Source organism: Drosophila teissieri, chromosome 3L (assembly GCF_016746235.2).
Source record: "Drosophila teissieri strain GT53w chromosome 3L, Prin_Dtei_1.1, whole genome shotgun sequence".
Taxonomy (NCBI): Eukaryota; Metazoa; Arthropoda; class Insecta; order Diptera; family Drosophilidae; genus Drosophila; species Drosophila teissieri.
Window position 1 is genome coordinate 20,736,246 of NC_053031.1, and position 72,089 is coordinate 20,808,334.

The 72,089-nt window shown below is 41.9% G+C and overlaps 2 protein-coding genes and 1 long non-coding RNA gene across 4 annotated transcripts; 1 reads left to right on the plus strand and 2 right to left on the minus strand.

The window, feature by feature from the left end:
* Window positions 1-1,078: 1,078 nt before the first annotated feature.
* LOC122616298 (knirps-related protein) lies at window positions 1,079-24,345 on the minus strand. Of its 2 annotated transcripts, XM_043791705.1 has the most exons (4): window positions 23,572-24,345; window positions 21,237-21,308; window positions 6,239-6,316; window positions 1,079-3,834 (listed from the first exon to the last, which is right to left on the minus strand). In XM_043791705.1, exons 2-4 carry the CDS (start codon window positions 21,261-21,263, stop codon window positions 2,008-2,010), a joined length of 1,932 nt encoding a protein of 643 aa, XP_043647640.1. In that variant the 5' UTR covers window positions 21,264-21,308; window positions 23,572-24,345; the 3' UTR covers window positions 1,079-2,007. The 2 variants fall into 2 exon arrangements, with proteins under 2 accessions (XP_043647640.1, XP_043647641.1); XM_043791706.1 differs by lacking the exons at window positions 21,237-21,308; window positions 23,572-24,345 and adding an exon at window positions 20,179-20,512.
* Window positions 24,346-27,797: 3,452 nt separating this feature from the next.
* Window positions 27,798-31,136, minus strand: LOC122617415. Its single transcript, XR_006325950.1, has 3 exons — window positions 30,894-31,136; window positions 28,442-28,793; window positions 27,798-28,381 (listed from the first exon to the last, which is right to left on the minus strand). It is a non-coding gene; the product is annotated as an uncharacterized LOC122617415 (long non-coding RNA).
* A 10,247-nt stretch (window positions 31,137-41,383) lies between these two features.
* LOC122617975 lies at window positions 41,384-44,935 on the plus strand. The gene is made up of 3 exons (XM_043794052.1): window positions 41,384-41,459; window positions 41,519-42,542; window positions 42,781-44,935. Exons 1-3 carry the CDS (start codon window positions 41,384-41,386, stop codon window positions 44,933-44,935), a joined length of 3,255 nt encoding a protein of 1,084 aa, XP_043649987.1.
* The last annotated feature ends 27,154 nt before the right edge of the window (window positions 44,936-72,089 follow it).

A 72,089-nucleotide genomic window follows, 5' to 3' on the forward strand; every position in this document is an offset into this window, starting at 1 on the left:
CTTCGTGGCTTTTTCCTTTAAAAGAAAATGCTTATAACAATTAGAAATATTTTGATAACAAACTCTATAAATTTGTGCCCTCTATCGCATTTATAAAGAACATGGTCAAGAAATCCAAAGGTAAGCAGAAAAGTTTGCATTTTTTATTTAAAAAGTATAACATTTGATTTTCAATAATTGTTATGTGTTATAAAATAGTTATAAATACAAATAGTTATGTAAATCGAAATATCTTTCCACCTTATTTATCCAACATGGCCTCTTTTTCCTCTCAGTGGTCGATTGCAGCTCTGCCTCATTCATGAGCCCAGGGCCCAGAAGGCAGGCAGCTCAAGCGTTTTGTCGCTCGAATCGCGCACAGCTTCTGTGCTGTGATTTTGCCAATTGGCAATTGCCTCCTCCGGTGCCGTGAGCATTTGCAAAATGTCAATCTGGTGCTGTGCATCAATTCAAGTGTGAAATAAATAGAAACGAATCCAGGTCCCAAAGTCTAGCATTTTGCTATAATTTTCGCGCCATTTGCTGTCGACTTTGCCCGTCCGTCTGTCCGTCGTCCGTCCGTCCGTCCATTTTTCTGTCCGTCCGTTCGTCAGCCGAATGTCTGCCAGAGTTTTTGCGAACGATCGGGAAGGAAAGAGGAGCTATGCTGAAAGTATTTACAATTACGCAAAGATTGATTGAAATAGATTTGGGATTGATTGGCTGCTGGTATGCACATCGCTTCCAGTTCTTTTTGCGCAATGGTGGGAATATCGCAGTTTGTGTGAAAGAGGTTAAGGAGGTTAAGAGCCCGCTTCTTCGGCGCTGGGATAATTTCTAATTAAGCCGCTTCGTCCGACGCCACGAGAAGATACATTTTATGCGACACATTTATCCAGCAAATACTTACTACTGACTACTTTTTATTGATTGCCATCGGGCAAAGCAGCGCCGCAGGAGTCTGTGAAATCAGCTTTCTCCACCGATCTCGTAGATCGTGCAACGTCGTGTCGCCGCTTTTGAGACCGAAAACCAAGCCCAATCAATAAAAGAAACTCTTGTTCATCTAGATATTTATTTGTATTTATTTGTGGTGACATCAATAATAATTTTCTCGACCATCATTTCGCCTGATTTGCATACCAAATCATACCAAATCACACGAAAAAGAAAAATACTTATGCAACATTAAGATTAATAATTTATGCTATTTGCTATACAACTTGGTGCGATTTGCTTTACATTTACATCCATAGATTGTCGTACTTTTAAAATTTGCTAATTGTGACTAATAACTCAAGCGAACCTCAAAGCGAGTAAAATTTGTCTACCAGCGTTGCTTATTCTATAGAACAATGATTGTTTTTTAAACTAACAAATACTCTTGGGGGATTGGAAACGTCTAAGTAATAGCTAGTCATATAACTTTATACTTTATATTTTATATATGGTTCATAGCTTAGAAGAAAACGAAAACTATAGATTACAAATTCCACTACGATATTATGCATTCGCGATACAGATAAGCTGCCTTTTTGCATATTTGCTACAGTTTCTTTTCTTTTACCATTTGTTTAGCTTTTCATTTATGTATTTTTGGGTGTCTGAACTTGTATTCTTGCCGCTTTGTGGGTAACCGAAAAATTTGTTTATAATTCACTGCATAAATTATGGAAACATAATATTTGTGTTATACTTTTCGGTCCCAATATGCAAATCCCTTGTCGGGGGCCGCTCGACTTTTGCATATTTTGGCAATTTGGTTAGTTGTTTTAAACGATGTGATAACATCTAACCAAAACGGCAGGAACTCGTATTTAGCGCTTGTTAATCAGAGTCAAACTTTTCTGCCCCAAAACATATATTTATATAGCTCGCATGCGTTTATTGTTTTCTATATTTTGTATTTATTTGGTGGTGTCTTAGCGGGGGGCTAATTTTCTATTGCCTCGATCGATCTTCAGTAGCTGATAACTGTCATTTCGCATTCTTATTTTCCTTATTTTGTTGTTTGTTTTTTAGCTGTTTTCAGACCTTAGTGGTTAGATCCAAGGCATTCGAGGTGGCCACTTTGACGGGGGCTTCCAGCCTTAGACGCTTTCCATTCTCACTGCTGACTTCTATGAGCTCGTCCAGTTTCCTCTTGATCGTTTCACTGGCCTCGCTATCGCTTAGGATACTATTATTATTATTATTGTTATTGTTGTTGCTGATACTGTTGTTGTTGTTGTGGGTCTTTTCAATGCTGGTCTTCGCTGTCTCTGCGGAGCTGTTCTCCTCCTCCGGCTCATGATCCTCCGTTTCTCGAACTGATATCTCCTCTTCAGGCGTTACTTTCAGATCCTCATCATCATCATCCGTATCGTTCTTTTCTAAATCGCTGGAGATCTCGGTTTCTAGCTCGATTTCGGGGCTACTACTCTCGCTGCTCAGGGAACTGCCGGTGGTCTTCATGCTCAGATCAATGGGATTATCTTGACCGGGACTGGGACTTGGATGCTCGCCGGCTGGGGTTCCCTCTGCTTGTTGAGCGGGTGAGTGGGGTGGCGTCATGGAGACCACCAGATCCTCCTCCTCGTCGTCGTGCTCGGCGCCATCGATAATTCCATCCACTCTCGCCTCGTCGTCCTCTTCGTTATGCCGACTCTTCACTCTCTCCCTACCACTTTCCGAATTCGGTGTGACCAGAGCCGAAATTGAGTAATCCTGTTTGGAGTGCGGCGGTAGTTTTGTGGTCGGCGGTGGACTTTGTTGCTGCGACTTCAGCACAGCATCCAAATAGAAGCGCTTGGTTAGCTCATCGGCAGAACCACCATTCGTTAGCAGGTGGTTGTTGCTTGCGTGGCTACTTGGACTTCTGGGGGGTGCTGACTGATCCTCTTCCTTGTGGTGCTGCTGGTGGTTGGCAAATGGTGAAGTACCTGGTGCGAAACGCTGCCCTGCACCACTGGAGTTGAAGAGATGCTGCACGGCTGCCGCAGCCACTGCCGCTTGTTGCTGCTCTGGCGTGGGTTTCAGCAAGCCCTGGTGGTGCGAGTACAGGGCGGGGTGGTAGCCGGGAAAGAGTAGGTGCGAGGGAGGCAGGAACGCTGGTGGTGGCATCACGGGCATAGATGCTAGGCCTGGAAAAGGGAGCGGCAGGAATGGCGACATATCCTTGCGCATCTGTGGTGGTCTGCCGGGCGCCACTCCTCCTCCTACTCCTCCTCCGCCCGAATGACTGCCATCGGCACCACTTGAGGATCCCCCAGGATTGGATTTTCCACTCAGGTGTAGGAGTGGGTTGCCTCGCACCGAGCTCACCTCCACAGAGCTATCGGAGTTATGGGAGTCCGGGGAACTTACCGAGGGTGATGCCACCACCGGATGCTTATGAGAGCCGTACTCCACGCTGCTATCCAATCCGAGCATCATTAGCTCCTCCTTGCTCCGTGACGAGCCGCCAGCATTGGCAACGGCATATAGACCCGGATAACCACCAGGATGCCCGAGCATACCCAGGGCTGCTGCCGCAGCCGCCGGTGGGGGCACTCCCGACATGCCCTTGACCCCGTTGGGCATTCCTTGAACACCGCCCGATCCACCGGCACTTCCGCCACCCGCCTGCTGGCTATTGTGGTGCGCCGCCATCGCAGCCACCGCCTGTTGCTGCTGCTCCTGCAGCAGACAGTGGATCTTGAACCAGTTGGAGCGACGACCATATCGGGAGCCACTCTTCGACATGCCCACCATGAGGCACTTCTTCAGGCGGCACGCCTTGCAGGCGGTGCGGTTTTTCTTGTTGATGATGCACTCGCCGTTGTTCTTGCAGTCGGATATCGACGACAGATTGTTGTACGATCGGCCGAAGAAGGACTGTAATGCGAAGTAAAGGAACGAAAATATTAAATATAATATATATACTGGCAATTAAAACTGATTGTTAGTTTTGAAACATATGTATGTATACTTCGACACTGTATTCGACACTTTTTGCTGGGATAAATTATACGAATTGTGTGCTACTTTTAGGTTAGAATGCTCCTCCTTAAAATATTATCTGTCTCTATTTTTTGTACCCACTCCAGGTGTCTCTTAGCTCCATCCTCAAAAAAGCAGGGCTTCTTCAGCAACTTCTTTCATCGCATTAAATGATGTCATTCAATAAAACGCTTTCGATGCCCGGCTATAATATCTCATTATACATTTTTCTGATGATTCATCGGCTGCTGGGTCTGCTGAGACCCAGACCTTATTAAACGCTCTGCCCAAAAAGCGGCTGAAAAAGAAGAAATAAGGCAAATCGACATGCACAAGCGGCAACCACCTACACCTCCGCCATTAACCGTTGGCTGGGGCACCACACAACCACAATCAATTGCAACAAAGCAAACAAACAATTTAATTCAATGCGGAGGAGCCATGAAAACCTGAGAGCCAAAAACCTGAGAAGAAACAAAAAGCCGGACGGACAACAGGCAACATGTTGCTGCTGTTGCTGTTGTTGTTCCTGCTGCTGTTGCTGCTGCTGCATGTTGCAAAGGTTATGGCTGTGCAACACTTATGCCAAGTCGCAATGTTGGCAGTAAATCACCAACGCTTCACGGCCTGCCCGCCCGCCTGACTTTGCAATCAACCAAAAGGGACTGACTACCTAAATGACTGACTGAATGGATACACTCGAAGAAACTTGTTTTTTGTTAATGACACAGCCTTAACTTGCATTTACATTTTTAAATGTTAGGACTCTTGCACAGCGCGAAACAAGGACTTGGATAACATCACAGCTAAACTTAAATAATATATAAATCTATAATACTCATTTCAAATAGAGACTTTTCCAGAAAATTACCAAATTTTTGTATACTTTCGTGAAAAAGTGTTGGCATACTTATGAATATTATTATTTTGAAATAAATAAAAGTACCTTGAGTTTGTGAAAATATTTGATTTTATTTACATATGCATATGCAGCTGAATTTTTGCAGTGCATCTGACTTACTCTCCGTCTGCTTGTCAGTATTCAAGTTGGTTACTGTCGTTTTCTGATCGTAGGTGGAGCTCTTGAATGGAAGAAACACCGGTGCTGAGATGCTGACGACGAAGCGCAAAATTGAACCGAGACAGAAACAAAAACAAAAAAAATCAAACAGAAACAGAAACAGAAAAAGAAGCAGAAACAATGCGAAAATCCACTTTTAAGGTTAATTGGGCATCAAGATTACTGGGTCGGAAATGGAAATGGAAACGGAGGATTTCAGGCCCGTACCTCCTCGTCTTGAGTCTTCAGTTTTCAGTCCACAGTTTTGCCGTTTTCAGTTTCGTTTCAAGAAGCAGACGGACGGACGACTATTTACAAGCAATTTTGTGCATCAAAGCAGATTCACTTTTGTTTGTTTGTATTTTCTTGGGTCTTTAACTTTGTTTTTTTTCTATTTTTTTTGTACTTCTTGTGGGCGTTAAATTAGCCAAGCGAGGCCCACGCCATTGCGAACGAGGCCCAAGCACAAATCAAATAACGTTGACCCACAAATTGTACGTTAGTTGACCTTTTCTCCTTGGCGTGGGCAACAGAAAATGGTACGACGAAACATCACAACAAAACTAAATAAATAAATAACAAAAGCAAGTCCCTCGACTGAACTCAAATCGAGTCGGCGAAGAAACGAATCGGAACGAACAAAAAATGATCATCCCACCATTAAAGGAGTATTCGTATTTAAATCAATTATTTGTGGGGCGCTTTGTTTAACTTTGACCTTAGCCTGGGGTATCCATTTGTTGCTCCCACTCCCCCTACCCCTCCCCCTACTTTATGATGAACTCGGCTCCACATTCCAGTTTCTCGAGGAGAATGGCCTCATAACTTTTTCTGCTTAGCGTTTGCATCACGAAGGCGGCGAATTCGATTTATTGAAATCGATTGAATCGATTGATATGAAAGACTTTGGGCCGCAGAGGAATGCTTGTTCAAAAGTGTTTTTGCCAAGGAAACTTTGTGGCCGCAATACAAAGGGAATACTTGGCTCATTTGGGAAACCAATACTTGGTTAGAAAATGCAAATAATAAAATGTACGAAAGTATCTTCTCAAATTACTTGGTCCATATTTCTAAACTATATTACTAAAATATTTGCACATTGATATTATTATAATTACTTGTGTTTGCAGGAACTTAATTAATGTAACCAAAAAATAGCTGTAATGTCCTAGACCAGCTAGATATCATCGTTGCACTCAAGCCAAATCAAATTCAAATTAATTCGAACATCGAACTCACCTTGCAGCCCTCGCACGTGAAGGCTCCGAAATGGAATCCCGCCGCTGGCTCTCCACACACCTTGCACGTCTGATTCATCTGCAATGGCAACGAGTAGAACAGAACATGAGAATGGGAATTGTACATAGTTTTTGGGGGGAGGTGGGTGTCCAACCCACTGGGCACCCCATTCCCCACCCACCACCAGCAGCCCAGCGAGGCTGAGGCAATAAATTCATAAAATTTCAATTAAAAGCAACAGCAAATCATGACACGAGCATCTGGAGCTCTCCATCTCGCTTCGATTCCCCCAAAGAGAATTGGCAAACCAGCCGCCAGCAAAATTCACACGCATTAAAAATTAAAATGCAAACATAGTTTGTCATATCGCGGAATTGGTATCAACGAAAGAAAAGGAGCACGGCCTAAAACGCAAAGCGAGAAACGAACGACGACAAATGGAAACGGGAAACGGGCCCAAAGAAGCCCCCAACAAATGGCCAACCAGACCCGGCCATGAACCCCATGCACTGAAGGAACCCTGGGGGCATTTAAGAAATGTTCTCTATAATAAAATGGGGCTTAGAATAAAACATATTAGCTGTTTCATTATATAATAGTATGCCAAACTGAACGATATGACTTATTGTTGCATTCAATATAATATGCTTGATATTATATATTTACTAATATTTAGTTATTATCCATACCTACCTCACTTTTTTTCCGGTGCAAATGGCTAAGCGGCTCTTCTGGGGCCCATAATAAAATATGAAGATGGAATCAAATGAAAAATTGCCCCAGAGCACACACACTCTTTGAGCAAACAAGCTGCATTTGCATTTATATGGCAAACTCTGTACCTTTGCCAATTCCCATTCCTCCCCTCGCAAATAGGCGCAACTTGTAGTTGAGGGAATATTTGTTTATTTATTGCGAGCGAAATGTTTATCAACAATTTGCCATCAATTGTTGTTTGTGTGCCTGGCCAGGAGCCTGGCTCTTCGGGCTCCCTCTAGTTCTCTACAGTCTGGTTGAAAATTGGGCTGGATCGGTTTGAATTGCGTTTTCTTATTGCCACTTGTAGTTGGAACTGGAGCAAAGCTTTGATGACAAGTGCACACGCAAAGAGGTGGAAATCGGACAAGAGAGACTTGGGGTTCATGACCAAGTGATCGTGGGAAGTCCCAGATATTGTAATCCTTACTAAACCTATATTTTAAACAGCTAAAATAAACGAATTTCCACGACAGCATTCTTTCCTGGAATTCGTAAATTCGTATCGCGGTAGGTAAAAATGAGTAAGGGGTAGGCCTAATAAGAATAAAACTGACATTCGAATTAGGTTAACACATTTCTTATTTGTAGCTCATGTGAGTAATGGTTGCATCTGTTAATTTCTTGCCCAGCAAACCATTTTGGCTTCAGACTGAAATTTCTTTTCACCTGTATTACAAGTACTGCCTTGAGCGCAGTGCAATTGAAATGGTTTCGAATATATCAAAACTACCAGAAAACAAGCTGCCCAACTGGTAGCCAATGGCCCCAGCCGCAGTCTAAATCAGGCTCATCCTCGAGCCAAGTGCTTTCCACCTTTTCCGAAGGCCTTTGTCATGTTTTATAACACCAATTGGCCCACGGGCGATTCTCGGCCATAATTCTTGCGGGCCACAAACAATTTGGCACATTACAAAGTAGGAGAAAGCACTCAACACATTCACTTTTTTCATTCGCCTTCCCCTGGAAGCCAGCGTCCAATAAGCAAATCCCCGAGTGGAGGGGGAGTCTTATGAGAATACCATGCCAATTGGCTTAGTTCGTTCAGGTCTGGGTTCCTTATTTTCCAAGTGGTTGTTGTTATTGTAGGTAGGTGCCTTGTTTGACTGTAAAACATGCTAATCTGATTTCGTGTTATGTGTTGAGTTGGAGGTGAGTTTTGGCCCGACTTTGGGTTCGGGGCCCCTCGACTTGGATTGGAAATAAATTTCCTACGTTTAGGTTTCATAAAGCGTCTTCGGGTCTGGTGGTTGCTGCCCGCCAGCCTGCCTGGGATTAATCGACAAATAAAAATCACATAAAATAAATTAAAAATTATGAGTTTCAAGTTTCAACAACCTGCGGATTGGCAGCAGATTTAGTTTGATTTTAAATCACAGCCCAGCCGGTCAGAAACGGGCAGATAGAGAGAGAGGGCCCAGAACACGTTGCAGATGAGCCTCGCCGTGAAATTTATGCAGACAATGTGCAATATTAAAAAGCCATAAACATTTATTTTACAACAGACAAGCGACATATTCTCTCCAAGTCTCTGCAATAAGGTAGTGAAATGATGGCCGACTACGTATATTTCTTAGACATTTACAAGCCGTCACATTCGGAATTAAGGCATGTTTTGTTTCTTGAGAAATGAGTTTATCCTTATTTGGCAATGAAAGAGACCCAGCGCAATAATTTACAGATTTTGAGGGGAGATTGATAGGTTTTTCTGTTTTGGCTTACTATAAAACACCCCCCAGCTCTTTTATTTATTTAATTTTTATTGCCATTGCCAAGAGCTTCCGCATTGGGAATTACAATTTTGTATCATTACATAAATCAAGCTTTAGTTGGAAAAATACATAATTGTCTTGGCAGAATTGCTAATAAATAATTGCAATCAGTTGTTTAAGGACTCCTTAAATTTCATAGTCCAAGCTTCTTAATCGACCCTCTTGATTCAGACCTGTTTTATCTGTTTTATGATTGCTCACAACGAAAATAAGACTTTTGTATTATATTGCATAATTTGCGTAAGCCGCGCTGCCCCGAAAAATACATTTAATCTCACAATTAGCCTGGCCATTAAGTGAAAGTGTTATAAATTAAATACGAGAGCGACAAATGGGCCAGAAAAAAGACCACATCATCTGCAAAATGTTAATTAAGTACACATATTATAAATAACTTTTTTTTTTCTGAAGCAATTTGTTTTTTAAGCGGCTACAAAATATTTGCGTCTGTGCTCAGATTATTGATGGCCTGCGAATATTGATGAGCTTTTTCGACTACACAATGCCAATTTATTTTAATTAGTTGGTATATTTTCCAAAAATAAAAGTTCCCCCAGTTAGCCAGAAGTGCAACAAGTTGATCCAAGACAAATAGACGCCAGTGAATAAATATATATGAATACCTGCAAAAACTCCACCAGTCATCATCCACAATAATATATTAGTGGATGCTGTTTATTTTGTGTGTGATTAATTATGGCGATTGCTGTTGCTGTTCTGTTTGTTGTTTGATGTTGTTTGGTTGTTAACCTTAACGCGCAGCAAAAATAGCAAGTAGAATTTATAATTTTTCATGCCCCGATGATGCAATGAAAAGAAGCTGAATTTACGTATACAATAATAAGATGCTTTGTTATATGGCTTATTAAGCTTGGCAAATAAAAGACGCGGCCACGTAAAAAAATTAAATAAAATTATTAAAATTCATTTAAGGCACGATTACTCCAGTTTTGAGCTCGGCTTGCCTCGCCTGAAGCTGTTAAGAGCTAAGTGCCATTAAGACCAAGTCCAAGCTCGGTTTTAGTTTCAGCTTATTTTCAGTTTTTGCTTCCCTCGCTTCTTTTTGGCTGGCCAGCAAAAAATATGATAATTGCCTGACCTTGGCTGGCATGTACTAATGCTAAACCTCAAATTTGCACATCCAGTGCGCAGATTGGATCCCCTCCCCCTCATCGCAGCCAACATCCCCCAACATGGTTCGCATGCAATTATAAAAAAGCGCAGGCTAGAGGCAAAAACATAATTTAATTAAAATGAAATCATGCACAAAGCAATTGCCACGCTTTGTTCGCTGTGAGCTGCGGCAAATTGTTCTAGTTTTGAATTTGTTGTTCGCCTTTTCGCTTTTCTGCTGCTGTAGATTTTACGTTACAAACATTCATGACTCGTCGACACTGAAGACGGTCGTTTGTGTTGGTTTTGCCTGCTGTCGGTGATGAGCAGATAAAAGTGTATAAACAAATGCGATTAGCTCTAGACTGCACCCATACTGGACTTAGGCAGTAGTGGGAAAATACCGAGTGCAGCTGGCTATTCAATTAATATTCTGATTTCAAAAGCACTAAACTACAATTTTATAGATCTCAGTATTACCACTCATTAGGAGGTATTAAAAGAACACCTCATGTCAGCCCGATATTAAATGGGCGTTTGTAATTAGTGTTATGCCTTTAGGTTGAGAAGTTTGCTTGAAGCGAGTACGACATGAAAGTACTTATGGCTAGTTCATGATGCAATTTACACATGGCGTTCTTTCCAGATATTTTAAGAAGCGGGTGCAATTTAACATTAAGTTTGTGTCTAACCTTGATATAATTGCAGCCGTTTCATATTCAATTCAATTAAATACCTATGGAGTAAATACATTCGCTCCCCCAGAGCATTGCACAATGACTTTTATTCGCATTAATCTAAATCGCTTATACTTTCCCCTTGGCAACTGGTCTAAGTTCTAAGCTGAAGGCAGCTGCAAAGGTTGTAGAAGATTGCTCTAGTCGCAGCTTCTATTCCACCCCAGCCAATCGGATGAGTCATGTTGGAAGTGCAAACTCGTTATTCCCCGGTCGATCTGTAGAAGAGGAGCGGAATTTGTCAAAATGGATATATCGCATGTTTCTGGCTTTCATTTCTTTCCTCTCCTCTCCTTTTTTCTGCCGCATTAAAAATACTTGAGGCGGTGGAGAATCAGCTGCACACACGCATTTCTTTCGCTTTTCCCAACCCAGCACTCCTCTTTGCTTAGTCACGCGGCCTCTATGCTTAGGCAATTTGTCAAAAAATAACGCACAACAAATTTTACACACATTTTCAGGGGGCCAGCCCTTCAAAGCCCCTCAGGGGAGTGATCAATCATAGGGAATCATTCAGCGAGTTTCCTCGTTTGTCTTCTGTGAGCGGAAATTATTCGCAGTTGTTATAGTTTGGCCAGTGAATTTTTTTTGCATCGCATATGTTCGTTTGAGATTTGATTAGTTGCATTCTTAAAAGAATTACTTGGTAAGTGTTATCATCTGTCTTCCACAGTTACCGAATTCTATTAGAAATTTGTTTCACATCATTGGCATGTTTTTGTATCGTAAATACCAATACAAACCGACTCACGGAATACTACAAATTATTCTTCCTAAGTATTTTTTCAATAACCTCCGTAGCCGAATTGGATTTGATGATTGATTTATGCTTTGTTTGACAATTACTGAATGGCCAATGAAAACGCCCTTATTTCGTTTCACTATTCCTCACTGGCTTTTAACGCAGTAACTCCCCTTGATTTTCATTACTTTCTTCGTTTTTTCGGATCTCTAAACCCCTCGAAAGTCAATCCATCATCATTTATCGTCCGCTTGGCCGGTCGAGTTCGTTGCCAAAGTCTTTCGTTTTGATTTTCGTACTTAGCTAATTGTTGTCGTCGTTGTCGCCGTCGTGGTTGCTGTCTTAAGCTACATAAAAGCCAAAGCCAAACACTATAATTATGAGCCACGATGATCATGGCGCTGATGATGATTATGGCGATGATGAAAAGTGCTTAGCAGAGTTTGCAACTTGAAGCATCATCGCTGCTGTCTGTTTCTGTTTCTGTTGCAGCTCTGAATCTCTGAATCTGTGAAGCTCTGAAGCTCTCCAAGCTGTCAAGCAGGAAACGTTTGGATTTATAATGCTCAACCGCCAGCCCCCTGCTCCCTGCCCCCTACCCCTCGCTCCTGGTCTCGGTCTCGTCTCTGTTTGTCATTATAATTAATTTGTAACTATTTTTATGAGCTCATGTGAAATTTAAATTGTATTCTCCGGGCGTCCCTGTTTACTCTTTCTCTGTGACCGACGAGAGCGGCTTTCAGCGCCCGTATGCCAAGTGTTTGTGCAATTTCCGTTTAAAATTTGAAATCTTCCGACAAATATAGTACAAATTATGCAGCAAAAATTGACAGGAAAACGTCAAGTGGGAGAAGTGGGCTTGGAAAGGGACACACATTTTCCTGAGATTTGCCCGGCAATTTTCGTGTATTGGTAAAGAAATTCTCACAGTTCAAAGTAGTAAAAGAGTGCTGCCTGCAGATGTATTAACCACAATTCAAAGAATTGTTTGAATATACATATAAGTGTTTAATTAACGCCTAATTATATTTCGAATGTAATGTATTCGAGATTTTACTACTATACTGCCTATGTACCTTTTTTTTCATGTATTTAAATAATTAACTATCCTACATTTTCAATGGAAAGCACCCATTTAATTTTGATTAAGCTATATTTTAATGAACAATGTTAGTTCAATTTTAAGTAGCTTTAGAAACAGTAACGGTACTTGTTAGAGTATTCACCATTCCCGTATCGTTCTAGCATCTCTTAGTCAGTTTTCTTGTTATGCAAATGCGTGCAAAATGTGCGAGGTTTTCTTCTGTTTCCGAGACTCATATGCAATGCTCAATGCTGCTGCAGTTCCCCGATATCGTTGCCTTTGGTGTTGTAGTGGTAGCTGTTGTTGCTGTTGCTGTTGTGGCAGTTGCTGTTGCCTAGTTGTTGGCTGCCAGCCACACGTTCACTGATCGCTGTGGCATTTGATACAATTTTAAATGTTAGCTCAGGCAAAAGCGGGGCAACGTCGAACTAACAAACTTGTGCCAATTGTAGCTTACAAGTGTTTGACTTGACATTTCGGCGTGCGCGTCTTTACTGAATTGGCACCATACATATATTAGCCATATATGTGTGTTGCGCTTGCTCCTAGAAACTTGTATTAGCTTGGGCCTTTTTTCCGAGTGTATTCATATCGTTCGGGGCAGCTGACAGCCGCAGCCGCAGGTGAAATGCTTAACGAAATTAATCACAGCCAACCAAATCCCACAAAGGCCACAAAAGTTGGCTAACAAATTAGTGAGCGCTTGGAAAATTGCATTTTAAGTTGCTTTTCGCGATTTTTACAATCCATGATTTGGCATAAAAAGCTGCCAGTTCGATCCAATGAGCATTGGAACTGCACCAGATGCCAATGACTCGACGTGATGTATGCGAATCAAACATTGGCGCTCACGAACAAACAGAACTCCAGATAAAACTTTGGAAATAAATCTTATGCTCAGCATGGCAGGCAGACAATTTCGACAAATAGAGGATGCGACAAAATGAATGGATTGCACCATGAATGGATGAACGGATGAATGGTTGGACGGATAGACGGATAGATTGCTGACTTGGTTGTCTTAAAATTGTCAGCTAGCTGTAGCCTTGAACTGTCAAGTTAGATTAGACACAAGCAATTTATTTTTTTTGGATAAAAGATAGTTTTTAATTCGTAGATATAAAGAACGTATGAATTGTATAAGATTTTAAAGTTGTATATTAGTTCAATTGTTTTTAAATTGTTCAAATTGATTTAACATTGATTGGCTTTCTTCAAAATATTTTACTAGGCTACTTAATTCCGAATCACATCTAATTTTTGTTACGTTTTTATACATATGAAATCACTGGCAGACTCTTCCCTTGAAATCGAGTCATCATGTTTTTTGTCTTAAATTCTTCCCACGCTTTTTACCGCTGCAGGAGCCAACAAATCCTCTAAATCAAATTCCATTTTAATTAGTGGACATTTTTACATTACGTATACGCCAGATCTGACGTCGGGAAACCTTCCTCGTATACCCACTGCCATCCTTTTAGCCATCTCTTCATCTTGGCCTGTGTGCGGTGGGGCCATAAAAGTTGAACAAAATTATAACAGCCAACTTGCAAAACATTTACACCAGCCCACCAACCCGCAATTGCAGCGGGTGGAGGTGATTTTTAGGCGGTGGCAGGCATCCGCTTTCTTTGCCTCCAAGAAAAATGATTCATGGAAGAGGCCCCAGACTCCTGCTGGTTCGGTGGTTCAGCTTCGGCTTCGGGCTGGTTTTGGTATGTAGCCATGGTGTGGTTGGCTTTTTGGCCAAAGCGTCTCGACGCCGGGCAGACTATTAACTTTGAAAGTTGTTTAAACAGGCGAAGAGCCAAGAGGCAAACCTCCACCTTCTATTTCTTATTTTTTCCTGCTCTCTGGCTTTTGCATTGGAAGCTCCTCTTTGTCGTCGTGGTTGGTTGTCTGCACCAGCTGCTGGCTGCTCCTTTACCTTGCAGCCAGTGTCATCGGCGTCGCGGCTCGTGGGAATTGGATCATTAGAAGCCGGCAAAGGCGAAGGCGCAGGAAGGGGCAGAAGTGAGTAGAAGTTGGTCGAAGCCGGCACTGGGAGAAATTTCTTGATCCCATTAATATGAGCACCTTGTATTACTTGCAGAATCTAGTAACGCGATTTTATTTTGCAACATGATTATCAAGAAATATGTGTTATTCTTATTCCTTACTTTATTAAGAGCTCAAGTTATACAATCTTACACGACGCTTTCGAGCATCAAAGTGCACATCTTACAGTGCAGCATTCAGATGTTTTGTAAGTTTTCGGTTCGATTCGCCTGCCTTGGCAACCCACCGGGCAATTTTGCATGTGTTGTGTTACTGTGTTGTGCCAGAGTTGCCACCGTTTCTTGTTGAAAAGAGGCGAGATAAGTAAATGTGTCCGCAAGTCTCGGCCTTTTTCTTGTTTTCTTTCGTTTTATTTGCACTTGCACAGCCAACAATTCTTTCTTTTTATTTTTTCCCCGCCGTTTTTGTTTGTTTATTTGTTTTTCTCCGCTTTTTTGTTGGTTCAAGCTTCTATTTCTTTGTATGCGATTTATTTGTTTGTTGTCTCCTTGTTATCTGAGTTAGCTTTGACTCAGTGGGTTTTTTTACCCTTTTTGATTTTCCCCACTCCAGTGTGGTTGTATCCGTGGATTTTGGGGGAGTCAAAAGTCAATTAAATAAGAGCAGTGTACGGAGAAAAGCTTGTACTTGTTGTGGCCTCCGCTGCTTGTTGTTGTTATGTTTGTAGCTGCTGCTGTTGTGTTTTTGCGAAACGAGCAATTTGTGCCTGTGCTATGCGGTTGACTGTTTTTTTTCGGTTTTTTGGCTTGGGTTGGGACTAGAAGTGCACTATGGGAACCATTTCACCAAAAAGTTAGCCAAGTTGAAAAGTGTTTGGTAGAAAAATTAGTTGGGTGATTTATGAAAAGGTTTGTGGTTTGAGTCTTTTGTTTTGTGTGTCATCGTCGGAGGAAGTGTTGGAAGTAATATTTTGAAAGAAGCTTGGTTATAGGTTTGTTGCTTAAGTCATTTGTTTGTCACTTACCCATATAATTACAAAGATGGCTTTTAATTAATTAAACATTAAGTTCTTTGCCAAAGTCATTCGATATTATTAATCAAAAATATCGTTTTATCAGTTGAATAGTCAAAATACATACATATAATTCCTGAGCACTTATAATACAAAATATACACGACTTTAGTTAGCGAATAGCAAAAAAAGCACACTAAGCACATGTAATACAGCTCTAAATATCTCTGTTCATCTCTTTACGTTAAAGATTAAATCGACAACGAGAATAAATTTCGCTTTCTGTTAAAACAAGAAATTCCCAGAGACAAGCCCATTAAAAAATTTGGGTTTCACTTTCCATAAAACTATCAAAATGATGATGAATTAAAAGTGAATTAACTTGCGGTTTGCGTTGACTGGTGGGAATCAAAAATAACAGAAGAGCCAGGGATTTGTGCAAAAAATGGTCATTGGAATGGCATTGTTGATATTTACTTTTCGACTTCTGCCCAATCTCGTCTCAATGCCAGCTTCCCCGCTAATTCCGCAGATAAGAGGGGAATTTCCGTCACGTGTGTGTAAAAAGGTATAGAAATAACAATAACAAAGCCACTTGTTATTAGTAGCCGAGTGCGCTTTAAAAATAAACAGCTAATACAACAATGGGCATACGAACAATTTGTTCGCTGCGCCACTGAAATCGAAACTAAAGCTGAGTCCGGAGATTCAAGCTCGGATCTAATATAAGCGGACATGCGGGCATGCAATGATCTTCGATATTGTATGTGTATCTATTGCCAATAGTATATGCAATTTATATAAATTTAATTCAATTTGCCGAGCTAAATTGTTTAGTTTTTGTTTTGCTCACAATCGTGCAGAGGTCGTTGGCGGGGGCGAAGGCGAAGGCAGGGTGGTGCGGTGCGGTGCGGGGGTGTCTGTTAATTTCATGATTGGGTCTTGGCTTAATGTGTAATGCCTTGACTCGAAAACAATTCTAACAATTTGGCAGCTCATTATGCGGTGCGCTCGCTCGCTTAACCACGCCAACTTGACTCCAATAAACGATGCACAACCTTGACCTTAAGTCAAATGAAAGATAAACCAAAGCGGCAGAAAAACCTCTGCTTCTGCCATTATTTTTTATTACGGATTACAAACCGAAATTATAACAATTTTGTTACGCTTCTTTGGGGAAAGGGCCCCGCACCGCACTGTAGACAGCCTCTTCTGCCCCAGAAACCCCTCGATCCAGTATCGTTATTAGGCGCCAACTTATCAGCGTAATAAAGTGGCGGGGCAGCCAGTTGGAACAGTTTCTGTGCGGTGGCAACGTGTTGAACTTGAAAATGAAAGCAAAAGCAAAATGGGAAAGAAGTCGAATACGCAAGGGCCGATAGAGAAATACTCTTTGAAATTGGATTGATGTTGTTAGTGTAAAGTTATTATAGGTTTCCCTTATTCGACAAAAAAATGAAATTGATACTCGTAAATGTAAAAGTAGTTTTTAATAAGTGAAGAATGTTAATAAAATGGTTCAGATAATGTTAATGTTATATGTCAATAAAGTAATGTGAACGAAAAAAAAAGAGCAGGCGGGCGGAAAATGGGAAGGCAACCCCGCCCCAACTTTATCTCTAAGCCACGCGCTAATTTGAAAATAATGCTCCCCAATCATTTTCACATTTTTACACATTTCCAGGCACTCTTTAGCCTTCTGAGCGATCGGCGTGGAGTGAGCAATTAAAGTAGACAACCCCTTTGGTTTACCTTGTGGAACATAGTTGCTGGCTAGTCGGCCCTTCCACTCGTTGATTGTCTGTATAATTACATAATATTGCATAATTTTGCAAACAGTACTCGGTCGCTTTGGGATTTCTGCTCTGTTAGCTACGTAGAGTCTCGGAAACTCGGAGTCTTTGAGGTCTCATTATCGTCGGCTGACCGACGATCTTCTTCGTTTTCGCTTTCAGTATCAGTGCACAATGTAGTACTTAAATAATAGAAGTTTAATAGCGTTTTGTTTGGTACCGGCCGTATTTGCAAGTCTTTAGTTTCTGCCGTTGCTGCTTCTACTTGCTGTTTTTTTTTTGCTGCTTTTGGACTACTAATGCATTCAGCTGTATGATTTTTGTCAAGGTTATCCAGTTGGCTGTGTTAGCGGATATAATGACATGATGCATATGGTGGAAGCCATAGTCAGCATCAATTTCGGTTCTCTCGCGTTTTTTACCCTGTTTGATTTTTTCTTTTCGCTTTTCGGGAGGAAGTTCATTTTAAGAGCGTTGTAATTGTGTGTAGTTCGTTCAAGTTCGCTGCCTTAGTCATTTGGCAAGAGCCTAACGAACTTTGCAGAACTTTTTAGCCATCCAGCAAATCGCAATGTGCTGCAATGGTCCCTCACATGGCTTTGGGGCTTCGGACTGGCTAATTTCGCTCATTAATCATCGAGCGGCGGCTGCGGGAGAAAATCGCTCCGAAAGCTGATTACACATGCACGGCCCACCAAATCAAAGTTGTGCCAAAAGGTTCCACCACATGAAGACATCTGTTCCAAAGCCAGTGAAATGTATCTGCAAACAAATGAAGTTGTCTGCCAGGCAACTCATTCCGATTCTAAGGCTCCTCACTGCATGTCTAGTAGAGTCATCAAGCCCAGGATTGATCATTGATCTTTTGGCACTCAATCCTCCGCCTCCTCCTCGTCGTCTGCTCACGAATTATAAATAGTGCAAATGCGTGCAGTGGATCATCATCATTAGTTTTCGGCCAAAAACCGTGGCAACAGACTTGTCTAAAGTCTGGGTCTAGTCGTTTCCCGCCCCCCTTATGTTGCCCTAAAACTGGCTTTGGCAATTATACTAGTCTATGTGTCTGGCTTTAGTTGTGCCTGCTAAATTGTTTCAATTCGTTTTGGGGCTGCTATATATACTGAGGCTAGAGAATTTTATATTTATATTTAATACTTGACTAATTCAACAAATTAAAAAAAAACTTAATAATAATAGTCAAGAAAAGGAAAAAAACCTCTAATTGTATTTCTATAATTAAACAATGTTTTTAAAAATTGCGTATTAGTAATTCCTAATATAGTATAGATGGCGAATACTGTTACTATTTTCCCATAGTATTATATATGGCCAGTGATAATCGTTGACTTGTCCAAACAACCCGTTGACTCGTAAGAGTATTGCCAATTCCCCTAGTAACCCATCGACTCCTGCCTGCCAAGTTCGTGTCCTAAGTCTTTCGTTTCGTTACGTTTTGTGCTGCAAGTCAGGCATTTTCTAATTGCAAGTTAATTTCTTGTTGCGAACATAAATTTAACATTCTAATTGAGTTATCAACCGCAACATGTACATACACACTACAAAAAATAAAAAAAAAACGAAAACAACCGCGACAGGAGTGGAAGCGGCGGTAAAACAAGTAGGAGAAGGAGATGCCGACGCCGGACAACTTTTACAGCTTCTCATCTCATCGTCCTCAAACCGTGCTCACTTTGGTTTTTCGCTTCCAAACTGGCTACGCATGTGAAAAATGGCCTACACATGAAGCCACTGAGCTTGTATTCTGCTCCTCTGCTTCTTGTTGCTGCTTAGCTGGTTGCTCTTCCAACCGCAAGACTTGCAACAAAGCCACTAGCGTCCGGGTAAGTGCAGTAATTACATTTCGGTGTGTGTAAGTTTTTGGGCCTCTGCTAATTTGCCTGCTGCTTCTGTTTTTCTTATTTAGTTTTAGGCATTTATAACTAATTTTGCTGCCGGCTTCTGCGCTTCAGCGTTGAAAGAATTTTCCAACGTGAAAATATGCACTTTGGCATGGCTCGTAATTAATTTACTTTGTGTGTTTGCCCAATGGCAGCCGCAAAGGAGAACGACACACACGAAAATATGAAAAAAATCCATTACGCAAATGTTTATGACCAAAATGGTCAGCGGGCGAAGAAGCAGCGGTGGCAAGAGCCTCTTCATCTGCTGCCAATGCAAATAGAAAAGATTTGCCAAAGCCCCCAGATGCGTGTGCCCCAAAACTCAAGCTGCAGATGGAAAATCGAGGATGGAGGATGGGAACTGAGAGTCATGTGAGCTTCTCTCACATACATCATAACATTGTATTGCATTTTCGCCCGGACCGCCTTCCAATGCTTCCCAGTTCGAAATTAGTTTTCTTTTTCCGCAGCATCGTGTCATCAACGGGATTTTGGAGGCGGGAATGTATCGAAGGTCGTGGCGAAATGGAGATGTTGCAAGAACGTTAAAGTTCGTAGAAGAAAATATTAGAAGACCTTTTATGGGTGTTGCATGCCTGGAGACTAATGAAACTAATATGTTAAAGCGTAAGTGGAAGTTATGGCTTGGTAGGTAAACTACAAAAATCCAACAATCTAAATTGTTCTAATAAAATTCGAAATTAATTACTTAAAGCTGCTTAAGATGCTATCCATATCGTCTATAGTAACTTGATCCGTCGTTATTTGAGGTGTATTAAATATTTTAGTTTATTTTCATTGGTTTCTCATATGCATAAATAATTATGGCTATTCAAAAAGCAGATTTTATAGCATTAGCTTATTTTTTAGTTTTTGCTTATTTTAAATACATGGGCTTAAATTTATTTGTATGGTTTTCTAATATTCACTCCATTTTTCTTAAAGACAGACATTTAAAGCCACTAAGACAAAAATTTTGACCAAGAGAATATTTTTAGATCTACTGAAGTTTAATCCAGTGGAATTCCTTACCAGTTCCCAGCTCGTTTCATATTCATAAATTTATTAGCTAACGCTACCAACTTGCCGCTCGAAGACATCATTTTCAAAAGTGGCCCAATTCGAGCCGCTGTTGTTGCCTTCATTTTAATCAAACATTTAGTTTATCGTCTCACATTTCAACTAATTAACACTACGACGGGACCGCCTCTTTGAGCTGTGGGATCTCCAACTTGGCTCTTGAATGTTTTTCGATTGGCTTTGGCTTAGCCAGCCTTCTGCGGTGCCGGCATTCGACTGATCGACTAAACGAAAATCAGCTTAAAATCATAAAAAACGCACTTAAATAAAATTTAATATTCAAATATTGACATTTAGTGCCATGTTAGCAGCAACTTAGGTGTTTTCTTCGCCTTCTCTCTTTATCCCATATTTTTCGAGCTGCCCTCCTAGACAATAAGCCTTAAATTATGCATGTGGATTGAACGAGAGACGACGCAATTCGCTTAGCATTAACTAATTGATCTGCATTAATTTCAAACCGAGACTAAAGACAAAGACCGAGCAGGTGAATCGCGTATGCTGGATATACTTAACGTAGTTCGTATTTGTATTATGATTATTATCATTTTTTTCTCCTATTAAAATTATGACATCATTTAAATATTTTCGCCGTCGATGGCGAGATTTTTGTGTAAACTGGTTTAGGCTACTCACAATTTTCGTCGCTCTTTCTGTCGCTTTTTGTTGTTGGGCAATTATGCATGCCCTCAAACCCCAAACACCAAACCCCATAATTCATAAATTCATTTTGCGCCCAAATTCGAAAATGCGGAAGCGCTTTGATTTGCTGATGCTCTTGGGCCCATATCAAACATACCATACATATCTTATCAATAAAGCCAGATTTTCAACGCGCAAATGGTCTTGCCCTCTTGTCGCATATAAAATTATTAAAGCCGTAAACTTTTTATGACTGCTCAATATTTAGCTCGTAAAATACTTATTTTTTCTGTATATTTGTTATTCTAGTATGTCAGTCGAGTTGTACGATGGTGGAAATTGTAAAATAATAATATCAGATTGCTTACCGCATATGGATTATCCTGGTTCATCATTATGATAATCGTGAATCACTGAGCTCGTGGGGCTAACCGAAAGAACTGTAAGAAAAGCCACAATATAGTTTTTAAAATAATTTTATTCGCCAGACATAAAGATTGTAATGAATTTCTCTGAAATTGCAGTCATACTAGACTTAAAGACAACAAACACTTAATGATAACCTATAACTGTTGGAGTAATTCGCTCTTTTTATATGCCTTAAAAAAGATTGGTATTACTTATTATTTGATCCGGTTATTCCAATTTAGGGAGAGCCAATATCCCTGATATTTGATCTGCACTTGTTTAATCGCGCTTTTGCCCTAAGCATATTGAAGAATCGCTCCAAATCTGCTTGCAACTCTGACATTTAACCAGGCTGCTAGCTAATAATAATAATAATAACCATAGTAATGTTATTATATATCGCGATGCAAATGCTGGCGGAACTGGGCTGCTTAGCTGCACCTAAAAACGAACGACGAAGACAATCAGCTGCCTCACGTCAGCGGTCTCTCAAGAACTCCCAGAACGACTCCGTGAGTCACCCTGCATGGAGACCCACTTCTGGGCAGAAGACTTGGCCAGGTCGGATCCCCACCACCCGCCCCTCGCAGCGAGGAGGCATGTTAACTGACAACAGGTGTTTGCTGTTCGCCGTTTGTCTTGAAATCTTGCGGCCTGCTTGCCACATTTGCATTTGATATTTTGTATGCTTGTTTTGCTGCCTCTGTTAACGCGTCCGCACTAAATACTTTCACACATTGCGCCCCCTTCCTGCTCTCCTTTGGCTTTTCCGGCCTGGGACTCGGACCCCTTAAGGACTGTTCAAGTCAGCACACGACCTTGATGTGTTAATTTCCCAGCCAACCGTCCAAGATACACTTTTAAAATTTTGTTACAATAAAAGGAGCTATCTGAACCTATTCTCATACCTCATATTAGTAGGGATGGTTCAAGTTTATATTTCTTCACCACAGAATATTATCACTTTTTTTATTTTCTGCTCTGTTATTATACGTGGTAGCTTTGGAATATTCCTAGCTTCAATAAATTGTAATAAGTAGCTTGGGCTTTAGTGGGGTGTTTCAATATCAAATTCGGAATTAAGTGCATACACTTTTTTTGAGTGTTGGTCTCAGGAACAGTCTCAGGAAAGAGGCTTGGGCTACGATCTTGAAAGGTGCCAGGAAAATCAACCTGTGAAGAAGATTGCCCCAGCTAACTAGAATAAGTGCGCACTCTGCAACTTGCAGAACATAGCAAACTTACAAGGCACTCGCCATAAGTGCGAGTATATGGGGTCTGCCAATATTTGCGACACATGCAAAAGCAATCCAAGTTAGATTCTTCATTTGCCTGCAAGCGAGACAGGGCAAAATGCACTTAGAAAAAGGAACAACTAGTGGGAGTAGCCGATGAATAGTTTCATCTTTTGAATTCCCGAAAATGTGTAAACTGTTTACTCGCCACTTTAATTATATACTACAATTTTGTTTTTCTCATTTAATTCAATTTCAAGCCAAATTAAAAGCAAAAATTGCCAGCTTAGATATTCCTAGAATTCTTTTAATAATTGAACCAAACTAATTCTCTATGGATAATTATAAATGTCTAATGCCCTAATAGATCAGACAACACCAGTTCCATACTATCAGGGGATAATAATTTCTTTCAGTGCTGCAGTTAATGCCATTCCCATGGATCTTGCCTGCGTTTTCGAATTTTTGTAACAAATATTCTGGCAAATAAAGCTTTACACGCTATTTGCATTATAAAGCAAACATGTGCGGCGACTACATCTGTGCAGGCCATCTCGCTCGCACTTGACTTACATTGATTCTGTTATATAGTCGTAAAGTTTATTTGCCCTGCCCTTGCTTTTGTTGTTGTTGATCTAGCCATGTTTTATGGCCACACTAAAAAGTGCACTGGTCAACAAAGCTCGGCAAGAGAAAACTTTCTCACAAAACTGTAGAGCTGCGGCTTCAGCTCCTACTGGGCTGTCGTATAAGTGGCATATAGGGGAGTGTGTATATGGTTTGTATAATTAAATCATACAAACCCCGGCAGTCGTAGACAGTTCGTCAGTTAGTCGGATTGTCAAGCGTTATCTGGCGTCGCCATCTTCATCTCGATTTTTTTTGTTTTATGAATTCTATTCGTTAATGAAATTCACATGTTCCCCATCTACAACTCCGAAGCCCCATCTCTACCCCCATTTTTATGTCCGCAAGATGGATGTGTCTCAAAAAAGGCAGTTAAATGTTCGTTCCGTTTCTTCGATGTTTTTTTGGGGCCCCATTGAACCTTTGAACTTACCTGCTTTTACTGGCCGATCAGCCGATCAAGATAATCCGATTTATTTGCTTAGTGTTTCTATTTTGTTGCGCACTTAAGGTTTGCTTCTCCTAACATTGTGAACTTTCCGTTTAAGGTTTTGTGTATTTTCGTGTATTTGCTTGCTATTATTTTTTGTTCACCTTGCGCCAATAAAACGTCACTTGAGCGTATAGAGTTGTTGCTGTTTTTGCTCAAATTGCACTTGACTTTTAGAACTTTAGGCGAGCGTGAAGCATGTTTAATATATATCTTTTGGGCTGTTTGAGTATGTGTGTTTTTGTTTCTAGCAGGGTGTATATCACAATAAGGCCATATTTTGTATAATTTTTATTTTAATACAAAGTCTGTAGTTTTGCTGTATGGTTGACTTTGTATTTAGCTAGAGACTTTATTTGGTGCTGTTTTTACGCTTTCTGTATTTTTGTTGCGATTTTTTATAGAGTGACCACACCTTTGTGTGAGGGCACTCCTGGCTGCGCACGCGCACTTGCCGTAAATTTCGTTATTTCCGCTTTCGTTTGCCGCTTTTCAGCTATTTTTGCAGTGACGTATTACAGACTGAGCTCTACTTTTCGGTTGATACTACATATATTGGTGGTATTGTTATATTTTATTTGATTTAACTGAGTAATTTGTTGATCTTAATTTGCATATGCTGATTTTTAGCGGCGGCCAAAACGACGTAACCCCTGGGACGTAAGACGAAGACGACGCAACGACGACGGCGACGTGCGATCGAGCGTGCGAGCAAGAAGCGCGAGCTATCACTAAAGACTGATGTTAAGCAGTTCTGCAAAGTGCTCACACCGCTGCGACTCGGCGACTCAGATGCTTTGCAATATCATCCGACGAACGCTCGGTAGCACACTGAGCTGAGACTTCGGCTACCAGAGAAGTAGCAACAACAATATCTCTGGCCGGGGAGATGATACTACTATAAACAAAAACTACAAACTGGTCGAAGAAGCAGTAACAGAAACCGAAACAAAAACAAAAGACTGCAAAAGCGACAAACTCGAGCCCAGCTGGAGTGCGATTGTGTGTGTGAGGAAGAAGACAAGTCAGATTCTCTCTAACGGTGATACACCCGAACACTCAACCCCCAACCGAGAGATAAGCCGAGAGAGAGAGAGTGAGACTTGAGTCTTAGAAGAGCGACTTTGAGCGAAATTGTGTCTGTGTGAGCCGCTGTTTGAGTGATGTTAACTCGAATCAGAGTCGTTGAGGCTATTGAGTCGTATTCACAGATCAAGCTGAAGTTGAGTTTATTCATATGAAGGTATATTAAACACGTATAATTACTACATCAAATATAAACTAAAACTACAGGAAAGGCAATAAATAATTTAGAAAAACCATGCATGCTTTGCTTGCCATATAAATTAATAAAACAGTAATAAATTTAGTGTACATTTTATTTCTCGGTTAAAACTTAAATTAAAAAAGTGCGAGTAACTGTGGAAATATATATTTAGTTTAAAAGTACAGTTTTTTAGCTTTGCTTTTGAGATTCTTTTACTTTATGTAACTCTACTATATTAAAAATCACTTTGATTTTTTATATAATTATATATGTACATATATGTATGTATATAATTATATAATTTAATATTTTTTATTAAATATGTAAAGGAATATATTATTGTTAGTAACTTGGTGTTCTTAATGTCCAATGTAAAATATCTTACGATTGTACTTGGAAATCTGCACAATTATAGTTTTATAATATAGTAACAATAAAACTTACTTTAATAGTTAATAAAAATAAAATACAACTCAATATAATGTATTTTGGGGTTTCGAAATAAAACACTATTTTTCAAGTAGCTCACTTTGAATATTGCACTCGATCGTTTTCTCGATCTCTCACCATTTTGTGCGACTTTTGAGTGCTTCACTCACTGGGCACACACACTAGTAAATATATCTACTTGAGGAATTCGTTACCACATTTGATTGGCTCGATTAACACAATCGGAGCACCGTTATAACCAGTATACCCATACAGACAACCGGTAAAGAGAGCGGCGTGCTCATGAGAGAGCGATCCACCAACACCATCGCTAAACGTGATCGTGCTGCCGTCGTCGTCGGGTGTTATAGATAAACGAGCCGATCCCGTTTGCCGTGGGCGAAAACGAGACCGGACTATATGGCCATCTCCCGTGCATCGGGCGAGTTTATATACCCGGCATATATGTTCTCGTTTCGCTGACCAATGCAGAGCAGCTGGCTCTGGCTGAGAGCTACCCATGCAAACGAGAGCGATCAATGAGAGCGATCACTCACACAGACGCATCCATCGAAATCGTATTAGCGGCTTGCCGGTGGGCGTGGTCTATCGATCGGGGAGTTTTACCCACCACCCACCTCCCCCGAGCCCCACAGAAGCCCCTCGTACATTGCCCACTTCCCGCTAACTTGACCGAAAGTGCGAAAGAGAGGGACTAAGTGTCTCAGAAAGAGAGGGGAGTACGTAAGACTCGAGTGATGGAGTTTTCCTAACGGTCTGCTTCTTTTCCTTTATTTTTTTGCATCTTCCACTAGTTTTTTCGCCCGTTTGGCAGTTGTCAAGCTGTCATAGTTTCGATCATTAAATGCGATATCTGTTGATAGCCATAAGACATTTTACGATATTACTAACATTGTTAGCTGGCGCCCCCTAGTGCGAAAGAGAGACAAACTCGCCGATCCGCAAGATTCCAGATGCCGTCCACGGGATTAATGTATCATAAATAGCTTAGTTTCTGGAAATTATACCTCGACCGTATGGTAATCGCTAAGTATAAATTATAATTAGCCATCTTTATGCCCAAGATCTACAAAATTGAATAGTTGCAGTCTCCGGCGTAATATCAATTGATTGGTAAATAGTTGCCGTTGGTAGTATCGGTCATTAAGGTCTATGAATATTCATGCCCACAGCTCTTAGTGCGCAGAGTAGTTTTGCGACGAACAACGATATTTGCCAGTTGTTGTATGATAAATAGGTATACCTATTTTATGGGATCATTTACATATGTTCATGGAAATAGGTTTTACATCAAAAAGATCGATCTGTCTGGTAAATATACTTACTTTAAGAACTATCAAATCGTGTTGGATCGATAATACCCATTTAACAATGTGATAAATCGGACATATTATGAAAATGACTTAACAATCCTTTTTATATAAAACTATTAGCAGAAAGAAATGTTACTGATTATTCCCTTTTGATTGTGTCTTACTAATGATACTTCATATTCTCAGTATTGTTCCATCGATATTACTCGGTTCCCATAACAACAACCCATTTGGCCACGGCAAAGACTTTGTTAATGAAATATTTTACAGATGTAAGTATTTTCCTTTGCATTTTGCAATGGGCGTGAAGCCAGCTTATTTCGGGGCTCAATACGATTTCTATACTAATTTTCCCACTTTTCCCTGCTTTCTCCACGCACAACGTATTATCCCATTTTGACTTTCGGTAGGAAAATGTCACAGAAGTTAATCCAATTTGCTGTTTTACGACAGAGCACAAAACAGTGGAAACCCGCAGCTCGTTATCATCCTGTTCGATGCTCTTTGGAATGGGTAACCCTTCTGCCTTCGGCCGGGAAACGCCTCTGGATCTTGGGATTCCTTCAGAACAGAAATGGGGTGTTTTAAACCCATTACAAGGGCCCTCACCAGAAGGAGTTCGCTTTCCTCGTTTTCATCGTTTTCCTCTTGCGGTTTTCCGATTGCGGTTTCCTTTGCACCCGCACTCTCAGCCGGATACTTTAGGCAAATGTTCACGCTTTAATTTCTGGTCCTTGGCATTTGCATATGGCCAGAAGGAGATGAAGTATGCGGGAATGGAAGGAGATAGGTAGTGCCTGCTAATCCCTGGTGAGCAACAGATTATCCCCGACAATTGTTTGTTCCTGATTTGTTTGTTATGGGTGCACAGCCGGGACTAAATACTGAATCTCCAAGTCCCGCTGCTTTCTTTCTATTAATCTACACTTGAAGAAAGGTTATGATAAATGTTCAAAGGTTTCAAAAATAAATGTAATTGGCTGATTAAAGAAAAATGTAGTACACAACATTTCCTCTATGGAAATACTTGTGAGAAAATTGTACGTTCAATAGTCGAGGTAGGACTGTATTGATAATAATATGATTTTGAGTTTTATTGTTCGATGAAACAAATAATAATACAAATTATAATTCATGGGTTCTTTTCATTTCGCCCAGTGCATATTTTCACAAAAATGCTGCCTTACAATTGCAACAATTGCAGCTTGGAAATGCTCGAGGGGTTTCCTCTCTCGCCGCCTTTCTTTTCCTCCGCTTTTCCGCTGCGGCCTCGCCCCTTTCTGGTTACACTTTAATGCGTTCTAATGTATGTGACTTTTGCCGGGATTTCTCGTTTGCCATTTGCCGCCGCTGAAACTCGAACTTCGAGTGACTTGCAGAATGCAGAATTTATAATGTAGAATGCCAAATCGGTGAATTCGGAGCGGAATGTGTATGAAAATGGACTAAAGTCGTCCTGACAATCATACATCATCAATCACCGGCTCGATTTGTATTCGAACCCAGCATGATCGGGCCCCTTTCGATCAATATAAATATTTCTGCTGAAATTAGGTTACAGGCAAATTGTGTCCATCCGCATGAGGCACCCAGTTTCGGCTGCAGTTGCAGCTCCAGTTTCAAAAAGAAAGAAAAGGAAAAACTTATGTCATGCCAGGCTGCCTTTGGTTCGGTGAAGAAGACTGCTCCCCGTACAATAAATTAATTATAAATGCATTAATCACTGCCAAAATCAACAACAATCGTAGCTGTATATTTTTTATATTTTTTGACAAATACTGACATGAGTGCTCCCCGCTAGCTGTTCGTCTCATTTCATTTGGATGGCCGTTCGGTTTTCGGTTCGCTTCTCAGTTTTTGGCTTGGTTTCGGTTTTCGGTTTTTGGTTTTCAGTTTTCGGATTTCGATTTGGTTTTGGTTCGTTTCATTCTTTCAGGCAGCGCGTGAAATGAAAACAAAAATTTAAAACACGTTTTCGCGCTTATTTCTGACTAATTTATGCGTTCGATTTGAATTCGTCTTGTTGTTGGCTCTGAATCGACAGAATTCTGTCTTCAAATTACTCTCTCGCATTGTGGGTATTGCAAATATAAAACTAACCATCATGTCCATGAGAAATGTATCCGATTTAGGATCTGCTTATATGGTTCACATTTTGTGTATAAAATAAGGTTAGTTTGATGCTAAAGCTATAAATAAACTATAGCATTAAAAATGTGTTAAAACAAATTGATGCTTCAGCTATAGGAATGTATGTATGCATATGTTATTATTTTTGTTTATTTTTATTATATTATATTTTGTTGAAATTAAATGTTTAATATCAAATAAGCCCATAAGATTTAAAATGGATTAATATATCTTGATTTCAGATGCAGTAATTCGCTTGTAAAATTTGTAAACAAGAGACGCAAAGATATTGCCTAATGATGCAAGAGCATTTCCACTTCGGCGACGATTTTGAGAACCCCTAATTCATTTCTCAACCGAGTTTGATTTTGATTGAAAGCCAACAAAGAAACGAAAGAAAACAAAATTGATTTCCACCTTGCGGCACTTGGATGCCTGATGCTCTTTGCATGTTTTACATTTGGCAGCCTCAGTGGATTTAGTTTATTTGAAATTCGCTTTTGGTTTGCAGCTTTCCGTTCGGATGGCTTTTATGCGGTCGGAGAAGTATGCAAATGAGATCATTGATCTGCTTTTGGTATCGATTTGTTTTTGAAGAGTTTGGAAAACTTGAAACCAAATCATATTTGACCCTTAGGGGTCGCCACATGCCAAAATTAACGAAAACAGAAATGTTAATTTCGGCATATGAAAAATGTGAACTGTTGACCATATCTCTCCATGTATGTATACCCGTATTAACATTTGTGTTTTGGTTGCTTCGCTTGCTTTGGCTGCTTTGGATGCTTTTGCTCCCTGTCCCCGTTCTACAAGCGCGAATTTGAATTTAATCAAATGAATTATGATTGTCAATGGAGCGAACTGCGCGATGATCAATTTGGAGCCGACTTCCCATGTGAAATCGTAGACAGTGATAAATTGGCAGATCAGTCGGGGCCCTAGGGCGATATCAATCAGCTTTGGAAGTGGTCCAAACAAATTGCTCCACAATTCAGGCTGCCCAAAAAGCTGAATTAATCCTACACTTTATGGCCAGACCAGTTTACGTATATATCCCAATATAATGGGCCATCCGAGAACAGCTTCCGTTTTGTCAAAAACCAGCCATTAGCTTTTCCCTTTCTGGAGTTGGTTGCGTGCACAAAAGTCGGGCATTGTTGTAGTTTGTTGTAGTCTTTTTTCCGCTGCTGGGAGAGATTTTTCCCAAATGTGGCCGTAAAATGTGAGCGAGTCGAACTTAAAGTGCCATATTTAACAATTGTTCCACATATTTGGGCTTGGATTCGGTGGGAACCTGCCCGAAGTTGACATCACACATCAGGGGTGAAGAAAAGCCCCGCTCTGTCCATTCGGACCGATTTCAATGTGTAATTGTAACGCCTTTGTTGTTGTGTTATTAACACCTTGCAGCCAAATGGACTATGAAATTGTTGTTGCCCCTCCAGGTGCGAAAGGTTTTTAACCCTGGCTCTAGCGGTCCAAAAGGTGTTCCAGAAAAACAAAGCTTTCGGTTCACTCTTCCCACTCTTCCCACTCTCCCCACTTTGGCCGCTTGGAATTTCGTGAATTTATGCATAATGGACATACATTAAATTCATAACATCACGTTGGTCGATTTGTTGGTCCCACAAATGAACTTCGGGCTCCTCTGAAGCGGCTGATGCTGTGAAAGAAGCCCATTTTAGTGGGTCATAAATGGAGTATGATTTTTCACAGCTGATTGCGAGAAACGCTTGCCCTGAATAGCCCCGCTCTGTGTTTCTGTACTGGGGATTTCGCCGAGTGGGTGATTCAGTTCACCAGTCCGAGATTTCTTAATTGGAATCGCCGCGTTAAGCAGGTGGAGATAGAGGGGTACGAATTGGAAATACGTTTCGGTAGGAAAGGCTTTAAAGATTTCTTTTAGAAGTACTGCATTACTAGAACCAAACACCCAGTACTCCCAGAGCATCTTCAATTCGACGATGGCAGCTTTTCCGCATTTCCCATGGCCGGGTTATGTGAGAAAGTAGCCGGCCAACGCCAACAGATGGGCAATAAAACGGCCAGGCCCACAAGGCGCATCTGGGAGGACGGGATGGCAGGAGGACATGACTTCAACTCACCTGAACTTCAAAGTGGGGCGATGCAGGCACCAGGCACCAGGCACTAGGCACTAGGCACTAGGCACCTGCACTTGGTTAGCTCCCTTGCTTCCAAGCTGGCCGTGGCATAGCAAATCATTTTGAAATGAATCATATATCTCGGACCATGACACGAAGACCCAGAGATGAACTTGTGCCGGGGTGCTGGAATGGGGCGTTGACTGCGTGCCGACAATAAAACTGTGAAGATGTATAAATCAAAGCGCTGGCGATTAGCTGGGGGAAAATCGTATAAAATATGTTTTCAATTTTCCCGCTGCCACACTGGAATTGGAATCCAATTTAATAGATGGATTGTCTCGCCTTTCCACCAAGCCCGCGCTGAACTTGACCCAATGATATTTAGTTAGCCAGGCGACGACTTCGGCCAAGACAAAGGCAATGTCGGCCAGGAAAGTGGCAAGTCAAAGGCAGTGGCAGTGGCAGTGGTAGTGCCATCTGCATTATGGCAATGCGGAGTATTGTGTTGCCTCTTTCCCATGTTGCCAGTTAGCCAGGTTGCCTGTTGCCGGTTGCCAGTTGCCAGTTTGCCCATTCGAGCTGACAAATGACTAAGGTCGCCGCGCGTTTGCGGCACAATTGGCCCGATGGGGCGGTTTCTGTTTGGACGGGGCGGTAAGAAGGTCGTCGGATCGCTGAAGTCGTCTTAGCCAGTTCCAACTCTGATGCATCACACGCCGCTCGGCAGCTGCGGCTGCGCCGGACGTCATAGAACACTTGAAAATAAATGAGAATAATATTTTCAAAATGCAGCACTTTCACATACTATATTGCAAGAACTAAATAATAAGACCAAATTAAGTTTCTGTTTGCAATAGTAAACTATATTTGTGTATTAAAATTGACAATTTACAGAAGACAAATTTAATAAATGTAATGATTACGTCATAAATTGGGACTTGAGCTTATTTTCTAAGCCATGATAAAATACTGACATAAATACAAGAGGATTAAATAAACACAACAGTGATTTGTTATTTGTAGGTAGAATATATTTAGTTATTTTATCAACCAAGTTCCTAGCTCTATTTAAGTCAATTCCCCAAAATCCGTCCTGGATCAAGTTCTTCTCTCTTTTTTCGTTTGGTTGGGGCCTTTGCAAAAGTCCTTTTAGGCTTAGGCACTTGAGTTTATTTATGTTTTCAGTCAAAATGTTCTTCCAGTGTACCCAGAGCTAAAGAAACCTCAACTTCGCATCCGAGCAGGTGTTCCGCTACATACAAAAGACACAGAAACCTCAACTGAAGCTGTTTGATGCGCACGAATTCCGTTTTTAGCTGAGGCTTAGGCGATGCCAGTTTTAAGTTTTCCATTTTGTTGCAATAAAATTTTAATAAGATTTTCCTCTAGAATATATGTGTACACATAGCTAAATCGTGATGCAGCTCATCGCTCCAAACTCCCCATCTTTTCAGCGTTTTGTGTGGCAATCGATCGCAGCTCCATTTTTGTATGGCAAACAAAACTCCACACTTTTGAAGGCTCTCCATCTGATGCCTTTATATTATATTGATTATTGAGTAGATCTGCACGTGTGTGTCAGTGTATTGTTAATGCAAATTGTGCTAAAATCGCTAAACGTTGTTAATGACAGGCGACGTCGACTTCGAGCCGATCGCTGAGCTGAAAAGATGGCGATAGATGCACTTTGGGTGTGTCGGCTGTTTGTCTAATAGAAAAAAACGCAATCAATATATTTGTATATTATATAGACAAACGCTGAAGCTGTAGGTCAAAAACTACAACTACTACTAAAAAGGGGTTAATATCTACTATCAATATGAATTTATTAGATCAATTTGAATTAGTTTTATTTTCAGTACCACACCGCCCTTACAGATCTGAAATTCAATACTGCAAAGTCTATTCCCAGTCTTGAGAGAAATAAATGCTTGAGGGACTCCTTCCCACATGTTATCTCTCATTTGTACTCAACTAAATCTTGATGCTGTCAGAATTTGTTAGTTTTCCGAAGCGAAGCTGGCAATTAAGCCGCAGTTTAGCCGCCCGAATACGGCTGTTGCCGAATACCCTTCTGCATCTTGATCGGCACTAACTGTTGACCCTCACGCTTGATCACTCAATTAGCCTGACCGCACACGGAGCTCCTGCTCCTAACTAATAACTCCGAGGCCCAGCCTCCAGATGTTCCTGATCGCCCACAGCCGTCAACACTGGAGTATAAAAATGTATTATGTCCACCGAAAAAGCAGGGGTGTGGCTCAAAAAAGAGATGTTTGAAGGATAAAGAAGGGAATCATAAAAATGTGAAAAGGGAGAAAAAAGAACAAACCTGACTAAGCCGCAGATGATGAAAAGAGCGTGTGTCTCAGATTAAAATTTCCATGTTTAGTTGAGAAAATAATGCAGAAATCATGAATGTAAACAGCAATTGTCATTGTTTCGGGGCGACCCAACCTAAACAAGCAATAATATTTGCCTTTCGGCATTTTGCGCATTTAGGGCGCTCACGCATGTAATTAGGAATAAACTGAACTGAGGCAAGTATGCAAACTGAATACTCAAAAGCGAGGTATCCGAGGTATCCGAGGTAACCGAAATCCGAAACGACATGCCATAGATATTATTTGGTACTTTATGCCTAAGTCCTCGTGCGTGTGTACTTAGCCAAGTCGCTGGATTTTCGAAAATGTGTGCCAACAAAAGGCTTATTTAAATGTGCACTAGAGCCCCTCGCCTTGACCATAAGTCGTGTCACATGTCAACAATTTTCCAAAACTACGATCTGGAAACTTCCTGTCCGGCGATTAAAGAAAGTTTCTGGTTCCTAAATACGAATAAGAGGAACTAGGAGTTTTTCCTAAACAGAAGGACAGCCAACATATGGTCGATTTCATGGTCAAGAGGAGCAGAGCGATCGTAAATTGCCACTGGTAGTTAGTTCGGGTTTTTCGGTCCTTAGCCAATGGATACAGTCATTAGGCTACCGATCATCCCCTGGTTAATTGCCCTGAAATTAGGCTGTCATCGTCATTTAGTTTCAGGAAGTGCAGGAAACATCGCTGTGGGTCTCGATCATCGATTTGCGGCCGAAAGGCTTCTGCCGTCAGCTGCTGGTAATCCCTAATAGTGCGATCATTATAATAGCATCATCGTCTATTTGCAATCAAACAACAAACAAACTCACACAGTTTTTCGTTGATTAATAAACTGGGGATTATTCATAATACCACAAAGCTGCCAGAGCTTCTTGTTAATGAGCTCCATCGTGATGAGTTTCTCGAATGTCGAAGTTCGATGTCTGTTGTCTAATGTCTGATGTGTGATGTCTGAGGTCATGCCATGGATTTATTTCCATCGCTCATGGATCATATTTCTCGCAAGGGGGCGGTAGGCCAACACCTGCGTACTAGCCGGTCAAGCGTAGAAATTTCCGCATTCCGCTGACCCACAAAAGTGGCCAAAAGCTCTCGCTTCACGACCGCCCAAAAATCAACTGGCTATCCAACATCGCGGTCGATATATTTTCCCTTTTGTGCATAATAAATCACACACTTTTTCTTTCGCTGCCTTGGCGTGGGAATTCGAAAAACAGTGAAATAGATTCAATAATCAACGGAGAAACAAAGGCCTAATCAATTAAAGTCTTTTATCATTGCGGTGCATCAGCCAGCGCTAACGAATAATATTTTTTCGGTTGTTTCTCGGTCTCTTATTATTGAAAGTGTTTGGTTGGGCTCACGATATGCTTGTAAAACAAATCGAAATAGTGGAAGGGGACGAGAGAGAGGAATATTCGATTTATAGGTACCCTACAGTATATAAATACAATTTTCGGCGGTAATTTCCTATTTATGTGAACATGTTTGATTATTAACTAGCCTTGGGTCATAGTGGGTGGGGATGCGAGGGAGATTTGACTTATTGATCTGGAAAATATAATGAACCTAATATATTATCCTATAAATTCCATAAAATATTGGGCTGCAATATATGCCCTCCCACAAGTTTAAAAACTCCGAACGCGTTCTTACAGGGTATCCAATTTTTCGGGGATACTCGAAACGAGTTTTTGTTTGGTTGAAAATCCAATTACCGATCACTGACAGTTACGTTGAGTTTGTTGTACTAATTTCAAGATCTGGAGGGTATCGGCGGGTCATCCGGGGTGGAAGGACATTCATCAATCAAGCCATGGCCGACAGTCCATGCAAAATTATATCATGTGTTAAAAGTTATGACGGATCATCGGAGGTGTAAAGTGTCGTTGGCACTGCCCTCCATCGATTTGGCTCTTCCTTTTATGGCTTTGTCTTCCTTTTTTCGCACAGCTTGAGTTTTTGGTAATACATCCACTTTTCCATCCATTACTCATCGCATTCAACGATCGGCGGAACAAAAAATAAATACGCCCAATCAAAGCGATCTTTCGACGCAAACAAAAGGATCGTTCGAGATTTTTATACAACGCTTTTTGATTCCCAATTGACAGGCGGCATACAAATCCCCCGATTGTTGTTATAAATTGGCTCAAAACCCATGCACAATGCACTCGGCCATCAATCATACGAGGCAACTTATACTGGCACATATATTATATCTGATGTGTTATAAATGTTTTCATTTCGGGCAGTTCGTTAAACCGAAGACTTCTCACCTCGGAGGGAAGGGCACTTCCACCTGCGGATCTCCTCGGATGTCGAGTCTATGAGATTCTTCGGGACTTAACCTTAATTGACTTGACGCAAGTTAAACTTTATCGGGCTGTGTCTATCTATCGTATTTTCTGCTGTCAAAGCTTAATATCTGTGCCTATCAATTGTTTTCGCATCTGAGTTATCTTTTTTAATTTCAAGCCCGGCTTTGCCCTCTGACCCGGGTCAAAGTTGAGAGTGTGCGAGTGTGAGTGTGTATGGATCTCCTTTTTTCCCCATGTCGCGTGTTTCATTAGAGGCGACAAACAAACACAGCCAGTCCGCAGATTTCCAGCAATGATCAGCCCGCAGACCTCCACTCGCAGTCGTTGTCTCTCATGCACAGAGACAAATTACAATGACGATAGCTTAATAAATAAAAAGCTTTTTTTATTACCATATAGTCAGAAAAAGTACATAATAAAGGAGAACGGATCAAACTATATTTTTATTATATTCCAAGTTCCTACTACTATTACCTTCAGAATTGACTTTCGTTGAGTGCAGCACATAGCAGACTGCATATTGTGACCTCAAAAACAACGAACGTGCGGTAAAAGCGTCGCCAACCTCAGAGAGCTCTAACCTGGCCAAAAGCAACACACACTCGCACTCACACTCGCACACTCCTTGGGCCAAGAGTCTTGGTCCAGTCAGCTAGAGTAGCAGCATCACAGGCAGCAGACTTCTCCTCCTCCCAGTTTCATTTTTTGTTTTTTTGCGACGTGCCACACCTGTTTCATGTAGTCAAGCTCTTCTCTGCCTAGGAACCAGCCATCCAGAACAACACCTGGAGAAAATTATAGATCTTTGTGCCAGAGTGGTGCTATTAAATGGTATTTAAAAGGGTCAGAGATGGAGCTTATGTTTTAAAATGAAAATGTTCTATTAATATGGTTATTCCAGAAACAGTTATATATAGGTGTTTTCTTGTAATGCAGTTATCTGCTTCAGGAGTTTTGTATTTCGAGCACTATCCTTTTATTTTTCAGTGCAGCCAGCGCCTTGTGAGAATTTTTGTTTTTTTCCTATTTTTTTTAATGTGGTGGGGGGTTGGGGGGCTGGACTTTGTAGGCAACAATTTTTTGGTCTCTAAACTGACCTTAGCCAGAGATCTGGCTTTGGGAGCTGCAAACGCATTTCTGATAATGATGGACTGTATTAACCGTTAGCCAAAGTTGAAGCCAGGCTGTTTCGGGCCAGGCCTTTACCACCATGCATGTGGCCATAACAACAACAAGCTGCGGCAATCAGTGGACATTTTAAGTTTTTCCAACCTCTCTGGTGGGAAATTGCTGGTCAGGGTTTCGCCGAAAAATGAGCACTAGAGAAATGAAAATAGGGGGAGCTAAATAAAAATGAACGGAAAAAACCTTTGACAGCTGAGGCTTTTACTCTCAGTCTTTAATGTCGCCTGTCCCTAAACAATTTGAACTTGTCAAGCGTAATCAGTTTTCCTTTCATTTAGTCTGACATTTACCGCCGCCAACGAAGCCGACTTTGACGCATGGCCATGTCATCAGCTCTTCAGCACTTCAGCACTTCAGCACTCCAGCACTCCAGCTCTCCAGCTCCTTGGCCATCCACGAGACACCAACGTGTCCGGCTTCTTGGCCAGAAACGCAGACGCAGACGTGGACGCAGCTCGGTGGCAATTATCAAAAAGCGCGCAACTTTTCACACGCAGCCAGCCGATCGATCGCACTCGCATTGCTGGGATGCTGCAGTTTCTGTTGCAGTTGCAGTTGGTGTCGGTCGCAATTGCAGTGGCACTAGTCGGTACTAGCCAGATACACCGGTGCCACTAATTACGGCTCATTATAGTGACCAAAGTGTAACATGTTGTCAGCTCCGAGGACAAGCCGCAAATGTAATGTGAGAGAAATAAATGAAGGTGACAGAGCAGTGATTGCAGTGAGAATACTCTGTCAATCTGAAATGTTTGCATATCTTGTGATACTACAACTTAGGAAGTATGTACACTTCATCTTATTCTAAAAATCATCAAATTTGTGCTATTTGGTTTTCATACAAATTGCACTTTTCTGATGCAAGCAAGTCTGTTCAATTAGAGTTGTGAGACAAACACAACGCCAGCTGAAGAAATCTCTAAAAACGATAATATTATGAGAGGAAGGGGGTAACTTATAACTACTTCTAATTGAGTTCCCACATTAGAAAACTATTTTCTATTTATGGCCTTAGCATCTACTTCTTGAGCTTATCGTGTAGCATTCATTCTAGAGGCTGAGGCAAAAGTAATCGCAAAGTTATCATACCCACACTCCCTGTTTTCTTTTTCCTTCTCTACCTACGACTCGTGGCTCACACATGCGGATGGATGGATCGAAATCGAAGGTGCAGACGAGGCTAAGTCAAAGTTGGAGGAGATATCCAAACACCTGACAGTTGGCTGTTGGCGCTAACGCTGCGTCTTCGTGTTATTTCTGCCAAGTGACCATTTTTGGGCAGCCAAGTTTCGTGTGAGTTGCGATCGAAAGTGCAGCGAACGCAATTCCCAACTATTTGTTTTGTATCTCAAAAATTCTACAGCGTATTGTTTCGAGAGCTCAACAATTAAGTTCTCAAAAAGACAGCCAACCTGTTTGGAATTTTGAAATTCATGGCGGAGCTAGGCCAAATGTCATTTTCGGACCCGGTCTCCCAAATTAGCTCCATTACATAGTCCGTCCGATCCATCGATCTTGGCTGTGAAAACCATTTCAAGTGGTTTCAGCAGCCCAAAAACGCAAAATACAAACCCCTTGTACTGAGCGATACTCTCACTTGAGAATAACCCTAGAGTCGTTTGCTACACGAGTTGCCCAAATCACTTATGAAAATCGCTTGAGAAACCCTTGAGAGCCGACGACGATCAGAGTCGTTCAAAGTTCGTGTCAACATCATCAATTTTGATCAATATGTATGGTCTAATGCTCTCCCGCTCCATCAATAAAAATGCACAGTCGGGGACAGAAAAATAGTCATGTTGTCAAAAAGGGAAGTATTTTCTGAGAGTATAGGAATATAACAATGATTGGATGTCTAGATCTTAATAATGTGTTCTGTATGTTACAATTGGCATAAATTAAATCCAGATTCAAACTCCCAATACTAATAAGTATTAGTATAGAGACAGGTACGTGAAAATACTGATAAAAACACGATAGTACAAGTAGTCATTATATTTCTTTTTGAAATAATTGGAATCTATTTTTAAATAGATGGTCAGAAAAGTACTTTTAAATTTATACACACTATTACTTCAACGCCAGTTGTCCATGTGTATCTTCCTCTCTCTATCTGCCATTTAAACGGCTCCTTTGCCTTCGGGGCCCGATCGTGTTTGAGTTCATCGCATTCGTCTCCGATCGTAGACTCGACAAAAATATGGAAAATTACAATTATTAGGCATTTGGCTTGTTTGTTTATTGGTAGGTGTATTGGGGTTATACGCTAAATGATACATCGATCGTTTGAATAGAGCGATCGAGCAAAACGATCCGGCGCGATCAGCGCGATCGTTCAATTGATTGCCCGCCCCGATCCGATCCGATCCGATCCAATCCGATGGCCAGCGGACAAGTGAAAATCTGTGGGCCAACTGGAAGATGAATGGAAATTGCTGCCTAAATGGCAGCGGAGATGATCGAGCCGATCGTCACTCCACCTCCTGGCATGATCACTTTCTTTTCGGACTGGCCGGGGAAAACGCCAAGTGGTGGTGACATGTGTTCGTATGGGAGACGGGTCGCCTCAACTCTTGACCCAGCTGCATAAGCAATTATGATCTTGATGATCCCCGGCGCTCTCGACTGGTGATGATCTTCATCATGATCAATGTCCGAGATCATCTGGAGCGAGGGAGCTGCGGCTTGGGCTGGGGCTGGGATCTTGGGGGACTTCGTCTAGTTAAGTGACGCCCTAGGGCCGCACTCGCTGGCGACCCTGTTTAAGTTTATAAAAACTCATTATAATGTCTTATAAATGCACTTGTATCAAGTGGGATTTTTGATTGCCGTCTCCGTCTGTGGCACTGTCCTCTCCCTTCCCTTTCCTTTCCTTTCCTCTCCACCCATCTCATCCCATCATTCTTGCGCCTCAACACCCCCAACTTTGCTTTTGGCCAGATCTGAAGCTGCTCCTTTTCTTGGTCGCGCTCCCGGCGGCACTTGCAAAAACTGAACTTTCCGAACTAAAAAAAACCCAAAACTGGCTTAGCTTTCTTGAAATATTTTTCTACAAATAACTTTCATTTATAAAAATGGTCCTAGAAATTTATAGTATGTAAGACAAGTGTTTTTGTGTACTATACACACTTTTTCCAGTGTACTCACTGGGTGTCTGTCTTTTGAGTCTCTGCCTTGCTCTCCACTCGACTCGAGTTGAGTCGCCTTTACTCAACACTCGGTTCTGGTTGGAGTTTGTGGTTTGGGCTCCCATGCTCTCATGCTAGACACATAGTTCGCTCAAGATCATAACATGACCTTTTGACTGGCAGTGATTTCAACGCCCACGCGTATAAAACAGACCCAACAGCACCACCGCACCACTGCACCACCGAGGCAGAAAGCCAAAAGGAAGGTAGAAGGCAGAAGGCAACCACACCACACCGCAGCGATCTGGCTCTGTGGTCTGTATGTTTATGGAAAATGGGTTATGAGATATTTCTCTGGCCTTTATCTTTTGGCCATTTCTATTTTGACCATGGGAAATAAATTCTGTGCGCTCGGGTAGGTTGGTCGCCCCGCTAATCGAATGGACAGACCGGCATCTGAAAATCTGGCCGAGGAAAGCCAACCACGAAGGACGTTCGTTCAGCATTTTACACCCACGCCAGCCCGAGGGTTAACTTGTAACTTGTTGCATTTCCTTATATGTGCGGTAATTGAACTCACGCGTGTGGGGAATGTCCACCCTTGATTCCTTGATGGAAAATCGATAGACCCCAAACCAACAGCCGAACCCGGCCCAACCCAGCCCAGCCCCGACCTTCTGTCGAAAGAGTCTTCTTGTTTTCTTGGTTGTCCTTTTAATTCATACCAACGAACAGCAAATAGAGTGTGTATTTTTGGAACAGGCATCGGGCACGCGATGATGGCTCCAGTGTCTGGTGCCCCACCACCCACATAACAAGTTTACCCAACTGCATTAACCCACTGACAAAAGCGAGTGCAAGGACTTCACAAGCCCCCACACGATATCGGAAAAGGAAGGTTAGGTTGGGCTCGTAGCATTTGGGATACCTTAACATAACAATAAATCTATTGAATACAAGCGGAGTTATTAGAGTACATTTTTTTTGCGATATTTGCAAACAATAATAAAAATATTTATATATTAAAATTTATAGGATGTGAGCATAGATTATTTAACAGCCGGAGAACTATGGCCGAAATATTTATGTAGCCTAAGTCTATAGCTTTTGCTTGCAGCGTACAATAATTATATAATAAAATATAATATTTAATATTTTGTACTCCTATATTTTGACACGCTTACTGGTTTTTGTAGACTGGTAGACGTTATAAATTATTTGCGATACCCCCTCAGTAAGTATAATCGGCTTTGTTTACTGCCTGAATGGGGTTTGCTGTTGCCAGGACAACCCGTTGGCATTCCAATGCAAAACAAATCGAATTTCGGCTGTCGTAGCCCAGGGTTCGAAGGAATTTCAGTGAAGCTCCTGCACAGCCTTGGTGTGGTGTTTCACCGAGTGCTAGGACTCCAGCCGACCGACCTTTGATATTTCGGCTTCTATATCTAGTCTGCGAATTGGAAGTGCAATGAACTGACATGATTACGGGACCGGAGGCCAGGCAAACGCACCGGCTGTTGGACTTGAAGAAGCAGCAATGGGCTAAGGAGAGAGGTGGGTCTACTAGGTTCCTTAAAGTGAATACCCTGTAATTAAAAACATATTTTTCACAGAGGAAATAGCGCGCATGGATGAGATGTACCATCATCACCACACCTCGCACCACAAAATCGAACGCACCTCCATTCGCACCTACTACTCCAACCTGGATCTCAGCCAGGCCTCGACCTCCAATCAAACTTCGAGTCACTCGCGACGAGCCCAGGGTCCGGATATGCAAATGATCCTGCGCCAGCCGGAGTATCGCCATGGCAACCAGGCCTATATGAATCAGTTGGAGCGCTACATGGACGATCTGGATGGGGAGGCCGATGCGGACTTTGAGGACGAGGATGAGTCCATGTATCGAAGGACCAGGAGGGGAAGCTATGCACCCGGAATGCCATCTCGCCAGATGCAGAACCCTGCCCGCTATGCGGAACTAGTGCCCACATCTCTTCAAACTGCCAAGGGAAGAATGCAGAACTCTCGACAAGAGGCGCAGCAGCATTTGAAGCAGCAGCACCAGCAGCTTTTGCTGCAGCAACAGCAGCAGCAGCAACGCCTGCGGAGCCCCAGTTTGCCAGCCATTAGACAGAGGGTGAGGCACCAGGACTCCAAGACGGGAAAACCAACTGACATTGATCCCGGCAACGGGCCACATCGATTAAACAATCCCCCGGGTGGCGCTAGCAACCAGGGTGGCGGAGGTGGTGGAGTCCAGGGGCCTCCTGGTTGCCAGGAGGAGGACACTTCCGGCTATCTGAGCGATACGCCCAAGAATCCCCACACCCCGGACATTTGGTTCAACGACGGCGCCAGTCAAATCGAGAGCATTAGTGGCATGGGAAGTGCCAGTGTCCTGGATGGCGGAAGTGTGGGCGCCGTGGGAGGGGGCGTGGCAGGGTGCAGACGCCTCCGCCGATCGATACAGGCGGGCACTTCAGCTGCACCAATTCCTGCGCCGATTCCTATGCCCTTACCCCATCATCAACCACCCCCGGGGAATCCACTGGGTAAGATATACACCGTCAAGGGACGACGTGTGCCAGGGCAGGGATACGAGCCACTCGCCGCCGATGGATACATGGCCGATGGGTGAGTAACCAAGTGACCCAATCACACAAAAAACACTCCGTAACAAACTGTAATTAGCCATGAATGAGTTAAGCTGGATAACCAGCTTTATTAATGTATTTTACTATAAATGGGGACTATTGTCAGTTAAATTAAAATACTGCAATTTGGTTATATCTTTGTTGATCTTGGTTTGACCATAATTTGTTTGATCATAATATATATTCTGAAATGAAATACTTCTTTTTTATTCCCATAGATACTGCTATGTGCCCGCGCCGCCGAGCTCATCGAACATGAGTATGAGCCGCGATGTCTCCACCTCGAATACCTACCAGGTGCACATTGGCAATCCGGACCAGAGTGATTTCTTTGTCCATGAGCAGCACGAAAGGGAGAGGGCTCGTTGGGCCAACTTTAATGGTGGAGCTGGTCATCAGGCACCGCAGCAGCCGCCAGGATGGCTAAGTCGCGGAATGCACGATCTTAAGGACAGTGAGGACGATGTACAATCAATGCAGTCGTCCTCCACCTACTTAAGAGGGCAGAATGCCCCTCTAGACGCTCATACACTGGCCGAAAGAATGGACAAGAGACGCAAGGCAGCGGAGTACCATAATGCCATCAAAAAGCAACTTCACGAACGGGAATTGATAAGGAAATGGGAACAGGAACGCCATCGGCAGGAGGAGCAGATCGAGGAGGACCGCGTCCGTAGACAGAAGCAATTGGAGCAGGAACGTCTGGAATTTGAGAGAAGAACTCTCCTGGAACGCGAAGAGGCCCAGCAGAAGAAACAGCAAGTAATGCTGGATGCCATCCAGAAAGCTGAAGTGGCTGCCAAATTGGAGAAACAAAAGAAGCGAATGGTGCGCCAGCCATCTAAAGTTTCTCAGGAAACCGACGAGGATGAGTCCGAGCTAATGAGAGTTCAATCCGTGGAGGAGGAGGAAGATGAGGAGGAAAAGCCGGGGGCAGATGAGCCAGCATTCCAAGAGGAAGAATCATCAAATACACCCCGTGGTCCACCTCCAGTTATGACAGAGGAAAAAGTTCTGATAGGCACCCCCATCAACCTTCGCCGCACCATCACGAAACCCATCAAACAACCCAAGGATCCCAGAAAAGAGGAGACCAAAGAAGCAACTCAAACCAAAAGACAGGCCTCTTTCCTGGGCGAAGATAAGGAAAATGTGGCTCTGCTTATGCAACCAGCTACCCTTATTCCATTGCCCGTTACCAGCGATATTTTCGGGCTCCAAAATGCCATTGGCAACCTTCAGATAGCCACTTATTTTATGCAACAACCCATGCAGAAACCACCACAGACCCCGGGTTCCTATTCGAAAGCCACGATGACTCATCGTACAGATACCTCCATTTACACCGAGGATGGTTACCAGGCGGAAAAGGAGGAGGATCCGCTAACGACTGCAAGATCTGGAAGAACGGATTTGGTGACGGCCAGTGGGTGCTTCTCCCCAGATTCACTGGAGGTAGATGTGGCTCCAGTCTTAGTACCCGAAACAGACAAACTGGCATTGATACCTCTGAAGACACCTCTTCAACTAGGGAATTCGAATAGTTCAGACGACAGAGACGAACACAATCATGAGGTGGGTCACCAAGCGGATGTGGAGACCCAAACGGAGTTGCCCCTCAACTGCGATCTCTGTTTGTTTCACGATAACTTCTACAAGGTGTTGCTTAAGCGGGAGGTTTCCACCACCACCACAACCCAGACATCGAAATCCCAGACCCAACCCGCAAAGGAATCAACTGCTGAAAAAGATCATGAGACCACAACCACTACAACCACCACCACAACAACCACATTTAAGGCTAAAAGTAAGGATAAAGACAAAGACAAGAATTTGAAGAAGAACTTAAACAAGGATAAGGACGCCAATAAGATGGATGATCGGCCCAAGTGGGGCGTCAATCGGCCGGTGGTCCAGTATGTGAAAGCCAGTGATCGGGATCCATTTTGCCTGAGAAAGAAGAAAAACCACCCGAGCACTGCCAAGCCACCCAGATCCTTGTCAATGGACTCGCGCTTGGATAGTGTGGCTCTCCCCGAAGATCGGCTAATGAATCTCGCCGGAGGACCTCCATCTGCAGCGGGTGAACAAGAAGAGGAGGGCTTCCTTCTCAAAGCCCGTAATGTCTGCACCGAAATTTTACCCATTAAGACCGATGACAAGGGCCGCATTTTCCTCAATTTTCGCGAGGCCAGCGCCATTATGAACGAGGATGAGATCAAGGACAAGCTGCGACAGAAGTACTTCAATTTTGGCAGAATCCTTCCCAGAAGAAGTTGGGCCTCGGCCACCCAGCACGCACTGCCCTTTAGTGCGGTCCCCACTGCTCCTCCACAAGGTGCAGTGGGTGTAGGTGACTTAGCGGATGATTGAGATCTCTTTGTAATTATTATGTGACGAGGAATCTTTTACAACGCATTCATTTATTACTAGAACGACTGTAAGCCATTTATGTAAAACCTTTCAAATATAAACATTTGTATTGCAAGCACCGAAATCTCGTTTTTTTAGCTAAAGAGGTGGTGTGCGATTTTCCAAATTACAACTCTGATAACTAATAATATCGGCAGCTGAAGGCCTGAGTTACCATCGCTCCTAAAACTCAGTGGCCCAGACTTTTCAGGCCTTGGTCCACCTTACAAATAGTAATAATAATAACTAATCATATCAAAAATAAACGCATGTTTTAAAACTTTATGAGGGGTTATAGTGGGCGTGACAAGGTTCTGAAACAAACTTGCACATCATAGACCGCACTAGAATCAACTATCTAGATTTTATTGTTGCCGAGATCTCCACGTTCAACCGACGGAAGGAAAGACGACCATGCCAGATCGACTGGACTAGTAATCCTAATCAGGGACGAATATCGTATACCCTTTTACTTAGCTGGTAAAGGGTATAGACATACCTTCTCCTTTATTTAAAAATATAGTTCTGTCTTTTAATTAATGATTAAGACTTGTAAAAAGACATATACGTTTTCAAAGCGGCTAAGATGCTTTTAAAGGTGTAATGACTTCCATACCATACTCCAAACTAAGCTACTTGTTCAACTGAAAATACCAGTCCGTGAGAAAGGACTCCTTGTTTATCTCGCATTTTTCGGCTGCCTAGATGCGGATTCCTCGTCAGGCTTTCAACCAGGTCTATTAGCAACATTGTTGCCGGGTCTTAACGCTCTGAAAGCCACAAATCACGCAAATGCTGCCACATTGTTCACGGCGAGCTGCCGAGCTTTGCGTTGCTGATTTTTGGCCAGATGTGTGGCTATAAGTATCTTAAGCTGGGGGTCGGAGTCTGTTACACTTTCACAGAACTCAAAATGTCGTATTTCACGCATTTTTACGAGCGTTCGCGTAAATTTATGCGAAAAATCATAAATAACCTGGGCATAGCTGCCTTTCGCGTTGATCGAGTCCTCGGCCAACAAATTTTTATTTGCCTCGAGGGGCGTTCGTTTCGGTTTGTGGCAGTGTTTTGTTTTCCCTTTTCAGCAAGTGGGCGCAGCATATTTCTGTTAATTAACGCATTTGTGCGTTGTGTAACTATGAGATATCTTTTGGCATTTGTTTTTGTGATCCGAACTCCACACGTAGCAACATAACAACAATGCAGCCATTGAGGAATTAATTGCATGCCTTTCTGCGCGTTCTCTGGCTCCCAAATCCACCGAAACTAAGCCAAGGCGAGGTCGCTCCCCGTGCCTCCCCCTTTCCACCTTCTTTTATTTGACCACCCCCCGAAGCGCCACTACAACAACAAGTTCAATGCCTCGGAATTAAAATTGACCTTAGGTTGTGGGCTCTTTTACACACTTGATGGAAAAGCTATTTTTAACTTCATTGGACGGTTCTAGGCTGCCACTTCTGTGTTAAAGATATATTTTATAAAATAACAATCTTGCTGTACTGTTTTTTTTTTAAATGGATATTATGTGAAATATAATATTCTTTTTAACATTCAATACCAAAATGGTTTAAAAAAGTCATGTGCATTATTACAAAATGTAAAAAAGTAATTCTTTACTCCATAAAAATATGTAATTAATGGTGGGCTTAGCTTTATATAAATTCTTCAGTATTAACTAACATTATAAATTACTTTCAATAAAATATTTTTGGTCGCTAATTAAGGGTATATAGTTTTCGTTTAACTCAACTTAAGTACTTTTTTGTATACTTTTTGTCGCTGACTAAGGGCAAACAAAGCCAGCCAGCATAATGGCAATACAAAGTTCTCATTCGTGTTCTAGTTTCGCAGCAACAAGACGGCAAATTGCATGTGGATGCCTTTGAATTCGAGTTTTTGGCATAGCAAATAGCACGGTTCGGTGGCCATTTGGCGGGGGGAAAATCTACGGGGTGGTATGGCCGGAAAAATTGTATTTCCAATGTCACGTGAGGAAAACGAGCTAGAGGCGGCAATTGTGTTGTGCCGTCACCTTGAACGTATGCCAAAATCAAAGCGACCCCGTGATTAATGACACTTGATAAGGAATTCAAAGCGACAGATCTGCATTTCTTGTCGGCCAGGGTTATTTATTTAGCTAACCCGTTAATGGCGGGACCCTCTTGAACTACAAAACTCTGACATAATTAATGACACTCGAGGGGAAGCTGAGATTTCGAGCAATTCAAATCGATCAAGGGATCTCGGGAATGTCTGCTCTTTTGCATGATTAATGATCGCAAAAAACAGATCAGCTTTTGCAACTGTTTTCTAATTGTTATTTTGCCAACAGTTCTTTTTGCTATGACAGTTGCTCAAGATTTTCAAGGAGTTTCCATTTGTCATTTGGGCCCTTCTGCGGTCACTTGAGGATCATTTGCAAGGCAGCTGCATTTTCATTCTTTTGTTTTAATATGCAGACTGCAACTGCAACTGCAACTGCAACTGAATCCGAAAACCCAATCCGTAGCCGAAACCGAAACCGAACAGTTTGACGGACAGAGCCCACCTGAGGTTGTTCCCGAGCGGAAATCACATCGACAAACACCACATAAACTATAAAAATTGTTTATTTTCGATGCAAGGCATTGCACTGTATCAATGTCCATAAATTTGATTATTCCTATGTCCAATTGCTGTACTGCTTTATGGATAATTTATGAATGTCTCTTGCCCGGAATGTGAGCTGAATAATTGGGGAATTTTAAACTTTCATTGCATTTTTACGGCTTTCTTGTACTTTAATTTTTTTAGTCTTGATGTTTGATTTAGGAACACATTCCATTCGTCCTCCCATTTGTAGTGATTTTTAATCAAATTAAAGTTCCTTATATTCTTTTAGTCGATTTTACTCGTAACTTACTTTTCTGTACTTCAATGAAACGATTTGGCATTTTCAAGCCCTATAAGAGGAGACACTTCTTATGCATCTGCGTGTTCCCCAAGGACAGCTGGAATATCTATAATACTTTGTCATGGCCACACTTGATTAATTCCATAAAAGGATTACGAGAGTCGGCCGGCTATTAGATAACTTCCGCATGAGGATATCGCGGCGATGAAGTCATCACCGTCATCAGCGTGTCCGAAATGCTGAGCAGGAAATTGACATTTATCACACTTTTTACCTTCAGCTCCGCGCCCGAAACGCACTATTTTTTATTTGCGCACACGTCCTGGCTTCCTGACATTCTGACTTTCTGACTTCCTTTCTTCCATTATTTTATATGTGTGCCAGACAATATCCTGTTCCCATTTCAATTGCCATTGTCTGAGATTGTCGCCTTTGTCACGGGATTCGTTTCGGGGCCATCATTATCATAATTAATGTGACTTAATCAAGAATAATGTTCGCCGAAGGAGCAGACGGAATGTTGCGTCTAATCAAGTTATCCCAGGGAACCCTTTTTAGACAATAATGCGGTCAACCGCAGCAGTTGAGAGCCAACTGAAGGGGTTGAAGGTCAGTCGGGATTGGAAATGCAGGGCCTACTTTGCATACGGGCAATAAAACTGAAGTTTTCTCCGTCAAAGATTTATGTAGCATGCAAAACGGAAAACGGCATTAACGGAAGGAAGAGATACCATTTATACGTACTGTTACGGGTGCCCGGTGCCCATATGTCAGTTAATATCTCAACCAGATTTGCTCATTATGCGTGCATTGTTGTGGTCGTTTTTCTCGTCGGGCACAGGGCTCCCTGGGCGACATTCGCACGAATCTTGTCCTGATCCTTATCGGTAGCCATGGTCCTGCTACCAGGAACTAGTCGAGTCCGGAGTCCGGACTACTGTGAACGTACCTTTTGTGTGGCTGGCTGGGCTGGCTGGGTTTGCCATCGTCGCACATGTTGACACATTAATGTCCTCGATCGGTGCGTGAGGCCACTGGCAGATCCTAATCGGCGTTACTAACTGGAATCGTGTTGAATCTCACAATCAGAATACGATGCATTTATTTTGGGGTTTTGTTTCGTGCAATTAGTACGGACTCGGTTCGGGGTGAGCCTGATTTCCAATGCCATATGCGGGACTTCCTGATCGATGGCGATCCAGATAAGTTACAGTTAGGTGTGAAAAAGCAGAAAAAACATGAAGTTCCTATAACTCTACACTTAAAACAAGGATGGAAAACGTTAAAAAATAAATAATAATTCACAAAAAATTTTCATTTTAGAGATCACCTAGATACTCGTATATGGAAAACGTTAAAAAATAAATAATACGTGACAAAAAATTTTTTTCATTTTAGAGATCACCTAGATACTCGTATATGGATTCTTCTGCTGTCCTGCCCTCTAGACTTTGTTGGTATTATTAAAAACTCCATACTTCACAAATAATAAATCTGAAATCGTATACGAATATTTTCAAAAACTGTAAAATTGCTTTAAGATGTTTCCAGTGTAAGCTTCAGCCGGTCAAAACCAATGAATTCGTGATTGAATTGCATTTATTTTGGACTGTACCCTGTACTGTACGGTGTGTTTCGAACAGGCGTGGTACAGCTGCTCCCAAAAAGGCATAAACAAATCATAACAATTGCCGGAGGTAGGAGGTGAAGGATCCATGATCCGTACAGAGGGATCCTCACACACGGCAGCAATTTATCATCCACTAAACAAGCGAGGAGATGATGCCGTAGAAACGAGGAAAACCGAAAAGGACTTGCCATTGTTAGGACAGCGCTCTTTGTGTTTCCTGCGAGCTCGATCATAAATTGGAGGTGTGTGCGCCATATAAACATTAAATTTTATTTACATGAGAGTCGGTTGAGGGGTTTTTTATGGGTGTCCTGATTTCCAACTGTGCCTGATTATTGATTATTCTCCTCTGCCAGTGCACCTCAATAAAAAATGAATTAGGGCATTGGGAGTTTGGTGTCTTTTGCTCATCGATTGCCTTTTGATTTATTATTGTATCGTAAATCGCATAGTGGACTTTACAGTCTGATGAGAAATCCTAATTCCTTTCAGTTCCTTGAATAGCTTTGAACACTAAAGTTGTACATTTTCACATCGATGGCGGCGCCTTCTTGTTCTCCATTCACTTTTGAGGGTTTCTCGTTTTGTTGATTTCCCTTGACAACGTTTACTTCCTAACTTAGCACCTGGAATCGGGACACACATCTCTCGCCACTAGTTCAGCCCAAATAAAATATTATTTGTTCAGTATTTTTTATTTTTTCGTTGTTTTTCGTTTTGTTTCGCTTTGTTTTCCGTGTCGAAAACCAAATTTTAATAATGTTAATTTGCTGCGTTTCATGGGATCCGAGATTTATGACCTCCTCTCCAGTATGCTCATCGTCATATTTGGTTTTGTTAATTCCCCAGGCTCGCTGTAATTATGCTAGTATACCCGTAGTAATTCGAAGTCGCAAGGTGCGGTTCAGTTTTTGTGACTGCGTTCTCATTTCACCGGACTTGAATTGCGTCGAAGCAAAAAGGTGCTGATTATTTGATTTGGGGTGGCAAAATGTGAGATGGAATAAGTGGTTACAAGAGACTTGAAAGTTAGTTATCAAGCAGTAAATGGTTTAACTGGTGGTGAACATATTGCCGCAGTACAGAAATCCCTTTCAATTATAAACCCTCTGAATGTGTCGGAGTTCCGTCCATATTGAGATGCCCTCCGCCCAAGTAACAACTATATTTCCTTCGCTTCGCCACCAAAAGAGATTAAACCACTACAATTAGTTCCAGTTAGTCCAGATGTTTCTCGATTATAGTTATGGCCTCCTCTGGGGCATTGGCCATTGGCAATTATTAGTTCACACAAGCATAAAATCCAAAGTTGGAGAAACACCAACAACGTTTTATCACATTTCCGCATAAATCGGTAACACCCGTAAAAATCATGAGATTGACAAACAAATACGAGAAGAGATGCGTAAATGAGGGGCAATCGCAGGGGATATATACCGACATTTATGAAAAACTGAAATCAATTTGCATATTTTGGATGACAAACGCTGTGGTGGGTCCCAAAGGCCCAAAGTTTCTGACAAACTTCCGATGCGGCGTGAACCGAAAAGCGTGTTAATTTTCACTGTGCATTTTATACGTCTGCCATATAGGAAAGGAGCGAGTGGAGATCGAACGTCTTATGTTAATAGGCGGATCGCGGCATTCAACGCCCCGAAAGTTTCACCGCTTGAAATGTGCTGTAAAGTTGTTAATTAAAACCAAGAAATCCAAGAAAATCCACCCAGGCCCCAGCTGAGGACCACACAGCAGCAACCCAGCGCACCAGCTCCCCAGACTCATCTCATCCCAACTGAGTTTTGGGATTTCGTTTACGGATTCCCACCAAGACCTGTTTTATGTCTCGTCCGCGCATTTTACTTTGATTTTTCTGTTTTCTGTTTATTGTTTGACGTGTGTGTCGTTTTGTTATCGCTTTCAAATGCACTTGCTGCTCGCTTCGGACATTTCAAAATTTGAATAATTTTGCAAGCGGATTCGTACTCGTTTTTTGATTGATATTGCCAGCCAGCCTGCACGCCACTCCTGCGGGCCAACGTCCAAATCAGCCAGCGAAGCCAACACTCGAACTCAAAACCGAAAAGTCAGGAAAAAATTGAGGGAGTCTGCCTTTGGGTACAGTAATGAGAATACTCTAGCTTAGTTTATATGTAAATAAACAAGGTAGCTACAAGGTATGACATGGCGTAGAGATTAGTTTTACATACTTCAAGTTTGCCTCAGATTGTTGGAAAGTTTAGAGAAATATTTAAATAATTTTATTAATTTAAAATTTCAAAAATAAAATTACTTTGGGCTGGACTCACTGCGTCCCCGTAGTAGAGTAAATTCTAGCAAAACGAATAGAACCCCTACGTAAGGGTATAATTAAAGCTGGTTTTGCATCATTTCGGTTTCGGGGTTATCAATCACACATAGAAAATTTCGTTGTTCGTGGCCGTTTCTGTGCTGTTAGATGAAGCGCGAGTTTGACTGACTACGCCTGGCCAAATGTTAGTCATTAATTATGGCCAGAGATCCAGCAAATGATCCGAGCGATGATGAACCGGCGACTCATCATCGTCATTATTGACAGACCCTCCCCAAAGCCCCACGCAGTCCCCGCGAAACATGTTCTTTAAACTTTGGCCTTGAATCTTGGCTTGTCGACTTGTCTTGTCTTTTGGCATAGGTTGGCTTTTTCCCCGACTTTTTGGTTTGCACATTTCAGATGCAGCACCCAAAAACCCCCTTGGTCGCCGGAATATTCTCATAATTCTCATAATGTTCTATTCTCGTTTTCCTCTGCTTGTTTCAGCGTTGCTTATATTTAATTGCTAAAAACTATAATTCTGTCAAGTTTATTATGAAAATAATTATAATGCACGTTCGTAGCCATTGTGATGGCAGAGTTTATCTGAGTGCGCATATCTTTGAGATCCATCCAAAACAATGGTCGTGGCCTGGCAGATTTTGCGTTATAATTGCCCTGACAAGAACCAAACAGAGTCGCTAGGAACGTAAACAAAAACACACCATTCTCGGTACAAGAATTTGTTCATTGGGTCATTGGGTTAGTGTTAAGTCATTTTCATTGAAATTAGCGGCTGGCGAAAAAAGCTAGGGGATAGTGAGTTTTTCCTCAAAGCTGACACAGTTTGACACCCATGAAACGGAATGAGTTATGAAAATCGACGGAATCATCTGAGTTCTTAAAACTGTACAGCTGAATGATGGTATATGTAATTAAAATAATAAACGGATTTAATATGCAACGCAATACTTTTTTCTGCCACTCACAGTTGAGTCAACCATCATTACTAGCTCTTCAAAACATTAGATCATATATTCATATTTTAAGTACGATCTCTGCTTTCATTTTACAAGCGTATAGATTTCTGTAAATACACGAGCTGCAGTTCCTAAATGAATGGCCATAAATATTTGTATAGCCTACGATGCTCTATAAATCTGCCTTGGTTGCCGCCCAAAATTTGTTTATACAAATAAAATTTGACAGGAATTGGCGTTTGCCTACCCTGCCCCTCCTACTGGGAACATTTTGCGGTCGTAATGGCATTGCAAACATTTGTGCGAATTGCCCAAGAAGTTGTGGCGATTTCGGGCTTGAATAGTTTGCGGATCCTTGTGTCCTTTTCGATATATTTATGGATGGGCAGGACCACACCCCTATCGTTGTCCTTGTTCCCGTCCTTGGCTCATTGTTTCGCGCATTGTTGGCGAAAAAGGTATTTGTCAAAAGTCAAAATATTTATTGAGATCAACTGGTTTTTGGTCGTGGTCAAAAGCGCAATATCTGTCTGTAACCTTAACCGTATCAGGACCCTACCCTTAACCCAAGGCAGCTACGACGACGTGTGCCAAAAAAAAAGGTGGAGGGCAAAAATGCAGAATGCAAAAATAAAGGAAATAAAGCGTTTCTGATAAATGGCATGAGCGTTAAATTTTGTCGCTTTGGCTGATCTAGATAAATGAATTTGAATTTGCATGTTTTATTAAGAAATTTATTAACACACAAACACACACACGCCGATAAGTATTCGCATGCAGATGCACTGAAAAAAATGTAATACAAACTCATAGAATTCCAAGGCTGAAAAACATAATTATGCATTTGACGAGTCATGAGATTTAAAAAACGTGTTTTATTATTTGAAATGGTTTTAAAGCCATTACACTGTATTATCGGTTATAAAATTGATTGAACGAAATCATTTTTGCTCAACATTTCATCCACAAACGCTTTCTCGAGAAAACTGAAAAGCAGGCGCTTATTTCTCCGAGTGTATCACTTGGAGCTCCAACAATCTTGCCAGATTTTGCCAGCTTTGTCTGCGCTTGCGCGCCGGACTTCGTTATAAATTATGCACTTAAGTTGAGGGTGTATTCATTATATGGATAAAGTTCGACTTGGACTCGAAGTTCGTTTTGGGGAATTTGTGCTTCTCCGCTTTATTTCTCGCTTCGGCTGTCTGTTCTTCATTTTTCAACGCCTGGGATGGTCCGTGGGTCTGAGCCTGAGTTTTTAAAGGTTTTCCAGTCCCGATCTCGGCGGGGCAAGTCGTCGCCATCGAAGCCACCTCCTGCTGGGCCAAGTGACACTGACACTTGAGTAGATGTTTTGCGGTTGATAAAATCAAGAGCAAACAAGGTCTCTCCCTCGGATTGTGGATATTTCTTCGATTGCAGGCTGGAAATCTCTGAGCCTGCTCCACGAGCACGTCCACCAACTCAGCGAGATCCTTTCGCCGCCGTTTTTTGTATTTTTTCATTTTTTACTAATGGTGTGACAAATTTTAAACAAGTAATTTCTGCATGTTGTTTATGGGCCTCGCAACGCTCTCAACGGGGGGATGAGTTTGACTCGGACTCGAGTTCATAATAAAATTTATGAGCAATGCCCTGTTTTGGAAATAAGCAAATCAAAAAAAGAAGGGACCCACAAAGGATGTGGAATTTCATCAGAAAAGATCGGAGCTGCATGGAGGAAGATCCCGAAAGTTGCTCTCCTTTTCGAACGGAATTCGATCGCTATCTTTAATAAAAATGTTTATATATTTTATTGAGGAAAGGGAGAAAACACTAATCTTCCAAGCGCTCATTTCATAATTTATGCAAACTAGTAACAGGCTTCGAAGAGAGTTACTTATCTGCTGCAAGTTTAAGGACCAAGCATTCGTATAGGAAATTGTTAAAAGTATATTTGGCTTAAAATTTAATTTAAATAAACCTGCTTTACAGAACATTTTTCCAAAAATTCATTAGAAAAGCTTTCCATTCCATATAAATTACCTCTAAAGCCACAATCATCAAATATAAATGATTATTGTGGTGTGTTTAAAAATCGATAACAAGTCATCAACTTTATGACAACCTGCGCTCCAATCGACACCAGCCCGATGCCTATCTGCCCGACTATATAGCGCTTCATTATAGTAAATCATAATTCTACCATCTAGGGATCCCTCGCCGCATGTGGCGACCGCGATGATGGGAGTTCATATCTGGTGCCCAGACACACTCTAAACTATCGGAAGATACTGTCCGGATGGCGCTGGCCTGGCAATGAGTGTGGGCCAGTTAGGGAGCACCCATACCAAGGCGGGCCAGCGGCCTCAACTGCTAAGCGCCATCAACAGTATTCTTCGGACATAAACGCAGCAGTTTACTATACGAATTATAGGCATTATGGATGACGGAGGAAATTTGAGTCCAAGCCTCGCCAGAGACACAAATTTTCCAACTATGATCGTCGATCGTCTGGGTGTCAATTTGGGCATAGCTAGAGAAGGGAAACTAGCTGCACTAATATAGATAATATTTTCTAAAATGGATTTCGTATTAATTGTCTATCCCAATATATATATTTACCAATCTCGCTTAGGTATTAGAGTGTCAAAAGAAATCCTGAATAACCGCAGTAGTTCGATTTATTAAGTTGATATATTTAGTTTGCATTACATTATTCAATGCTGGTACTTCTGATCACGGGGTATTCGTGAGTCCCATTGACCCACTCACGTGATGTGACCATCTCCAGAAGGAAACCGAGAAGCGATGCCAATCAGTTTAGCCGCCTGATTCAGCTAGATCTTCCAAGTTGCAACCTCCAGCCTCGTTACGTTACCTTACCTCCAAAGTTGTCTCATTTTCATTTTCATTTTCATTTTTCGTGTCGAGCTCCGTTCCTCTGGCCATCCGTTTGTGGGTCCCAGTTTTGTGTCGCGACATTGACGACTTTGTTGATAATTTTGATTTTATTATGTTAATAAAATGTTATGGTTTAAAATGTTCAACGTTTCAGTCAGCCGTCCAGCCATCCAGCCATCCAGCTGGTGCAGCTGGTTCAATGGTATGGTATGGCATGGTATGGGATGGGATGGTATGGCAAGGAATGGTATATGGTATGGTGCCCTGTCCGCTTCTGTCGTCTGCGCATCATAACTCATTAGTGACAATATCGTCGGATGCTCGCCGTGTGGGTTTACCTGATTTCGATAATTGTCTCTGTTAATTGGATTAAATAACCCCAACAAACGAAATATTTCGCAGGCAGAAATCTGTTTCGAAATATGCACATCGATTTGAATCGGTTGCCGTTCCCGTTGCCGTTGCCGTTCTCATTCTCGTTCCCGGCTCATTATCTTAAGGTTTGTGGCTGTTCAAAGGCTCTTTTATGGCCCCTACATCTCCCATCTCGTGGCGCTGTGTTCGCTGTCATGTTAATAACATTCGTAATATGCTTTTTAATTAGTCTACTCTGCCAAGTCTCCAGCTACTTGTGGGGGGTCCCCGAAAAGGGTTTTCGTTTCGGGTTCATCTGGGAGCCGAGCTGATTAATGCTGCATTTTTGATTATGGATCGCTTAAGGGGCCACAAATCGCTGTTACTTTATGCTAAGTAGCTCGGATGGCCAAAGTGTTGGAAAGTGGAGTGGAAACGGGGTGGGGAACACCTGCTAGGAAGCATTCACAAGTGGGTCTAGATGCACACTCGACGAGCTGAACATTTTCTGACATAAATGGATCACAGAAGAGATCATGTCCCTAATGAGGTAAAGGTTTCGAAATCAATTTGGACACACTGAAAAATAAGGTGTATACAACTAAATATTTTTAAGCCGATGCCTACTTTAAACAACAAATTTATGGCATAAAGTTTGGAAAAACTATCTTGTTATTTGTATTATCGTTATTTTACTGGTAAAAGCACATATGAAGTTGTACTTCCGAGGAACCGAAGAATTTTTAAAATCCCAGCCCTGTTTGATGTTATTTACTTAGTCAGCATTTATCTGCAATGCGGCAAAAAATGTTTACAAAGCGAAAAAAGCGAAAATTCAACCGCCCACTTCCAGTAAACTTCGACTCCGAACTCTGCTCCAAAAACAAGCAAAAAGGCCAACTTAAACATAATGCAATTACTTAAAACTGTACCATGGCCTGGCGCACACAGTTTAAACAGAACACGCCCCCATCGACGGCGGCGATTTGTGCAGAAAGGCAAAAGCCGGCCAAAAGGCCCGACCTCAAGTGGATTCGGATTTGGCTTTGGCTTTGTCTTTGATTGTGGCTCTGGCTCTGGCTTTTCCTTGGTCCGCCGAGCCGAGCCGAGCCGAGCCGCAAAAATCTCTCTCATCTGGCGGTGCTGAGCACCCGATCGATCAGAGGAGTTTCTGGGCGGAATCGGAATCGGAATCGGGAAGGACAGGGCCAGGAACGAGTGCGGCATTCGAGCCATGTGAAGTCCATGATCTGCGGCAAAAATACCTAAATTAGGTTACTCCAACGAAAACAGCAATCAGAAAGTACACTACTTTAACCCAAAATGTAATGTAAATGTAAAATGCAATTACTCATACTATTCTAAATATGCTGTATTTTGTTCAAGGAGTAACATAAACACATGTGAGTTACTAGAATAAATATTTTTAAATTTGTTCATCTTTATCGCAAAAAGCCACTTTAATTTTAAAGACAGATTATGCAATAAATTATACACCTATTTTAGAAATCTATTTTACTTTATTCAACAACATATATTAATTATGACTAGTTTACTGAACTCAGTCCAGAAACCAATATACCCTTTCTGGCAATAACAACAACCAAATTGAATGCTCCGCTTTGCACTCCGAGCCGAAAAACCACAAAAACAACGAGCAAGAAAAGCCAAAAGTGGGTGGAATAATGGGCGGCTATGCGAATTTACTCAGTGCATGATTATAGCGTAGATTACAAAAAGTGCGCTCCAGAGCTCTACCCCAAAAACAGCCAGCCGAACTACAACAACGCACAAGCTGGCGATTTTTTTGGCCAGGAATCGGATTCAGAGTTGAATCTCGGATCGGACCCTCTTGGTCTTGGTCTTCCCTGCCTTTATTTTGCTTAAGGTTTTTTTTGCTTCCCAGGTCGACGACGACGAGCAATATTCATAGAGGTCGTCGTGTCGCGGCCACATGAGAGATCATCTCGTCCTGGGCTCTTCCTCTTGTGCTCCTCATATGCTAAGAGAATCATATCATGGACTCCACTATACTACTATATGCACGAGTAGGTACACAGGTCTCCCATCTAGGTGTGCGGGGCGGTTCGGGACCTTATAATTGCTTTGTAACCCTCGTTGGCAACGCAAACTTAGACGGATCGGATTCAAAGAGTTGGCCACGCACCCAGAAGAAATCGCCGAGGAACAAACAGCCAGCAAACAGTTTTCTGTAGGACAAATTAATTGCTGCTTTACACGCGTTCCTCATCCAAAAGCCAGGCAAAATCATTCATCTGATGCTGGTGGAGCAACACATGAACGAACTGCGCCGTGCACTGCGAAAAATAGAGCGATCTTTTGTGCACTGCATGTTAATGTAAGCACTTGGCAAAAACACAATGTGTGGGAAATGTAGCCAATTTGAATGACGCCGTTATTAAAATGCCTTATAAACGCATTATCTATTTCAATTCTTTTGTATCCACACCCGATATCCTCAGCGAACCAGAGACTCTCTTAAAATTTTTCGTAGTGTGCTTTACTATTACAATTTGGCCATAGCCAAACAAAGTTGCAGCTTGCTGGCTTGGCTTACTGCGGGGTACTGCTGTATCGGTCTCCGTATACGGAGGAGCCAAGCGGAGCGGACTGGCTGTCTGATCAAGACATTATCGATATGTTTTACGTAGTCGGGGCTTGGGGCTCCGTCTGTGGGGCTCTCCCAGGAGAGAAATCCAATTAGCTGCGCTTGTGGCGGCCTTAGAAAAATGCCCCCAAGCCCACGGGCAGCGCACTGCGGACATGCAAAAGGACCCCAGATCCCGAGATCCCAGATCCACATCCAGTCTGCGGCCTTAAAATTCAATTGTTGAACTACGAGCTGGTCCACAGACTGGAGCTGAAGTTGCGGCTAGCCGAAAGAGATTAAATCGCCGCGGCGACTGGGAAAAACAGGAACAGAAAAAAATCGAGACTGGCCAAAGGAAATCGCCGCCACAGAAAAGAGCAACTGGGCGCAAAATTATAATTGCAAATTTGTGGCAGGCACTCGAATGCGCAGTGTACTGTGTGGTGTGCACCAAAGTAAGTGAGAGTGTGGCGGCGTGATAAGCTCCAAAGTCCCTGATAACCACGTGCAGATGGAGCGGGACAGATCCACTCGGTGCGAGTGGGACGGCAGAAGGGCACTTAATTGTACCCGAGGATGTGAAGTTAATGCCGCCGATTTGCATTCATTTCGGTGGCATAATGAGTCCCGGTCCCCGACTGCAAAGAGGTCGAGGTCAATCTGCGAAGAGGTTTTTAAAAGGATTTGCGTTGTACTTGCGGGAATTAAGGAAAGTGTTCGATCGAATGTGGAATACTACCGCACTCATCCGCTTAACTTAAGTCGCTCCACTTTTGTAATGAATTTAAACAGTCGAGAAGAAAAGTTATTCCCATGTTCAACATGATTTTACATCTGATTACCATTTAATATCATTCATTATGGTTTACTAAGTAGTAGAGTAAGTAGCCTGACCCTGCCGCATGTGTACCTCGTAATCGCTTGACTTGCATCTGTTCCGCTCACCGAAAAGGGCACTGAACAAAAAGCAGCCTGTTGACATCCATCAAAGTCAAAGTCAAAATAGAGCGCACAAGTCCCTGGGCGCAATGTGCCCCCACATGCAAATTGGCTGCTCGACAATCCGCATCCTTGCAGCCATGTGTTGACTTAAGTGCCACACAATTTACTACACTTTTGGCATGACAAACGCATGGCGAACGCATCGAAGCAGCTTCGGAGGGAGAAAAAGTCCAGATACATGGGAACAACGAGGCCCCCAATCTTGGATGCAAGTCTCAAAAACTTGTAAAGAATTGCAGCAATTTTCTTCTTGTTAAGCAAACGTCACAAACAAACCGCCCGCAATTGTTTGTGGCGGCTGCCAAGTCGGCTATTTCGCATGGAGAAGACAACATCTCGGACTCTGTTTCTGGTTGAGAATCCAGGTTTCAGGCTCCACGCTCCAAGCTCCAGGTTGCAAAGCTCCTTCTCCGGCTTACCTAGACAAGACACATTTCGATCACTGTCACGGCTTTTGGCCCTCAAGTCGCGGCGGTGTCAATATTTTGTGAATTTACGCAGGCTCCTCGACAGTCGAGGGAATGGGAAAACAAGAACGCCAAGCCAAGGAGAAGGAGAGCCTCAGTTGACATTTTCTTCTTTATGGTCAGCACTCGCTTTGGGGCTGTGCGGTTTGTTTTGGGCCAAATTTGCATATAATAAGCCGCATCAATAGCCAAACACGATTTCTGAGCCGAGATTTCCATGCACTCAGAAAAATCTTCAAATTCAGGGGAGCAATAAATTATTTGGCACTCAGCTGTGGCATATCTTGAATGATTTCGACCCTCCAACACATATATTACTGTTGATAAAATAACGCAGAATATGGCTCTATTTTTAGCATGTTCAGAAGATGAAATATTACTAAACGTAAATAAGTTTACGGTTTACGATTCACCAATTGGTTTTGTAGGCTTTACCCCCAAGCTCTAGCACTCTAACCAAGCCACTAAACTAAACAAAATATAAAAAATGTTCAATTGGCTTCTTAAACTATTTGTTTGCCCCACGAGTCCTCTCAGTGTCTGCCCATCTCCTTATAGAGATAGAGGGAGTACAAGGGGTCGCTGTGTCGGCAAGTCCTGTCAGTTGTCAATCGCTTTCGACCCGTAAGGAGACTTAAGTTTTGCGATATGTCTCATTTTCATTGCATTTGGCTGGCAGGTCTCTCTCAACTCTCAACTCGGCATCATCGTCGTCGTTTTGGGGCTAAACGCATTTGCGAAATGCTTGGCTTGGCATAATTGAACATCACTTGGCCAATCGGGCAGATCGAAGACGAGGAGACGACGACCACATGTTGACCCAATTCATAATCATGCTTAAACGCCGCCTGAACTTTCAACTCGGTTTCTCGGGGCTCGGGGCTCGGGCATAATGCAGATAATCATGTTAATAACAATGGCCAATGATGATTAGGTCGGGAGTGAGCCCAAGAGCTGATGATGGTAGCCTTTCACCGACGCCACATGAACCTGCCGATCGCAAGTCAAGTCGAGTCCCAGTCTTATTTCCAAAACAAAAAAACGTGGACCGCCATGGATCCATCCCATCCTCCGCAAAGACACGAGGATGAACGTGTATGTGCGCCGCTCAGAGCAAACATTATTTTCTCAATCACCTGGAATCTGGCTCGATGCCCCTTTCCTCCTCCGCGCCTCCGATCGCAGATTCTTCTGGGCGCTTTCACATGACTCATAAACAGCCGAAAGCATTTCGCCAGTAATTCGCAAGACCTCATAATACAAACGGGAAGAAAATAAATAAAATTGTTTTGGTTCAAAGCGTACAAAATGTGTACTTTAAGGACCCTCGCGCAATTCACTTTTGAAATGAGGACTTCTACTTTACTAATATTAGATACAAACAGTTCAATTATTACGATTATTTGACACCTGCATTAATTATTATTTTTAAATGATCTTTCTTGTGGCATTACATATATTTTCTCGCATCAGTAACCACATATTCCAGACCTTTCACTAGCTTAAATCGTAGAATCGGCAGCAGCCAGTGATCAGCAGACGTCCCCTTATAAGATCATGCTGGATGGAGGGGCGATGTCAGGTAGCCTCTGTTCGAGTTTTGGGCTCTGGAGAGGCCAGGATGGCAACTAAGTTGCCATACCCTAACCTAAACCCATTCGCAAGGTTATGGAGGCCTGAAAAAAGAAATTCTGAATAATTCGTGATCTGCAGGCGCAAAAAGAGGGTCACGTTGTTGTGGCCGCGGAAGACGATGCCTGTTGCAAAAGTTGAGCCCCCGAAAACTGAAGCTGAAGCTGAAGCTGAAGCTGTCTGCATCTCGGCCGGTTAAAGAAGGGGGTTAAGGGGGCCACCAGTGGGTTAAGGGGAACACGGGTCCTTTCTGGCCCCTGTCCGAATGAAAAGAAAAAAACAGGCGACGACGAAGCGCACGCTGCACTGCAAACACGATTTCAAAATATTTCGCATAAATAAGTTAGTGTAACACACGAGGCATTGCCCCCTCCTGCAAACATGCCCCCTTTCCACACAGTGTAAGCGTTGATCACACGTTCACATTATTTGATGATCGCACGATATGAACACTGCCGAAAACAGAAAGACCAACTTGCTCTCGAGCTCCCCACCCAAACTGAAGCACTCAAAGAAAAGGGGGTCTCAAAGTAAACAACTTGGGTAGTTTAGCAACCGAGGCTAAAGTAGTTAAGTACAAGTAACTAGTTACTGAAGTAGTTAAGCGAAATATTTTCAAAATGTTTATGTAATAGTTAACGAATTATACAGCAACAACTAGCTGGGAGTTTTTGTAAGGAAGAAATAGATAGTATTAACATAATTGGTAAGTTTTGTTTTCTGAAAACATTCCAAAATCTTTTTAGAACGCTTCTGTAAATTTTCTTTATTTTACCCAACACAAAATTGACACGGCAATAGATTAGTTTGTAGAGAGAATGAATAGATAATTAGGATATTCAATGAAAACTATAATATTCCTTGGACATCGCATTTTTCGAGTGCACACACACTCACACTTCCCGGAGAGCGATATTTCCATACACCCCAGTGTCTGATCGTGATAATCCATTATTAATGCCAATCAGCATATAAAAAAAGAAAACGAAACCGGCAGGCAGGGGAACATTGCCGAAAGCTTCCTGGCCATGGTTCCCAGCTTCCCAAAGATTATGATCGCTCCCTGGCGCTTCTGTCCCCCAGTTAGGCCCACCACCACCCACAACCTCCCCCCAAAACGAGCGATCCCCAAACCCACCATCGACTTTGACCACTGACATGAGCAATTCGTAAGTTTGTCGCCTGCATTTTCGGGGGAGCTCTCCAGTGGGATCGGGCAGAAAAGCGCTTAGAAGGGGCAATTGGGGGAAAATTTGCATGCAACTCACCTGGTGGTCTCCATTGCGGTTGTCATTATGGCCAAACAGGACCTCCCACATGCAGCTCGATTGTTTTGTTGCGGTTTGTGCTACCGTTTGCAACTTCGTTTTATGAGCTGTGTTGTCGGTCTCGTCTATACCAAATGGTGAGCGGGTTCGCAGCGGTGTTGCAGCGGGGATGCTTAATCTACGGTGGTTAGGATAGGATTCGTTGAATATTGCAAACTAAGGACACTTAAGGATTTGGTTACAATTATATGAGACTATGACTGGAATAACATAAATAATACTCACATGACATTTATGAACTAGAAGATGAAATCTTAATAACTCGGCTAAGCTTACCCCAGTACCATACGTTACTGTACATATCATACACTCGTACACAGTACCATATTATAATATCTAATATTTTACATTGGGAAAAGCTGTTTCCACGCTCCCACTTCCCAACGAATGGTTACTTCTTTTTCCTTAGGTACCATCATTGTCGAATCCTCTTCAGTTGGCTTCATTCTTGTTGTGGTCTCATAATTGTATGAAATTTAGTTCGCATGCCCTTGCGGTCGCCGGGGATCTGGGAGACTTTGGGCCAGAGCCTCGCTTTTTGCCTTAACGGGAGAACAATAAATGTTTCCTTCGCTTGTTTTTGGGGCTACTGTTGTCTGCTGGTTCTTTCTGCCTTTTGGCCGCGGCTGGTGAAAAACTTTCGCGAAATGAAAACTTCAATTTTTATCGAGTGCATTGCTCATAATTACAAGGGGACAGGAGAGGTCCCCTAAATCCCCTTCCTCCGTTCCCCTCGACTCCAGCACTTTTTGGGCCTGCTCCTTGGCTGCACTCAATATTCAATTTTGCATTTTACAACAAATGCGTGCCTTACCATATTTAGGTGGCGTGCAAAAATAAGCCAAGCCCAAAAGGCTCAAGAGACGGGGACAAAATGTTCACTTGGCCAAGAAGCGAGATGCCTCCGCGGAGTTGTGGGCCGCATGGCATTGTGCTTATCATTTACATAGCTTAGCATTTTGATGACCCGACTAGCTGGCATTCAGCCTCCTTTCTGGTAGCAGCAAAAAAATTAATTTCAAATTAAATTTATGGCGCCGTCGGGAAAAGGAAAGCATCCGCGTCCTCGTCCTCGTCCTCGTCCTCGTCCTCCTACTTCTGCTTCTACTTGTCCTCCTCCGGAACCCCAATCTCTTCGACCGCAACAAAGTGATTTACAACTTCGACTTTGCCTCGGTTTTACCTCGGTTTCCACCAACTTACTTGCCAACTTACTGCCCGCGTAAAGGCTGCTGCATTGTGACCACTCATCTTGTCGGCTATAAATGTCCAAATGAGTTTCTGCCCATCATCGAGCCGCTTTACGGCGGCATTCAGTCTTGCGGTCACTTTGTGGCTCTTAATCGCTTCGGAATTGCTTTATTAATAGAACAAATGATCGGAATTGTAGGTGAAACACCACCACCAAAAAGCAGATTATAACCCAAGGATGCAAATATTTTTGTAGTATTTTCTAAAATCGAAATTCGTGAGATACGACGAAAAAGTAATGTATTATTTATAATCTATCTTTGAAACAAACTTACAATCTCTTTTATTTGGTTGCTTCTCTAAAAAATATTGATTGAAGCTCCCTATTTTTCAGTGCCTCATGTTCCACCAGTTTTCAGCATACTCTTACAGGGTATTATCGTTTAACCCCTAGATATTTTGTGCTCCCGTTGCTGCCCCTGGATCGAGTGTGCGATTGCAACTCAGCATGACACTCGGATGCCTCCTGATGATTTAAGTGAATAATTGCCACACTCTTGCACTCGCAAAAAAGCTTAACAAAATAATTATAATAAAGAAAAAGCGCTGAGCTACATGGACTGCGGTGGTAGGGCCATCAGCGGGCCTAGTGCAATCAGGCCAAGACATTCGACCGCATTTAGCGGCGGCAATTAGAACGGATGGCACTGAGGGGCGGGCAGGACGCGGAGTGGGCGTGGCCACGCGGAGAACGCAACATATTTAACACTCCCTTTGGTTGCATTCGATATGGCGAACTAGAAAAAGCAGACGACGCATTGTCGCCGCCGCGATTTTACTGTTGGTGGTCATTTGCCTGCGGTGCCGCTTAAGTGATTTGCTCAACTTAAGATTCCAGCTGAAGATGGTAGTTCATGGTATTTGTACCTGAAGGATGTATATAAACAAGGGTTTGATCTTGGTTTTAGGAGCTTGATTAAATAATATTTAGTGTTGAAAATTCGCTAAAGATATTACCAAGACATTTGTATATAGTTCAGATTCGAATTGATGAAAACATAGTAGTGATAATTACTAGTAAAAGCTATTAGCTATTCTCACATCCACTTCGAACTGTTTTCTACCTCTTTCGATTAGTTCCACTTAACTTATGTATATTTGTCTTTCCATATCTTCCTCAACTGGATGTGAACTGGTTGCATCGGAATCCCAGTCACGCTCCCATCTCTGAAATCGACTGGGGACTTCATTAATATGTATGACTGTCCATGAGCTTAGCTGCGAACTGGACCTGCCCGCTCTCTCTTGGCGAAGTGCAAACTGTTTAATTGCAGAATAATTGTTTTGCACACATAACCTCGCACCGTTCCAAAACAAAATGAAACGGCCGGGCCATAAAAAGCATATTAAGTGCGAATTAATGACCACAAAAGGTATTCTTTAAGCGAAAAGAGCGCTGCAAAAACGGAGCACACACACACACACACGCATTCTGCGAGGAGATTACGCCAGCGAAGTCACATGCATGAGATTTGCTTTTGCTCGTGGCCAGATTTCAGTCCGCAGATTCAGTTTTCAGATTCAGATTCGAATTCGGATTCCAGATGCGGAATCGCAGCCTCCAGCGGCGATTAACATTAGCTCGGGTTGCCGTTGCCTCGAGTCGCTTAAGTACAGTCATTTAATTAGCCTTTAGTTTTAATGTATTTGTATTACAATTTATTAGCACTTATGGCCACTCAACATCGCGCAGCAGTCAGTCTGCATAGCCGGAGAAACGAGAACGAGGACTTCTGATTTAACCCAATAAAACACGTTTTTAATACACACGCAATTATATATACAAATATAACATTTTACTAACCCATTTTTACACCTTGTTTTAGGATAAACCGTTTAATTGCCATTAAAATAACTAACAGATTTTGATAAAACTAAATCTGGCCCACTAGTCTTAAAGGGTTAAGAACAGTTGCTGCTGAAGAAGTGTCATTACCATCAAAATGCAACAATCGCAGTTAAAGCCCATGTTGTATAACCTGAAGTAATTTTTAGATGCCTTGAATACAACATTTATTTGCGAAATAAAACGGATAATTACTTAATATGTGTTTTACATAAAATATCTTAAATCTTTTATAGATGTTTGAAACTTTAACATTCCTTACTTAAGCTTTCAACAAGTTCATAGATTATTAAACTGTGTAAACCTTCAAATTGTGATCTACTTAAGCCTTTTCCCCTTATTTGAAAGCCGTCATCAGCTTCATTAACATTGGTTAGGCCATATGGCTCTTATCTTAAGTGAACCACAAATTTCCTAAAACATTTGTTTGATTCGCCTGACAATTGAGACAAGATCTGTTTTTCAGACAGGTTTTCGTGTCATTTGCCGTTGTTAAAACGCGACTTTGCGGCGATTTTTCTTCGATTCCATTCAATTTGGATTGGGTTGTTTTGGAACCAAGTCGTGCATATTTAAGAAATCCAATCTATGGTTCATTTCTTTAAACGAAATCAATTCAAATCGCAGGCCTCAACGGTTTTAATTCTCCAGCACACGATCGGATCGATTTGAACGCGAGCTTGTTTATTTTTTCTATAACAAATTCTTGCATTAATTTCAAATCAATTTTCTTCACAGCTTCGGCCCTTATCTCCTCTGAGCCAAACAAACAAAGAGGCGGCTGAAAACATCGACGAGTTGGGGAAAAACAAAGAAACTCCATTGTTTCATCGCGACTGTAAAAGAGATTTATGCGTCCAAGTGAAATCATTTATCATGCTTAATTAAAATTGAAATGTTTAGCTGGCTGACTTCTTCTTCTCGCGCACCTTCAGCTACCAAAATGGGACTTTAGCCAGGTCAAGTTCTTGTTGTCGGGCGTTATTAGTTGGTCTGACACATTGTTACACAAAATGCATTTAACCGGTTTTTCTTGTATCCCTTTCTACATCCATCTCTACATCTCCCCAGATTTTTGGGTTTTCCATTCCATTGTTTGGAGCATACATTTAGCGGTCCGTTTCCAATGCAAAGCGACCGTTTATCTTTTAATTGTAACAGTCCGCGGCATAAATTAACACACACACCCATAAGTCTGTCATAAATCGTAGAGCTGGCGACATTTGTTATTGATGATATCACCGGAGATTTGCATGATAAAAGGATTTCGGTGGAAAAGGTCACCTGTCCTGAACTAATCCCATATTCGTTCTCAATAGAAACAGTTTCTTCTTCTCACAGTAGCTCTTCGAATTGTACGGGATCTATTCAGAGGTATGAATAAGTCTGGGCTACGCTGTCATATGGACAAGGTTATTTGGTTATTTGGGGAGTGGAGTGGAATTCTCCCAAGACCTTAATTATGATATTTGTTTATTTTCATCAAGGCTTCAGTCCTGCTACTGCTTAAAGATCAAGTAAACTCAAAGCAATCGAAAGCTTCACCAGCCAGCAAAAAGAATATCATATTGAATAACTAATATCTTAAAGGAGATACTCATCTGTTTCCCAAGCACTTCCCAGAAGGAAATCAAATAGTTTCTGTAAACGGTTTCTCCCACATCTTTTGACTTTATTCCACATAATTGTTTTGTATAATCAATGGCTCATTAAATCAATCAGAGCAGAATCTGGAAATTTGCAATGTAGATTCATCGCCGTAATTCATAGAAATTTATCTGCCGAATCACACACATATGACTAAAACAATTATACGTTGCCCCCATTCAGTGCGCCTTTTGCATCCGACGGCTCCCCTAATAGAATTCTGTGATATTTGCACATTGACTGCTATATCTATATCTGTTTCTATATCTACTTGCTATGGGCATATGGGTATATGGGTATAGTTATTGGCTTTGCCTTAGCTGGCTGGCTGGGAAGGTGTGGTAAAGTGAGGTAAAGTCGGGCTACAAGCTACAGTTATTATTGAGTCTCGCCCGTTGCCAAGTTAAAGTTCAATGATGTCATTACCCACTAATTCACACCTAAGTTTTGAATACGCGGCATGCCGTCAGAGCTCAAGTCTTATGCCGATCGATCGAAATCGAGAATAATCATTTGAAATAAATAACATTATTTGGCAAATGAAATTGTTGTTTTTTCATCTGAAAAGAGAAGCTAACGAGACAGCCAGAATTAAATGTACAGCGAAATTTGTCTACCCCCTGCGGTGATATATTTTTTTGTTCGTCTGCCAAATTTAGTTCATTGATTGCTGTTTAGCGTACGTTTTGTTCTTATAGTATATATAATATACATATATATACACACGCTTGGTTTTTAATGAGTTTAGGTAGCTGCCGCCGCTGATTATGATAAATAAAATATGAGTTCTGGCTAAGTTTGTTGCCTAAATCTTTTGTTTTGGTTTCTTCCCTGGATGAAATGTCAACGAATTCGTTTGCTGGTTGCGCCAAGATAGATATTTTCATGTGAAAATGAGTTCAGGCCCTGGGTTCCACTGGCTGAGTGCCTTTCAATTGTCTAGGCCGTTCGTTGTTGTTACTGCCAATTAACACCCGTTCCCCAAAAAGTTAAAAGTTAATTTAAATCAATGCGCAATCGCAAGAGCGGCAAACTCCACTCGTGCGTTGCTGAAACAAATGCCAAATATCCAGTATGAAAAGCCCATGGATCTCGTTGGTTGGGCTCCAAAAAGTGTTAAGTATGCCTCGTCTTTGGTTGCTTATTTTCGGTGCCCACTGTTTGCTTTGGCAATCAGTTTGTTGATAATTTTCGTGTGTGTGCTGTCTGTTGTTTGCCATGTTTTGTACCCTTTGTGTGTGATAATTTAGACAATTCGTCGATAAAGGCGCACAACAAGCTTCTATTTTCCTCGGCTTTTCTTTGTCTCTGCCTGTTTGAGTTGCATTTTAATTACGTCTAATAGGCCAACGTACGTATTGATTTGTCTTCTGTTTAGAGTTCCATTTAGCGGCCAAGTTAGTTAGCTTTTAGGGCCCCATCTTTGGGTGGTCCCGTTCACACGACTCTTTCTGCACATTGTCCGTTTGAGATATTACGAGTCTTCCCATGATCCATCATCCGATCGACCTCAAGCGAGCATTCAATCATTGTTAGTAGTACATCACCACCCACCGCATAACTTTCGGCCATCTGCAATCACAACAACACAAATGGCCATGTAAGGCCAATCAGCGGAAACTTGGTCAATAGCTATAATTGCCCGGGCCCAAGTGTTAATGCTTCGATTTGAATAACAGGGGAGCTTTCGGTTTCATTTGTGCAGCATCAAAAGTAACAATAAAAACGTGATTAAAGATGCTATGCAAGGCAATTGTTAATCGATAAATGGGTAGCAAAGACTGAGATGATCGGGTGGGCTCAATGGAAATTAAAATACTTGCAATGCTTGTTAAATATCCCGTAAATTATTAATGCCATTTAATAAATAAAATGTGCATTAAAAAATAGGTGATTACAAAATAAGTCAATTATATTAATAATATTTAAAAATCACCTATCTATTTCAAATTGTAGTTCATTAATAATATAATTATCGAACGTGTATCATCACAAGGAAGATGTATTGATGACACAAAGGGGTTCAAAATTAAATGCATGTTAAATGAACAGCCATTAAATCGAAAAGCAAACCTAAAACCTCGCAAACCTAGCATTCGGTTTCACTTCCAGGGCACTAGATAGCTCCATCATGAGCTCGGCCGCTTAATTCCATGTTATTGAAACGAATCACAAATCTGTTGCCTTTTGCAAATCGCTTTGGCTGCGCTTAATGTGGGAAAATGTCGATGGCAGTGGGCTTCACTTGGCTTTGCTCCGGGTTGCCGGGTTCTCGGGCTCTCGGGCTCTCGGGCTCGCCTCTCTAGCGATGGGGCATGCCCCAAAAGAATAGTGGGCTTCTGGCCCACTCCCAGTCTTTCCCCGATCCGTTCACCTGACTATTAAAATCAAACTATCGAGCAGAGCGAGCATACGTCATGCATATTATTACAATTACAAATGTACGACTGCCATGACAAAAATATTTCTCCATGCATTTTTTATGCTTCATTTCCTGTGGCTGGACATCCAAGCGATGGGAGTCCCAAAGTTTTTAGGAAAGCTCTTGGCTGCATATTAATTGCATGAGTTTTTATTTAGTTACTGTTTTTTGGAGGGCGGGCGTAAGGTGCATGGCGGCCATACGAAATGTGCATTTAATTGACAAATCCCCAAATTAGCATAAACGGCATTTCTTAATTCTGACATTTTCATTAACAAAAAGGTCCCGTTTACAGTTACGCCCGACGAGGCTTCTTTAGACATCGAATCGACCTGACATGGTCGGTGAAGTTCAATAACTTGCATGTTCTGGCTGATTTTGATAAATGCCCTTAACAAGTTTTGCATAATAACGCACAATGGCCACGAAATGATATGTCTGCAGGCTTCTTCTATAGCAGTTCGAAATTTGTTCTTTCGCGGTCTTCAATTGTTGCGCCTGTCACTCCATGTGGCAGATGATTCCCCGGCTTTTGCATACCCAACTTTCTGGACTTTCTGTTCTGGACTTTTTGTGGGCCCGTCAATCGATCCGATACATTTCTGACTTTTGTTTGGCCGCCCTGACAGGCGAACGTAATAATAACGTGACTTTATGAAGTGGTAATGAAGCCATTAGGCCCTGGTAACGTGTTGCCTTCCAACTTAGCCAGCGGCCAGGGCTTGGCCCACAATTTCCAGTATTTACGACAGGAAATTGCGCTTTGAATTTTGAAAATCCGAATTTTTATCTAATTTATTTTCTATTTCATGGTTTTCTTTTGTCCAAGCCACTTCAAAGTTTTATATCTTTTGAATTGTGTTTTTGTTGAACGATGGGAAGTGATAGATTTATGCGAGATCGTGATTGGGCTTGGATTCAGGGTGTAAAGCTATAGAAAGTTTGGATCTAGTATCATCTTTTTCAACGCATTTCCTTAGTACTCGCCTTTATGTAATTGTGCATTGGCTACGGATATGTAGTTTATAGGAAGTGTCAGGAAAGTGCTTTTTGGGTTTTGTTATGGATATTCAAATAATCTATAAGTATCACTTGTTAAGTGTTACTTGGTACCATTCAATTTTTGACCGGAAACTATTGAATTTTACCTTACCAGAAGGATTTATTTCATCGAAACCTCCTTTTTGAATATTATTTCCGCGCACATTTGAAACTTATTTTCGCAAAAAGTGGAAATCCAATTAAACTATTTCCGGGGAAACGCACGAAAACCACACTCATTCATCGATCAGATAAGTACAGACAAATTCCAATCGATAAAGTGTACTTAGCCCTAACCAGGAATGATCCGGCAACAACCTTATGTATTGTCTTATTAGGTGCCAATTGAATTGTACTTTTCGCTGAATGGTTTTTTGAATAAATTGTGGTTTTTCGCGTCGAGTGCATCATGTCCAACTAAATCAAGATAACGCTGGCGATTAGCGCATTTCTAACGAAAAAATATTCTAGAAAACGGAAGTCGGCGGAATATGAGCGTAATAACTCAATCATTACCATATAATAACCAGCTGTGACTTTAGGGGCGTAACTGACAAAGTTCGATCTGAATGAGTGTACTTCCCTGCAAATTGCCGGTGAATGCTTAGCGGACCTCCCGAAGTAATTGAAGGTAACGCTTAGTCGACCTTTTATCTCACCTAGCAAAATGGTAATCTTATATAGGGAGTTAATCGGAACCTTTAGATTTTGAATTATACGGGAGGCCTTAAATTTTTTGAGTGCGCATAGAAGTGCAACTGTATCTTCAATTGAAGGAAGTGAGCTCTGCACTCGTATTTGTCAGGCCAAAACCGAATGACTCACACTTTTGAGGATCGCT

Bases quoted from the DNA above. Each gene is read 5' to 3' on its own strand.
- LOC122616298 (XM_043791705.1), bottom strand. From the start codon at position 21,263: ATGATGAACCAGGATAATCCATATGCG. The intron at 6,317-21,236 runs GTAAGCAATCTG...TTGCCATTGCAG, and splicing joins ACCAGGATAATCCATATGCG to ATGAATCAGACGTGCAAGGT. The intron at 3,835-6,238 runs GTGAGTTCGATG...TTCGCATTACAG, and splicing joins TCACGTGCGAGGGCTGCAAG to TCCTTCTTCGGCCGATCGTA.
- LOC122617975 (XM_043794052.1), top strand. From the start codon at position 41,384: ATGATTACGGGACCGGAGGCCAGGCAAACGCACCGGCTGTTGGACTTG. The intron at 41,460-41,518 runs GTGGGTCTACTA...TATTTTTCACAG, and splicing joins GCAATGGGCTAAGGAGAGAG to AGGAAATAGCGCGCATGGAT. The intron at 42,543-42,780 runs GTGAGTAACCAA...TTATTCCCATAG, and splicing joins GATGGATACATGGCCGATGG to ATACTGCTATGTGCCCGCGC.